A 71827-nucleotide genomic window follows, 5' to 3' on the forward strand; every position below is an offset into this window, starting at 1 on the left:
TTACTAACCGGTACACCAGCACACTGACTCTGTACTGGTGGCCCCTGTATATAGTCTCATTACTAACCTGTACCCCCTGTATATAGTCTCATTACTAACCTGTACCCCCTGTATATAGTCTCATTACTAACCTGTACCCCCTGTTTATAGTCTCATTACTAACCGGTACCCCAGCACACTGACTCTGTACCGGTGGCCCCTGTATATAGTCTCATTACTAACCTGTACCCCCTGTTTATAGCCTCATTACTAACCTGTACCCCCTGTATATAGTCTCATTACTAACCGGTACCCCCTGTATATAGCCTCATTACTAACCGGTACCCCCTGTATATAGCCTCATTACTAACCTGTACCCCCTGTATATAGTCTCATTACTAACCTGTACCCCCTGTATATAGCCTCATTACTAACCTGTACCCCCTGTATATAGCCTCATTACTAACCGGTACCCCAGCACACTGACTCTGTACCGGTGGCCCCTGTATTTAGCCTCGTTATTGTTATTCTTATTGTGTTACTTTTTATTATTACTTTATATTTCAGTCTAGTTGGTAAATATTTTCTTCTTCATGAACTGCACTGTTGGTTAAGGGCTTGTCAGTAAGCATTTCACATTAAAGTCTACACTTGTTGTATTCGGCGCATGTGATGAATAAAGTTTGATTTGATTTATTCCCGTACACCTTCAAACATTCAACCACCAGCTGCGTACCCCCTCTAGCACCAGGGTCAGGGCACTCTCAAATGTTGTTTTTTGCCATCATTGTAATCCTGCCACACACACACTGATACATTTATTAAAACATAAGAATGAGTGTGAGTTTTTGTCACAACCGGGCTTGTGGGAAGTGACAAAGAGCGCTTATAGGACCAGGGCACAAATAATAATATAATAATAATCAATAATTGTGATCTTTATTTAACCATCTTACATATAAAACCTTATATGTTCATCAAAAATGGTGAATAACTCACCACAGGTTAATGAGAAGGGTGTGCTTGAAAGGATGCACATAACTCTGCAATGTTGGGTTGTATTGGAGAGAGTCTCAGTCTTAAATCATTTTCCATACACAGTCTGTGCCTGTATTTAGTTTTCATGCTAGTGAGGGCCGAGAATCCACACTCACATAGGTACGTGGTTGCAAAAGGCATCAGTGTCTTAACAGCGCGATTTGCCAAGGCAAGAATCTCTGATCGCAGCCCAATTGTCACGTCCTGACCAGCACAGGGTGTAGTTGTGTAGTATTTTGGTCAGGACGTGGCAGAAGATGTCTGTGTATGTTTGTTCTGGGTGTTGTGTTTCTATGTTGGTCTGTGTGGCTCCTGATCAGGGACAGCTGGTTATCGTTGTTCCTGATTGGGAGTCATATATTTAGGAGTATGTTTGTCACTTGGGTTTGTGGGTGGTAGTGTTAACACTGCTACATTTTTGTAAGTAGCCTGTTAGTCTGTCTGGAGTCGTTCGTGTTTATTGTTTTCTGTGTATACTTTGCTCTAAAATATTAAAAAGATGAGTATCCACATACCTGCTGCGGTTTGGTCAATTCAACACGGCTACAATTATGACAGAACCACCCACCTAAACAAGACCAAGCAGCGGAAAAAGGAGAGGAACACTGAGTATATGGACTATGGTGAAGAATGGACATGGGAACAGATTATGGCCGGAGAGGGCCCATGGCGAAAGTGGAGTGACGACCGGGAATGCTACCGGGGAACACGACTGGCGAGGAAGCTGGAGAGGCACCCCCAATAATTTTTTGGGGCTAGGCCGAAGAAGGTAGTTTGGCTAGGACTAAGAAGAGCCATAAGCCAGCTACCCGTGAGTATATGGAGGAGCGTATGAGGTGGAGGGCGCCGTGTTTCGCTGAGGTGCGCACTATCTCGCCCATACGCACGCACAGTCCGGTGCGCGCCATTCCAGCCCCTCGCAGATGCCGTGCTAGAGTGGGCATCCAGCCTGGTAGGAGGATGCCTGCGCAGCACGTCTGGTCGCCGGTACGCCTCCTAGGACCAGGCTACCCTACTCCTGCTCTACGCACGGCAACCATCAGGCCCCTGCACAGCCCAGTTCGCCCTGTACCAGCACCCCGCTCGTACAGGGCTGCTAGTTCCATCCAGCCAGGACGGGTTGTGCAGGCCACCTGTGCGCCTCCATGGCCCAGTCTTTCCGGTTCCCGCCCAGTCTTTCCGGTTCCCGCCTCTGCTAACCCGGAAGTGAGGACCTCCAGTCTGGCACGACCAGTACCAGCAACCCGGACCAAGCTTCCCATTAGTCAGCTTAGTCCTATTCAGCCAGTTCCCGCTCCTCGCACTAGTCCTGGGGTGCGTGTATCCAGCCTGGTACCTCCTCTACCAGCCCCACGCATCAGGCGTCCAGTGCGTCAGCCCAGCCTCGAGAGCTCGGCACCAGTGTGCAGTCCAGAGTATCCGGCACCAGTGGGCAGTCCAGAGTATCCGGCACCAGTGGGCAGTCCAGAGTATCCGGCACCAGTGGGCAGTCCAGAGTATCCGGCACCAGTGTGCAGTCCAGAGTATCCGGCACCAGTGTGCAGTCCAGAGTATCCGGCACCAGTGTCTAGTCCGGAACCGAGGGAGTCTGCCTGCGACCCGGAACCGAGGGAGTCTGCCTGCGACCCGGAACTGAATAAGTGGATAATTAACTATGAATTAACTGAGTCTGCCTACAGTATGGAACTGAAGGAATCTGCCCACGATCCACAATGGAGTGAGTCAGTCTATGACCGGTTTGGTCAATTCAGCACGGCTACAATTATGACACCAATCCAGAAATCTGGCAGTGGCTTTTGAATAAATTACATTTTCACAGAACCGCTTGTTGCAATTTCGATGAGGCTCTCTTGTTCAGATATCGGTAAGTGGACCGGAGGCAGGGCATGAAAGGGTTAACGAATCCAGTTGTTTTTGTCATCCGTTTCGGGAAAGTACCTGCGTATTTCTGCACCCAACTCGCTCAGGTGCTTTGCTATATCACATTTGACATTATCCATAAGCTTGAGTTCATTTGCACACAAAAAAATCATACAATGATGGAAAGACCTGTGTGTAAATGATGGTCAGTAAAGAAAACATCACTCAGATAGGCCAGTCGTGTGAAAAGCTAATCATGCAAGCGGTCAGACAAGTGAAATTTATGTTCAGTAAAGAAAACTATAAGATCGTCTCTCAATTTAAAAAAATGTCTACTTTGCCCCTTGATAACCACTTCTGTATGTTGTAGATGCGTTACATGGTCGCTACCCATATCATTGCATAATGCAGAAAATACATGAGAGTTCAGTGGCCGTGCTTTAACAAAGTTAACCATTTTCAATGTAGTGTCCAAAACGTCTTTCAAGCTGTCAGGCATTCCCTTGGCAGCAAGAGCCTCTCGGTGGATGCTGCAGTGTACCCAAGTGGCGTCGGGAGCAACTGCTTGCATGAGCATTACCACTCCATTATGTCTCCCTGTCATGGCTTTTGGCCATCAGTACAGATACCAACACATCTTGACCACCAAAGTCCATTTGATGTCACAAAGCTGTCCAGTACTTTAAAAATATCCTCTCATGTTTGTCCTGATTTCCAGTGGTTTGCAGAAGAGAATGTCTTCCTTAATTGACACCCCATAAACATAGCGGACATATACCAGGAGCTGTGCCAGGCCCGCCACGTCTGTTGACTCATCCAGCAGTAACGCATAGAATCCACTGGCTTGTATGCGAAGCAGTAATTGTTTCAAAACATCTCCTGCCATGTCACTGATGCGTCGTGAAACAGTGTTGTTTTATGAAGTCATTTATAGTTTTTGGGACCTTTTCCCCCAGCATTGTCCCAGCTATATCCGCTGCAGCAGGAAGAATTAAGTCCTCCACAACAGTATGGGGCTTGCCTGTCCTAGCTACTCGGTAGCTCACCATATAAAACGGTTCTAGCCCCTTCTTATTAATGGTATCTGTTGCTTTTATACATGTCTTACTACTCGAAAGTCGTCTTTAATCTCGCTCAAAAAACTCCTGTGGCTTACTTTTCAAATTGTCATATTTTGTTTCTAAATGTCTGCGCAAGAGTGAAGGTTTCATCGAGTTGTGAGATAGTACTTTTGCACATATAACAAACAGAATGAGCAGCAGCTACATTTGGCTACATACATACCGTTAGTGGAATTCCCGCAAGAGAGTAATGGTTAATGTGATTGGATGTTAATTATTTGTCTAGGCTACCTGTATTTGAAATTGTGTTGCTATTTCACTGAACACTAGATGGTTTAATTTTATTTGTGACAGTGAAACGAGGATACTCAGACAAGAAACAAAACTCACCCAAATGTATAGACCCGTTGGAAAATATAAATGTACTGTTTGAAATGTGAATCACATTTTTATTTGGCGTACTACCACCGGCATTGCGAACCCCAGTTTGGAAATAGCTGCTCCAGGGCAACAGTGTCTAGATGGAATTTGTATTTGTGGTCCTGGCAATTGGACCTTCTTTGGAGCACCATTTTTTTTGTCTTACTGAGATTTATTGTCAGGGCCCAGGTCTGACAGAATCTGTGCAGAAGATCTAGGTGTTGCTGTAGGCCCTCCTTGGTTAGGGACAGATGCACCAGATCATCAGCCAACAGACATTTGACTTCAGATTCTAGTAGGGTGAGGCTGTGTGCTGCAGACTGTTCTAGTGCCCTCGCCAATTTGTTGAAGAGGGTGGGGCTAAAGCTGCATCCCTGTCTCACCCCACAGGCCTGTGGAAAGAAATGTGTTTTTTGCCAATTTTAACCACACATATGCATTTCATAATGTCATATGCTTTTCCCCCAACACCATTTTCCATCAATATGTATTACAGACCTTCATGCCAAAATGAGTCAAAATATTTACTTGAAATCAACAAAGCATGAGAAGACTTTGACTTTGTTTTGGTTTGTTTGTTTGATAATTAGTGTGCGCAGGGTGAATACGTGGTCTGTCGTATGGTAATTTGGTAAAAATCCAATTTGCCATTTGCTCAGTACATTGTTTTCAGTGAGGAAATGTACAAGCCTGCTGTTAATGATAATGCATAGGATTTTCACAAGGTTGCTATTGACCAATATCATACAGTAGTTATTGGGGTCAAATTTGTCTCCACTTTTGTGGATTGGGGTGTACAGTCCTTGGTGCCAAATATTGTGTAAGATGCCAGAGCTAAGGATGATATTAAATAGTTTAAGTACAGCCAATTGGAATTTGTGGTCTGTATCTTTTGTAATTTAATTTACGATACCATCAACACCACAGGCCTTTTTGGGTTGGAGGGTTTGTATTTTGTCCTGTAGATCATTTAATGAAGTTGGAGTCCATAATCCAGTGGGTTCTGGTTGTCTGAGAATGCTGTCACAACCAGGTAGGTGTTAGTTTGGATGTCTTTAATAGTTGATTCTAAGATCTGTATTTGATCATGTTTTTACTGTTTGTTCTTTGTTATAGAGCCAAAAAGATTGAAGAATTGGCTTATTTTTATTTAACTAGGCAAGTCAGTTAAGAACATTAAGAACAAATTCTTATTTACAATGACAGCCTAGGAACAGTGCCTTGTACAGTGGCAGAATGACAGTTTTTACCTTGTCAGCTCGGGATATGATTTTGCAACTTCTTGGATACTGGCCCAACGCTCTAACCACTAGGCTACCTGCCGCTCTCTGTTTTGGATAGATAACTCGTTGTGTTGTTGTTTGTTTAGTGTTTTCCAATTTTCCCAGAAGTGGTTCGATTCTATGGATTCTTCAATTACATTATTGTTTTAGTGATTCACCATAGTGAAGGCGTAGACTCAGGTTTTCTGGGTCTCTATGTTTTTGGTTGGATAGATTTCTCAAATAGTTTCTTACGTTTTTGCATTCATCGAACCATTTGTCATTGTTGTTCATTTTCTTCGGTTTTCTGCTTATAATTTTTATATTTGTTAGGGAAGCTGAGGTCAAATATACTGTTAAGATTTTCTACTGCCATGTTTACACCTTCACTATTACAGTGGAATGTTATGTCCAGGAAGTTGTCTAAAAGGGATTGCATTTGTTGTTGCCTAATTGTTTTTTGGTAGATTTCCACACTACATTCCTTCCATCTATAGCACTTCTTAATATTACTCAGTTCCTTTGGCTTTGATGCCTCATGATTGAGTATTGCTCTGTTCAAGTAGACTGTGATTTGCTGTGATCTGATAGGGATGTCAGTGGGCTGACTGTGAACGCTCTGAGAGACTCTGGGTTGAGATCAGTGATAGTCTACAGTACTACTGCCAAGAGATGAGCTATAGGTGTACCTACCATAGGAGTCCCCTCGAAGCCTACCATTGACTATGTACAGACCCAGAGTGCGACAGAGCTGCAGGAGTTGTGACCCGTTTTTATTGGTTATATTGTCATAGTTGTGTCTAGGGGGGCATATGGGGGAGGGAATGCTGTCACCTCCAGGCAGGTGTTTGTCCCCCTGTGTGCTGAGGGTGTCAGGTTCTTGTCCAGTTCTGGCATTTAGGTCGCCACAGACGAGTACATGTCCCTGGGCCTGGAAATGATTGATTTCTCCCTCCAGGATGGTGAAGCTGTCTTCATTAAAGTATGGGGATTCTAGTGGGGGGAAATAGGTAGCACACAGGACATTTTTCTCTGTTCCTTTCGAATTTCTAGCCAAATGTTGAGGCCTTCTTTGCAGCAGTGGGGGACATGGGGTGGGCAGGAGGGGCATAGGTCTGATCTGAGGGGGCCTATACGGGGGTGTGGGAATGGGTGGTGATGTGGCTAGTGGTCTGGATGTAGGTCCTCTCGGCGTCGGTCCTCTATGTGTAGGACTGGTCCCACAGGTCTGGGCGTGTGTCTGTTGATCTGTTGCTTCTGTGTGAGGTGTTCGGGCTGCGGTTGAGGGCGACGTCCTTTAGGGTCCTGGCGAAAGTGTGCACTGTTTCCTTGTATAGGTGGACTTGGTCGTACAGGCTGGGTGGACATTTGGTTTTGAGGCAAAGTCACGGGAAATACATGTGTTTACCAGCTGTATGGTAGTGTCCTCTCTCTCTCTCCCCTTCTCTCTCGCTCTCTCTCTGCCCACTTCTCTCTCTCTCTCTCTCGCTCTGCCCTTTCTCTCTCTCCCCTTCTCTCTCTCTCGCTCTGCCCTCTTCTCTCTCTCTCTCACTCTGCCCTTCTCTCTCTCTCTCTCTGCCCCCTTCTCTCGCTCTGCCCCTTTTCTCTCTCGCTCTGCCCCTTTTCTCTCTCGCTCTGCCCCTTTTCTCTCTCGCTCTGCCCCTTCTCTCTCTCGCTCTGCCCCCTTCTCTCTCTCTCGCTCTGCCCCCTTCTCTCTCTCTCTCTGCCCTTCTCTCTCTCGCTCTGCCCCCTTCTCTCTCTCTCGCTCTGCCCCCTTCTCTCTCTCTCGCTCTGCCCCCTTCTCTCTCTCGCTCTGCTCCCTTCTCTCTCTCTCGCTCTGCCCCCTTCTCTCTCTCTCTCTCGCTCTGCCCCCTTCTCTCTCTCTCGCTCTGCCCCCTTCTCTCTCTCTCGCTCTGCCCCCTTCTCTCTCTCTCGCTCTGCCCCCTTCTCTCTCTCTCGCTCTGCCCCATTCTCTCTCTCTCGCTCTGCTCCCTTCTCTCTCTCGCTCTGCCCCCTTCTCTCTCTCTCTCTCTTGCTCTGCCCCCTTCTCTCTCTCTCTCTTGCTCTGCCCCCTTCTCTCTCTCTCTCTGCCCCCTTCTCTCGCTCTGCCCCTTTTCTCTCTCGCTCTGCCCCTTTTCTCTCTCGCTCTGCCCCTTCTCTCTCTCGCTCTGCCCCCTTCTCTCTCTCTCGCTCTGCCCCCTTCTCTCTCTCTCTCTGCCCTTCTCTCTCTCGCTCTGCCCCCTTCTCTCTCTCTCGCTCTGCCCCCTTCTCTCTCTCGCTCTGCTCCCTTCTCTCTCTCTCGCTCTGCCCCCTTCTCTCTCTCTCTCTCGCTCTGCCCCCTTCTCTCTCTCTCTCTCGCTCTGCCCCCTTCTCTCTCTCTCTCTCGCTCTGCCCCCTTCTCTCTCTCTCGCTCTGCCCCCTTCTCTCTCTCTCGCTCTGCCCCCTTCTCTCTCTCTCGCTCTGCCCCATTCTCTCTCTCTCGCTCTGCTCCCTTCTCTCTCTCTCTCTCTTGCTCTGCCCCCTTCTCTCTCTCTCTCTTGCTCTGCCCCCTTCTCTCTCTCTCTCTCTGCCCCCTTCTCTTGCTCTGCCCCCTTCTCTCTCTCTCGGCCCCCTTCTCTCTCTCGCTCTGCCCTTCTCCATCTCTGCCTCCTCTCTCGCTCTGCCCCCTCCTCTCTCGCTCTGCCCCCTTCTCTCTCGCTCTGCCCCCTTCTCTCTCTCTGCCCCCTCTCTCGCTCTGCCCCCTTCTCTCTTGCTCTGCCCCCTTCTCTCTCTCTCGGCCCCCTTCTCTCTCTCGCTCTGCCCTTCTCCATCTCTGCCTCCTCTCTCGCTCTGTACCCTTCTCCATCTCTGCCTCCTCTCTCGCTCTGCCCCCTTCTCTCTCGCTCTGCCCCCTTCTCTCTCTCTGCCCCCTCTCTCGCTCTGCCCCCTTCTCTCTCGCTCTGCCCCCTTCTCTCTCGCTCTGCCCCCTCTCTCGCTCTGCCCCCTTCTCTCTCGCTCTGCCCCCTTCTCTCTCGCTCTGCCCCCTTCTCTCTCTCTCGGCCCCCTTCTCTCTCGCTCTGCCCCCTCTCTCGCTCTGCCCCCTTCTCTCTCTCTCTTGCTCTGCCCCCCTCTCTCTCTCTTGCTCTGCCCCTCTCTCTCTCTTGCTCTGCCCCTCTCTCTCTTGCTCTGCCCCCCCCCTCTCTCTCGCTCTGCCCCCCTCTCTCTCTCGCTCTGCCCCCCTCTCTCTCTTGCTCTGCCCCCCCCCCCTCTCTCTCGCTCTGCCCCCCTCTCTCTCTGCCCCCCCCCCCCCTTCTCTCTGACCCCTTCTCTCGCTCTCTCACGCTGCCCCCTTCTCTCTCTCCCCATAACTGATCCTACAGGAAGTTCTCTATCTAGCCATAGCTCTCACTGTCTCTTACACACAAACAACTAGTTTGTTTTGGGTTAACTCATTCAAAAAGGTGCCATATTGAAAGTCACTGAGCTCTTCAGTACAGGCCATTTTACTGCCAATGTTTGTCTATGGAGATAGAATGGGAAGCAGACCATCAGGTGAGATCATTTTATTATGCATGTGTTCAATTCTCCGTATTTCACATGAAAAAACACAACACATGACAGTCATGATATTTACAAGGATTTGTAGGGTGAATACTGAAGCAAAATAAAATAGTATCTCAGATAAGATGTCTATATTATGTGTGCAAGTCATCAAGTCTGATTAATCCCATGATAAAGAACACAGCTTTGTTTCCCCAACAAGATTATTCTGTTACAGGAGGAGTGTCAGCTGGAGAACCAATAGGGAGACCATTAGCTCTGCAGCTCTAAGCTACTACTTTCAACTGCATTCAATTGACTGCAGCTCTGTTCAACCTCAATAACAGCTACATGCTCAGACTACAAATACTTCAAGCCTGACATGCTGTAGAGAGTTTACTTAACCCCTTGTCCTTCCCCTTTTCCCCTCGTGTTGGTCCTTCCATGTCACAGGGCAGGCAGATTGAGACAGAGGCAGACAGACAGAGAGAGAGAGAGAACGGTGGGAAGAGAAGTGAACAGGCTCAGTACACCTCACATGATCACTGAGCCTAACAGGCCTTTAGTGGATGAGAACAACTCAAGAAGACAACAATGTTCCTCCCTAGTAATCTAGACTGGTCCTCAACACTCTCGACTGGTCCACAAACAAACAATATATATCCATACTCACTCAATTCTGAAAGATGACACCAAACTACTATTTGTCCTCGTCTTTCTCCCTGTGACCTTAGGGGTGCTACCAAAAAAAATAATAATCTGCTAATAAAACACTCGGGCTATTATAGTGTCTACGATTCAGCTGCAGAACCAGATGGACATGTCCAAAATGAAATGTACACCACTTGGCTTCATCAAATGTCTTGTATCTGGCATCAGTTGGTCTGCCTCATGTTCCGCCTTATTGGTTTCCTTGGTGATTAGAAAATCCAGGCTAACCAGTTTTTGACTGGCATCTGGTATTGTTGTGGGGATGTAGTATCAGAGTGCAAAAAAATCCTTAGTAGGTGCCCTTTTTAATTACAAACAGACAGTGCTTTAGTTTTAAAAATAAAACAAAAGATGAGTAAAAACCAACAGAGACAAAAATGAAAGTACAGTAGCACATAACAGGGTGCTGGGTTGCTATGGGAAACAGGAATGAACATTGAAAGACCATAACTTTTCTTCTGTTGTCTACAAGTTATGCTGCAGCCATCTGATGAAGTTTTCCGTCATCGTGCGTCCAATCAGGAAGTCGGTTGGCCACACGGTGAACATGAGGGCGCCGTGGAAACCTCCGGCGTAGTGTTCGTGAGTCACCTCGACGCCGGCGCGACGCAGGCGCGTGGCATACATCACCCCGTCGTCCCGCAGCACGTCGTACTCACACGTCAGAATGTAGGCCTTAGGTAGCGAGCGTAAAACGGCATCCGGGACCAGCAGGGGCGAGGCCCGGGGGTCAGCGATGGAGCGCGATGGCCCGTCCGACCCCGCCCCTCCAGCCGCCAACGCCACGACCGGAGCGCTGTAGTTGTACTTCCCCCGGTAGGACTCTGGCAGGAAGGCACTCCAGTTGACGAATTTGAGCAGAGCAGCGGACTCTGGGCTGTTGTGAGTGTTGGTCATCATGGCTCTGAAGAAGGTCTTGTCGCTGGTGAAGTACTCGCTCCAGAAGCGCACCATTAGGGTGCGGGGCAGGATAGGCATGTTCTGGTTCTGCTGGTAGGACGGGGTATTGAGGTCCAGAGCCTGCAGCACAGGGTAGAGCAGGGCCTGGACCTTCAGCTGCTGCTGCTGTTCTGGATCATGCTGCAACTGGAGACACACACACACAGGAGCATTAGAACTAGTGGTCTGTACTGTACTGCACTGCAGCCTTGGATGGCTCCACCTAACCGCAGCTAAATATAGATCAAAACAGTGGATAGATAATACTGCTTTTAACACACACACACACACACACACACACAGCTAACCTGCTGGGACACGGCTGCAGCCAGGTTTCCCCCGGCGCTGTCCCCAGATACTGCGATGCGTAATGGGTCTACAGAGTACTGTGCCAGGACCACCCTCTGGAGGAAGTGCTTCACCACCCGGTACACATCTTCATAGGGGACAGGGAAATGGTGCTCGGGGGCCAGGCGGTACCTGGGCAGAAACAGGGGAGGGGTTAGATAGAATTCAGGTCATCTCACCTGAGAAACATATTCGTGTACCAGGTCAAAAGTTTTACAACACCTATAACACCTTTCTCCTATAGAGCTCCATTTTTATGGAATGGTCTGCCTACCAATGTGAGAGACGCAGACTCAGTCTCAACCTTTAAGTCTTTACTGAAGACTTATCTCTTCAGTAGGTCCTATGATTAAGTATAGTCTGGCCCAGGAGTGTGAAGGTGAACGGAAAGGCTGGAGCAACGAACCGCCCTTGCTGTCTCTGCCTTGCCGGTTCCCCTCTTTCCACTGGGATTCTCTGCCTCTAACCCTTTTACAGAGGCTGAGTCACTGGCCTACTGGTGTTCTTCCATGCCGTCCATGGGAGGGGTGCGTCACTTGAGTGGGTTGAGTCACTGACGTGGTCTTCCTGTCTGGGTTGGCGCCCCCCCCCCCTTGGGTTGTGCCATGGCGGAGATCGTTGTGGGCTATACTCGGCCTTGTCTTAGGACGGTAAGTTGGTGGTTGGAGACATCCCTCTAGTGGTGTGGGGGCTGTGCTTTGGCAAAGTGGGTGGGGTTATATCCTGCCTGTTTGGCCCTGTCCGGGGGTATCATCGGATGGGGCCACAGTGTCTTCTGATCCCTCCTGTCTCAGCCTCCAGTATTTATGCTGCAGTAGTTTATGTGTCGGGGGGCTAGGGTCAGTCTGTTACATCTGGAGTATTTCTCTTGTCTTATCCGGTGTCCTGTGTGTATTTAAATATGCTCTCTCTAATTCTCTTTCTCTCTTTCTGTCTTTCTCTCGGAGGACCTGAGCCCTAGGACCATGCCTCAGGACTACCTGGTATGATGACTCCTTGCTGTCCCCAGTCCACCTGGCCGTGCTGCTGCTCCAGTTTCAACTGTTCTGCCTGCGGCTATGGAACCCTGACCTGTTCACCGGACGTGCTTGTTGCACCCTCGACAACTACTATGATTATTATTATTTGACCATGCTGGTCATTTATGAACATTTTAACATTTTAACATTTTGACCATGTTCTGTTTTAATATCCACCCTGCACAGCCAGAAGAGGACTGGCCACCCCTCATAGCCTGGTTCCTCTCTAGGTTTCTTCCTAGGTTTTTGGCCTTTCTAGGGAGTTTTTCCTAGGGAGTTTTTCCTAGCCACCGTGCTTCTTTCACATGCTTTGCTTGCTGTTTGGGGTTTTAGGCTGGGTTTCTGTACAGCACTTTGAGAATATCAGCTGATGTACGAAGGGCTATATAAAAATAAATTTGATTTGATTACTCATTCAGGGGTTTATTTCTACTATTTTCTACATTGTAGAATAATAGTGAAGACATCAAAACTATGAAATAACACATATGGAATCATGCAGTAACCAAAAAAGTGTTAAACAAATATATTTTATATTTGAGATTCTTCAAAGTAGCCACCCTTTGCCTTGAAGACAGCTTTGCACACTCTTGGAATTCTCTCAACCAGATTCATGAGGTAGTCACCTGGAATGCATTTCAATTAACAAGCGTGCCTTGTTAAAAGTTCATTTGTGGAATTTATTTCCTTCTTAATGTGTTTGAGCCAATCAGCTGTGTTGTGACAACGTAGGGGTGGTATACAGAAGATAGCCCTATTTGGTAAAAGACCAAGTCTTTATTATGGCAAGAACAGCTCAAATAAGCAGAGAAATGACCATCCATTACTTTAAAGACAGGAAGACAATTTGGAAAATTTGAACGTTTCTTCAAGTGCAGTCACAAAAACCATCAAGCGCTATGATGAAACTGGCTCTCATGAGGACCGCCACAGGAATGGAAGACCCAGAGTTACCTCTGCTGCAGAGGATAAGTTCATTAAGAGAGTTACCAGCCTCAGAAATTGCAGCCCAAATACAGTGAGGGAAAAAAGTATTTGATCCCCTGCTGATTTTGTACGTTTGCCCAGTGACAAAGAAATGATCAGTCTATAATTTTAATGGTAGGTTTATTTGAACAGTGAGAGACAGAATAACAACACAAATATCCAGAAAAACGCATGTCAGAAATGTTATAAATTGATTTGCATTTTAATGAGGGAAATAAGTATTTGACCCCCTCTCAAATGAGAAAGATTTCTGGCTCCCAGGTGTCTTTTATACAGGTAACGAGCTGAGATTAGGAGCACACTCTTAAAGGGAGTGCTCCTAATCTCATCTTGTTACCTGTATAAAAGACACCTGTCCACAGAAGCAATCAATCAGATTCCAAACTCTCCACCATGGCCAAGACCAAAGAGCTCTCCAAGGATGTCAGGGACAAGATTGTAGACCTACACAAGGCTGGAATGGGCTACAAGACCATCGCCAAGCAGCTTGGTGAAAAGGTGACAGTTGGTGCGATTATTCGCAAATGGAAGAAACACAAAAGAACTGTCAATCTCCCTCGGCCTGGGGCTCCATGCAAGATCTCACCTCATGGAGATGCAATGATCATGAGAATGGTGAGGAATCAGCCCAGAACTACACGGGAGGATCTTGTCAATGATCTCAAGGCAGCTGGGACCATAGTCACCAAGAAAACAATTGGTAACACACTACGCCATGAAGGACTGAAATCCTGCAGCGCCCGCAAGGTCCCCCTGCTCAAGAAAGCACATATACATGCCCGTCTGAAGTTTGCCAATGAACATCTGAATGATTCAGAGGACAACTGGGTGAAAGTGTTGTGGTCAGATAAGACCAAAATGGAGCTCTTTAACAACTCAACTCGCCGTGTTTGGAGGAGGAGGAATGCTGCCTATGACCCCAAGAACAGCATCCCCACCATCAAACATGGAGGTGGAAACATTATGCTTTGGGGGTGTTTTTCTGCTAAGGGGACAGGACAACTTCACCGCATCAAAGGGACAATGGACGGGGCCATGTACCATCAAATCTTGGGTGAGAACCTCCTTCCCTCAGCCAGGGCATTGAAAATGGGTCGTGGATGGGTATTCCAGCATGACAATGACCCAAAACACACGGCCAAGGCAACAAAGGAGTGGCTCAAGAAGAAGCACATTAACCTGTTGGGTCTAGGGGGCAGCATTTGCACGTCTGGATAAAAAAAATGTACCCGATTTAATCTGGTTACTAATCCTACCCAGTAACTAGAATATGCATATACTTATTATATATGGATAGAAAACACTCTAAAGTTTCCAAAACTGTTTGAATGGTGTCTGTGAGTATAACAGAACTCATTTGGCAGGCAAAACCCTGAGACATTTTCTGACAGGAAGTGGATACCTGATGTGTTGTATTGACTTTAAACCTATCCCATTGAAAAACACAGGGGTTTAGGAATATTTTGGCACTTCCTATTGCTTCCACTAGATGTCACCAGCCTTTACAAAGTGTTTTGAGTCTTCTGGAGGGAGATCTGACCGAACAAGAGCCATGGAACGGTGATGTCCCATTAGACACCTGGCGCGCTACTTCATGTTGGGTACCCTCGTTCCAATACGTTATAAAAGGCTATGCATTCGTCCACCTTGAATATTATTCATGTTCTGGTTAAAAAAGGCCCTAATGATTTATGCTATACAACGTTTGACATGTTTGAACGAACGGAAATATATTTTTTCCCCTCGTTCATGACGAGAAGTCCGGCTGGCTTACATCATGTGCTAACGAGACGGAGATTTTTGGACATAAATGATGAGCTTTTTTGAACAAAACTACATTCGTTATGGACCTGTGATACCTGGAAGTGACATCTGATGAAGAGAATCAAAGGTAATGGATTATTTACATAGTATTTTCGATTTTAGATCTCCCCAACATGACGTCTAGTCTGTATCGCAACGCGTATTTTTCTGGGCACAGTGCTCAGATTATTGCAAAGTGTGATTTCCCAGTAAGGTTATTTTTAAATCTGGCAAGTTGATTGCGTTCAAAAGATGTAAATCTATAATTCTTTAAATGACAATATAATATTTTACCAATGTTTTCTAATTTTAATTATTTAATTTGTGACGCTGACTTGACTGCCGGTTATTGGAGGGAAACGATTTCCTCAACATCAATGCCATAGTAAAACGCTGTTTTTGTATATAAATATGAACTTGATAGAACTAAAAATGCATGCATTGTCTAACATAATGTCCTAGGAGTGTCATCTGATGGAGATTGTAAAAGGTTAGTGTATCATTTTAGCTGGTTTTATGGTTTTGGTGACCCTGTCTTTGACTTGACAAAACATTACACACAACTCTTGTAAATGTACTGTCCTAACATACTCTAAATTTATGCTTTCGCCGTAAAACCTTTTTGAAATCGTAAAACGTGGTTAGATTAACCTGTTGGGTCTAGGGGGCAGCATTTGCACGTCTGGATAAAAAAAATGTACCCGATTTAATCTGGTTACTAATCCTACCCAGTAACTAGAATATGCATATACTTATTATATATGGATAGAAAACACTCTAAAGTTTCCAAAACTGTTTGAATGGTGTCTGTGAGTATAACAGAACTCATTTGGCAGGCAAAACCCTGAGACATTTTCTGACAGGAAGTGGATACCTGATGTGTTGTATTGATTTTAAACCTATCCCATTGAAAAACACAGGGGTTTAGGAATATTTTGGCACTTCCTATTGCTTCCACTAGATGTCACCAGCCTTTACAAAGTGTTTTGAGTCTTCTGGAGGGAGATCTGACCGAACAAGAGCCATGGAACGGTGATGTCCCATTAGACACCTGGCGCGCTACTTCATGTTGGGTACCCTCGTTCCAATACGTTATAAAAGGCTATGCATTCGTCCACCTTGAATATTATTCATGTTCTGGTTAAAAAAGGCCCTAATGATTTATGCTATACAACGTTTGACATGTTTGAACGAACGGAAATATATTTTTTCCCCTCGTTCATGACGAGAAGTCCGGCTGGCTTACATCATGTGCTAACGAGACGGAGATTTTTGGACATAAATGATGAGCTTTTTTGAACAAAACTACATTCGTTATGGACCTGTGATACCTGGAAGTGACATCTGATGAAGAGAATCAAAGGTAATGGATTATTTACATAGTATTTTCGATTTTAGATCTCCCCAACATGACGTCTAGTCTGTATCGCAACGCGTATTTTTCTGGGCACAGTGCTCAGATTATTGCAAAGTGTGATTTCCCAGTAAGGTTATTTTTAAATCTGGCAAGTTGATTGCGTTCAAAAGATGTAAATCTATAATTCTTTAAATGACAATATAATATTTTACCAATGTTTTCTAATTTTAATTATTTAATTTGTGACGCTGACTTGACTGCCGGTTATTGGAGGGAAACGATTTCCTCAACATCAATGCCATAGTAAAACGCTGTTTTTGTATATAAATATGAACTTGATAGAACTAAAAATGCATGCATTGTCTAACATAATGTCCTAGGAGTGTCATCTGATGGAGATTGTAAAAGGTTAGTGTATCATTTTAGCTGGTTTTATGGTTTTGGTGACCCTGTCTTTGACTTGACAAAACATTACACACAACTCTTGTAAATGTACTGTCCTAACATACTCTAAATTTATGCTTTCGCCGTAAAACCTTTTTGAAATCGTAAAACGTGGTTAGATTAAGGAGATGTTTATCTTTCAAATGGTGTAACATAGTTGTATTTTTGAAAAATTTGAATTTTGACATTTATTTGGATTCAAATTTGCCGCTCTTGAAATGCACCTGCTGTTGATGGAGTGCACCACAGGTGGCACGCTAGCGTCCCACCTAGCCCCAAGAGGTTAAGGAGATGTTTATCTTTCAAATGGTGTAACATAGTTGTATTTTTGAAAAATTTGAATTTTGACATTTATTTGGATTCAAATTTGCCGCTCTTGAAATGCACCTGCTGTTGATGGAGTGCACCACAGGTGGCACGCTAGCGTCCCACCTAGCCCCAAGAGGTTAAGATGCTGGAGTGGCCTAGCCAGTCTCCAGACCTTAATCCCATAGAAAATCTGTGGAGGGAGCTGAAGGTTCGAGTTGCCAAACGTCAGCCTCGAAACCTTAATGACTTGGAGAAGATCTGCAAAGAGGAGTGGGACAAAATCCCTCCTGAGATGTGCGTAAACCTGGTGGCCAACTACAAGAAACAGCTGACCTCTGATTGCCAACAAGGGTTTTGCCGCCATGTACTAAGTCATGTTTTGCAGAGGGGTCAAATACTTATTTCCCTCATTAAAATGCAAATCATTTTATAACATTTCTGACATGCGTTTTTCTGGATTTTTGTTGTTATTCTGTCTCTCACTGTTCAAATAAACCTACCATTAAAATTATAGACTGATCATTTCTTTGTCAGTGGGCAAACAGACAAAATCAGCAGGGGATCAAATACTTTTTTCCCTCACTATAAATGCTTCAGAGTTAAAGTAACAGACACATCAACATCAACTGTTCAGAAGAGACTGTGTGAATCAGGCCATCCTGGTTGAATTGCTGCAAAGAAACCACTACAGAAGTACCAATAAGAAGAAGAGACTTGCTTGGGCAAAGAAACACGAGCAATGGACATTAGACCAACCTCCTCATCCTGTATAATCTATATACTGTATAGGACCAAAGGCTAGCTGATTCAAGAGCATTGCTTTTTATTAGATGGTTTGGAGATAAGACAAGTCATATAATGACACTGTATAATAAAGTCATATAATTCAGCCCATGAACACATGAAGCAGTTTGGAGAATAAAACATTTTAGCATTGGAATGTTGTTGACAGGAATTTGGCTGGCAGTCTGCACACCCACACTCTCTCGCTCTCACTCACCCTTAGTACTACTGTACACACCCACAGGAATTTAGCGGGAAGGAATCTAATGCTGTGATTAAGGAAGAGCCAATTCACTCTCTCACCCAGCTGCTTATTACCAGTACTGGCAACACGTGAGAGAGCGAGAAGGGCGAGCGAGCGAGAGGGGCGAGCGCAGGGCGAGCGAGAGGTGGGGGCGAGCGCAGAGCGAGAGAGGGGGGGGGGGCGAGCGCAGACGGGCGAGCGGAGAGGGGCGAGAGCAGAGAGCGAGAGGAGCGCGAGAGAGAAGAGGGCGCGCGAGCGAGAAGAGGGCGCGCGAGCGAGAAGAGGGCGCGCGAGCGAGAAGAGGGCGCGCGAGCGAGAAGAGGGTCAGCCCTCTTCTCGCTCTCACTGGCGGAGGGGGGGCCCGGCGAGAGAGAGGAGGGGGGGCCCGCGAGAGCGAGGAGGGGGGGCCCGCGAGAGCGAGGAGGGGGGGCCCGCGAGAGCGAGGAGGGGGGGCCCGCGAGAGCGGCGAGGAGGGCCCGCGAGAGCGGCGAGGAGGGCCCGCGAGAGCGGCGAGGAGGGCCCGCGAGAGCGAGGAGGGCCCGCGAGAGCGAGGAGGGCCCGCGAGAGCGAGGAGGGAGCGAGCAGAGCGTGAGAGAGCAGAGCGTGAGAGAGCAGAGCGCGAGAGAGCAGAGCGCGAGAGAGCAGAGCGCGAGAGAGCAGAGCGCGAGAGAGCAGAGCGCGAGAGAGCAGAGCGCGAGAGAGGGCATGAAAGAGAGAGAAAGGGAGAGAGAGATGGTGAAAGGTAGAGAGAGTGTGTGTGTGTGTGTATTTATGTCTTCCAAAATCAAACGAGCTGCCTTTTCAATATTTCACCAAACATAAACAAGCAGATGTTTATCTTCGGCCTATCTGAGCTTTCACAGCAGCCTGTTAGATAAGCTATTTAACATAACACCAGCTGTATGTCAGATACAAGATATACTCACTCTACAGACACGACCACAGAGTTAAGATCCATGACCATCTGCCTAGCCAGGAGGTCGTATGGTCCCATTCCTGCACACAGAGAGGAGAGCAGAGAGCCATCAGAGACTAGATCTAATATTATATTAGAGCATCAACAGCTGCAAAGTACTCAATAGTATGTTGAGCATCTCATTCTCAATACTCCTGTAGTCCTGGAAAGTAACACACACACAGCAGATTCCAGGCACAACATGACACTTGTCAAAATGATTGCCTTTGGTTACCGGGGGGTTACCACGGTCTCTGTGCTGGACAGCTTAAACAGAGCTAATGTTTCTCAGGAGACATGGAGGGTGAACAGAATGTGAATTAATTCTATAGTAAACTGTAGAATACTATACTACATACTACAGTTTGACCGGCATGGCCGATTAATTAGGGCCGATTTCAAGTTTTCATAACAAAATTGGTAATCAGCATTTTTGGACGCCGATTACATTGCATTCCATGAGTAGACTGCGTGGCAGGCTGACCACCTGTTACGCGAGTGCAGCAAGGAGCCAAGATAAGTTTCTAGCTAGCGTAACAGTATAGCTTCTATCTCTCTCCTCGCCCCTACCTGGGCTCGAACCAGGGACCCTCTGCACACATCGACAACATCCACCCTCGAAGCATCGTTACCCATCGCTCCACAAAAGCCGCGGGGAACAACTACTTCAAGGTCTCAGAGCGAGTGACGTCACCGATTGAAACGCTATTAGCGCGCACCACAGCTAACTAGCTAGCCATTTCACATTGGTTACACTGGCATTAAACTTATCTTATAAAAACAATCCATCTTTACATAATCACTAGTTAACTACACATGCTTGATGATATTACTCAGTTAACTAGCTTGTCCTGCCTTGCATATAATCAATGCGGTGCCTGTTAATTTCTCATTGAATCACAGCCTACTTCCCTAAACTGGGGGATGATTTAACAAAAGCACATTCGTGAAAAAAAGCACAATCGTTGCACGACTGTACCTAACCATAAACGTCAATGCCTTTCTTAAAATCAACACACAAGTATATTTTTTTAAACCTGCATATTTTGTTATAATAAATGTATGTTAGCAGGTAATATTAACTAGGGAAATTGTGTCACTTATCTTGAGTTCATTGCTGGCAGAGTCAGGGTATTTGCAACAGTTTGGGCCGCCTGGCTCGTTGCAAACTAATTTTCCAGAATTTTATATAATTTTGAAAGTTGTGCAATGTAACAGCAATATTTAGACTTATGGATGCCATCCGTTCCATAAAATACGAAACGTTTCCGTATTTCACTGAAAGAATAAACGTTTTGTTTTTGAAATGATCGTTTCCAGATTTGACCATTTTAATGACCAAAAGCTGGTATTTCTGTGTTTATTATTTTATAATGAACTCTATGATTTGATAGAGCAGTCTGACTGAGTGGTGGTAGGCAGCAGCAGGCTCGTAAGCATTCATTCAAACTTTACTGCGTTTGCCAGCAGCTCTTAGCAATGCTTGATTCACAGAGCTGTTCATGACTTCAAGCCTATCAACTCCTGAGATTAGGCTGGCAATACTAAAGTGCCTATTAGAACATCCAACAGTCAAAGGTACAGTTGAAGTCGGAAGTTTACATACACTTAGGTTGGAGTTATTAAAACTTGGTTTTTCAACCACTCCACAAATTTCTTGTTAACAAACTATAGTTTTGGCAAGACGGTTAGGACATCTACTTTGTGCATGACAAGTAATTTTTCCAACAATTGTTTATAGACAGATTATTTCACAGATAACTCACTGTATCACAATTCCAGTGGGTCAGAAGTTTAAATACACTAAGTTGACTGTGCCTTTAAACAGCTTGGAAAATTCCAGAAAATGATGTCATGGCTTTAGAAGCTTCTGATAGGCTGATTGACGTCAATTGAAGGTGTACTTGTGGATGTATTTCAAGGCCTACCTTCAAACTCAGTCCCTCTTTGCTTGACATCATGGGAAAATCAAAAGAAATCAGCCAAGACCTCAGAAAAAAAAGTGTAGACCTCCACAAGTTTGGTTCATCCTTGGGAGCAATTTCCAAATGCCTGAAGGTACCACGTTCATCTGTACAAACAATAGTACGCAAGTATAAACACCATGGGACCACATAGCCGTCATACAGCTCAGGAAGGAGAAGCGTTCTGTCTCCTAGAGATGAACGTACTTTGGTGTGAAAAGTGCAAATCAATCCCAGAACAGCAGCAATGGACCTTGTGAAGATGCTGGAGGAAACAGGTACAAAAGTATCTATATCCACAGTAAAACTAGTCCTATATCGACATAACCTGAAAGGCCGTTCAGCAAGGAAGATGCCACTGCTCAAAAACCGCCATTAAAAAGCCAGACTACGGTTTGCAACTGCACATGGGGACAAAGATGGTACTTTTTGGAGAATTGTCCTCTGGTCTGATGAAACAAAAATAGAACTGTTTGGCCATAATGACCATTGTTATGTTTGGAGGAAAAAAGGGGGAGGCTTGCAAGCCGAAGAACACCATCCCAACCGTGAAGCACGGGGGTGGCAGCATCATGTTGTAGGGGTGCTTTGCTGCAGGAGGGACTGGTGCACATCACAAAATAGATGGCATCATGAGGAATGAAAATGATGTGGATATATTGAAGCAACATCAACACATCAGTCAGGAAGTTAAAGCTCGGTCGCAAATGGGTCTTCCAAATGGACAATGACCGCAAGCATACTTCCAAAGTTGTGGCAAAATGGCTTAAGGACAACAAAGTCAAGGTATTGGAGTGGCCATCACAAAGCCCCGACCTCAATCCTATAGAAATTTTGTGGGCAGAACTGAAAAAGCATGGGCGAGCAAGGAGGCCTACAAACCTGACTCAGTTATACCAGCTCTGTCAGGAGGAATGGGCCAAAATTCACCCAACTTATTGTTGGAAGCTTGCGGAAGGCTACCCAAAACGTTTGACCCAAGTTAAACAATTTAAAAGGCAATGCTACCAAATACTAATTGAGAGTATGTAAACTTCTGACCCACTGGGAATGTGATGAAATAAATAAAAGCTGAAATAAATCATTCTCTCTACTATTATTCTGACATGTCACATTCTTAAAATAAAGTGGTGATCCTAACTGACCTAAAACAGGGAATTTTTACCAGGATTAAATGTCAGAAATGGTGAAAAACTGAGTTTAAATGTATTTGGCTAAGGTGCATGTAAACTTCTGACATCAACTGTATATGAAATACAAATGGTAGAGAGAGAAATAGTCGATGCGTCATAATTCCTATAATAACTACAACCTAAAACTTCTTAACTGGGAATATTGAACCACCAGCTTTCATATGTTCTCATGTTCTGAGCAAGGAACTTAAACGTTAGCTTTCTTACATGGCACATATTTCACTTTTACTTTCTTCTCCAACACTTTGTTTTTGCATTATTTAAACCAAATTGAACATGTTTTATTATTTATTCGAGACTAAATAGATTTTATTTATGTATTATATTAAGTTAAAATATAAGTGTTCATTGTTCATTCAGTATTGTTGTAATTGTCATTATTACAAATATTTAAAAAATTAGATAATAATTCAGCTGATTAATCGGTATCAGCTTTTTTGGTCCTCCAATAATCGGTATCGGCGTTGAAAAATCATAATCGGTCGACCTCTACTACACATTGTTGTATCGCTCAATCATGTCTAGTACTTACTATAGAATATTGTAGTATACAGTAGAATACTATAGTAAATACTACAGTAATATCCGCAAAAACATCACAGTCCGTAAAAACACTACCTTTTTGGACTATCGTAAATACTAGAGTATTACATTGGCATATACCCTGCCCATTCCCCTCCCCCATATCGCTGGGGCCTCTGGTTCTTTCTTGGCTCGATTCCCAGTGCCGACATTCAGCCCACTGAACCTCTCTGACATTACATTATGCTGGTTGGATTCCAACATCCTTTTGCCATTCAATGCACCTTTAATTTCCTCCCTTGATCGACACAACCTGTGATCACAAATAAACATGTAAATGCGCTACTCACTAGCGCTGCCCAGGCACCATCCTCCTCCGTGCAGGTATATGACTGCTCTCCTCAGCTCAGTGTCACCGCCCTGCAGTTTGGGCTGGTACACCACCACCTCCACCCCATCAAACAGCTCCTCTGTAACGTGCACACCTTGGTCTGACACGGGCACCACCCGCTCAGCGAACGTGATGAACATCATCACCCCCATGTAGTCCTTCAACCCCAGCAGCTCACTGAAGTCTGCCTAAAGAGAGAGAGATGAAGAGGAATGTTGGAGCAGAGAAATAGAGAGAGAGAGAGAGAGAGAGAGGCAGGGATAGAAGGGAAGAGAGAGATGAAAAGCAGAGAAGCAGAGAGAAAGAGGTGGGTGGGGAGAGAAGGGAAGAGACAGAAGAGAGAAGGGAAGAGACAGAAGAGAGAAGGGAAGAGAAGGGAAGAGACAGAGAAGGGAAGAGACAGAGAAGGGAAGAGACAGAGAAGGGAAGAGAGACGGGGAAGGGAAGAGAGACGGGGAAGGGAAGAGAGACGGGGAAGGGAAGAGAGACGGGAAGGGAAGAGAGACGGGAAGGGAAGAGAGACGGGAAGGGAAGAGAGACGGGAAGGGAAGAGAGACGGGAAGGGAAGAGAGACGGGAAGGGAAGAGAGACGGGAAGGGAAGAGAGACGGGAAGGGAAGAGAGACGGGAAGGGAAGAGAGACGGGAAGGGAAGAGAGACGGGAAGGGAAGAGAGACGGGAAGGGAAGAGAGACGGGAAGGGAAGAGAGACGGGGAAGGGAAGAGAGACGGGGAAGGGAAGAGAGACGGGGAAGGGAAGAGAGACGGGGAAGGGAAGAGACGGGGAAGGGAAGAGACGGGGAAGGGAAGAGACGGGGAAGGGAAGAGACGGGGAAGGGAAGAGACGGGGAAGGGAAGAGACGGGAAGAGACGGGAAGAGAGACGGGAAGGGAAGAGAGACGGGAAGGGAAGAGAGACGGGAAGGGAAGAGAGACGGGAAGGGAAGAGAGACGGGAAGGGAAGAGAGACGGGAAGGGAAGAGAGACGGGAAGAGAGAAGGGAAGAGAGAAGAGAAGAGACAGAAGAGAGAAGGGAAGAGACAGAAGAGAAGAGACAGAAGAGAAGGAAAGAGACAGAAGGAAAGAGACAGAAGAGAGAAGGAAAGAGACAGAAGAGAGAAGGAAAGAGACAGAAGAGAGAAGGAAAGAGACAGAAGAGAGAAGGAAAGAGACAGAAGAGAGAAGGAAAGAGACAGAAGAGAAGGAAAGAGACAGAAGAGAAGGAAAGAGACAGAAGAGAGAAGGAAAGAGACAGAAGAGAGAAGGAAAGAGACAGAAGAGAGAAGGAAAGAGACAGAAGAGAGAAGGAAAGAGACAGAAGAGAAGGAAAGAGACAGAAGAGAAGGAAAGAGACAGAAGAGAAGGAAAGAGACAGAAGAGAAGGAAAGAGACAGAAGAGAAGGAAAGAGAGAAAGATATATGGATAAATATAAATAAATAAAATAAATCTTAGTTTCAAATCTGAGGGAATCAGATGTTCATTAACTGCAATAAAACAAGAGAGGAACAAGTAGGGGAGTAAAGGGCTTTCCCCTGAGTCATGTGAGCTTCAGAGGGGATCTACAGTAGAGGCCGTCTACCAGAGGGGATCTACAGTAGAGGCCGTCTACCAGAGGGGATCTACAGTAGAGGCCGTCTACCAGAGGGGATCTACAGTAGAGGCCGTCTACCAGAGGGGATCTACAGTAGAGGCCGTCTACCAGAGGGGATCTACAGTAGAGGCCGTCTACCAGAGGGGATCTACAGTCCTGTTGTTATTTAAAGACTATGCGTGCCATGCAACATGTCAGTAAAGGCTCCTTCCTTGCTCTTGGACAGAGACAAGCATGAGCATGGATAATGCAATTGTAAAAATGTTATATAAAATCGCTGACTGAATACCAGGAGAAGTTCACCCCTTGACCCTCATAATCAAAATGCATTTGTTTCACTCAACCCGGGACAGAGTGAAAGACTGTCTGCTTAATAACCGATTTATACTGTATGTTAATTTGGAGAGAATATTTCAGTTGATTCTTCTGGACAACATTTTTATCTGGACCCAGTTCAATGAGGATATTGATTCTTTTTTTCTCCAAATAATAATAATAATAATAATAATAATAAGAATACTAAGAAGAATAAGAAATAATCTAGTCAGGGGGGAATTCAGTCTAATTTAACCACTTTTCTCTGTATAATATATGTTATAATTTGAAATAAATACTTTGAAAAATGTGTAAATATATATGATCTATAATCGATAAACATCTCTAGTGTCATGCTGGGATATAAACAGTCGTCTAATCTGGTGTTCCTCCGTTCATAAAGCATCGATTTTCTTTATTAGGGTCTATAATTAGAACAGGTGAGCAGGACTACAATACCTGGATTACCGTCTAATATAATCTGGTGTGACTGTCATTCAGCATGTCTGCATGTACCCAACAACCTCAGCGGAATCCATTTACTACGCTACTAACTAGGCTGTGTACCGTGCCAAAGGACTGGCCAATAATTTCCTTCCAGTCAAACATCATAAAAACATTGTTGATTTATATAAATGTGTTTTACGCATGACTCCCACGCACATCGGAGAAGCGTAACTTTGAGTATGATTCCTCTTTGATAGTAAAATCACAATATTAAAAACACATCAACAGAATAAATCAGCCTCATATATTTTCTGAATCAAAAACGAATATAATAGGTCATTGTTAATCAATTCAAAGTACATTTTACCAGGTGGCTGAGACTTCTGAAGAAGCAGTCGGTCAACATGAGTTTCCATCTCTCCTCTATCTCGTCTGGAATGGGCTGGTAAACATAATAAGCTGTGAACGCTCCTAAAGACAGGAGTAAAAATATGCCTTTCAACCGCATTTTACGAGTCCCCAGCTATTGATGGAAGGGTGCAGAAAGAAACTGTGTCAGTTTTGCTTATTAACAAGTCACTTCAATCCGAACACAGTGTAATATCGTACTCATTATGGAACTGAGCCAGCCAGATATGAAAGCACGTGTTAAGAGTTATCTGATCTTTATAAGCGAGCATGACGTATGGAAGGCCAAGAGGTTCAAATCGTCTCACCCGGAACACGTCTTGTAATTATAATTTTTCACTTGTTTTTTTTTCAAGTATCAAATGTAATTTACTGTACGTGATTTTTTTCACCTGTTCAGTGTGTGTTTACAGGTGATTTCAACACTTGTTATGGTCATTTTTACACACGTTCATTCCACCTGTTCAGTGTGTGTTGACAGGTGATTAGAACGCTTGTTATGGTCATTTTTACCCTCGTTCATTACACCTGTACAGCCTATTGGGTAAGGAATGGCGTTGTTGTAGTTGTTTTTGCATTTATTTAGTAGCTAACGTGACATGTTGTGTTTTTTTTTTAAGCATTTATGTATTGAACAAAAAGCACAAAGGTTTCATAATTCATAAAGGTATTTTTTCATTTTAATTAACTATTCATAATATTTCCTTGTCTGAAGTATCAAGCTAAATATCAAGTATAAAAAAATAAGTTATGACACTTTCCATCCACCAGAGGGGATTGTTTTGCAAAAAGTACCTACTTTTCCAAACCCCCATTTGTTTGATAAATAAATTGAAGCAATAACGGTCACTATACTTTCCAAACAACAAAGGATGAATTCAAATGTTATCTAAAAGGGAATGTATAAACTGTTACTGAGGCAGCAGGGTTCACAACATGAGATAAGCTTCTTCTTCACTGCACCTGTAAACAGCCCATCTATCTACCTACCTCATCCCCATACTGTATTTATTTATCTTGCTCCTTTGCACCCCAGTATCTCTACTTGCACATTCATCTTCTGCACATCTACCATTCCAGTGTTTAATTGCTATATTGTAATTACTTCGCCACCATGGCCTATTCATTGCCTTATCTTACCTCATTTGCACTCACTGTATAGACTTTTTGTTTTCTTTTTTTCTATTGACTGTATGTTTTGTTTATTCCACGTTGTATGTGTCGAATTGCTTTGCTTTATCTTGACCAGGTCGCAGTTGCAAATGAGAACTTGTTCTCAACTAGCCTACCTGGTTAATTAAATAAAGGTGAAATTCTTGTGCGTATGGAAAATGTCTGGGATCTTTTATTTCAGCTCTTGAAACATGAGACCAACACTTTACATGTTGCGTTTATATTTCTGTTCAGTGTGTATATATATACACACACACACGTCCATGTGACAATGTGATGCAAACTGAGACAGCACCTCTCAAGTTGGTAATCCAATGTTTTGAAAATAGCTCATTAATTCTCATTACAAACACTACAAAACATTTTAGCAAACATAAAATAAGTGAATTTTGACTGAATAGATAGTTACATGTTCCAAAACAATACATCATTACTATAGACCTGCTAAATTACTCACATCCAGCATTAAAAAACAAACATTAGAAACAGAATATACTAAAATAATAATGTATCTATTTCAGATGTAACAATTATTCATGAAGTAAACATTGTATGACTTGGTGAAGGTGTGGTAGAAAGAAGAGGGGATTGTTTTGCGAAAAGTACCTAATTTTCCAAACCCACATTTGTTTGATAAATAAATTGAAGCAATAATAGTCACTATACTTTCCAAACTACAAAGGCTGAATTCAAATGTAACAATTATTCATGAAGCAAACATTGTATGACTTGGTGAAGGTGTGGTAGAAAGAAGCTGTCCGTTTTCCTCCCCCTCCTTTCATCCATGGTGCTCATTCTACATGGCATTCGGAGATTCCTGTGATCAACAGTCATAAACATGTCATTCTGAACAGAAACATCTTCCTAACAAGAATTTAGATCAGTTGACAATTCTACAGAATTCAGTCTTGTTCATGTTGATGATCAGTACAACATGAGACAGATACTGTAGCAAGCCATGGTATATCAGACCGTATACCACAGGTATGAGTCAATACTACTTGTTTACTGTTGTAATTACGTTTGTAAGCAGTTTTTAATAGCAATAAGGCACCTCAGGGGTTTGTGGTATATGGCCAATATAGCAGGCACTTTGCGTTACGTCGTGCATAAGAACAGCCCTTAGCCCTGGTATATCGTCCATATACCACAAACCCCTGAGGTGCCTTATTGCTTAAATAGAACACAGATACAGATTATGAGCATGTGAGGTTTCAAATAATAATGTTACTACTACTAGCTCCCTGCTTTTCCTGAACATGTTTATCTGATATAGCTAGGTGTTATTGTTCTAGCTTGCTCATCCACAGCAGGCTTTTCTCCTCCTCGCTGGTCTTCAGGGGCTTGACTACCTGTTCATCAAGTTGTGTCTAACAACAGTTCCCTGTGGCTCAGTTCCCTGTGGCTCAGTTCCCTGTGGCTCAGTTGGTAGAGCATGGTGTTTGCTCTGGATAAGAGCGTCTGCTAAATGACTTAAATGTAAATGTTAAATGTAATGTAATGTAACATGGACATTGCAATAGAACAACAACTAGATACACTTAGAAATAAAGGGTTCTTCAGCCGTCCCCATAGTATAACACTTTTTGGTTCCAGGTATAACCATTTTGGGATCCATGTAGAACCCTCCGTGGAAAGGGTTCTACCTGGAACCAACAAGGGTTCTACCTGGAACCAACAAGAGTTCTTCAAAAAGTTATCCTATGGGGACAGCTGAATAACTAAGTTCTGGATAGCACCTTTTTTTCTAACAGTGTAGTTTTATCAGAGACATTTTCAGGAAAAGCAGCTCATTTAGCAAGCCAATAAAATGTCTCTGATATAACGAGCTAGTAATTCATGTTCTATAAGCCTTCCTCCTCCTCGTTGGTCTGCAGATGCTTGAGTACTTGATTATGATGTTGTGGCTGTAATGTTGCAAAAGAAGAACAATAACTTGAACTAACAACTTTATCAGATAGACATTTTCAGGAAAAGCAGCTCATTTAGCAAAGCCAATAAAATACCTATTGCATTGGTTCAACCTTGAAATATAACTATTCAAGATAGAGATCTTACCTTTTATCTCTGTAGCAGTTTGCTCTCACCTCGTCTGGGCACTGCAACAGACAAATCTTATTCCACATTCTCTACTCTAGGTTGTGCAGGGAGCTAGCCTGTTCTCTTATTAAAACACTAGTTAATCGCAAAATTAGCCAATTTGAGCAAATCAATCTCAGCTTGCTAACTAGCAACGCCAACCAATTACACAACAAATATACACAAAGTAAACAATTATTTTCTAACTAATGTTAGTCTCAAACTAATGACAAGTAGAAATAACTATTGCTCTGTTCCACAACGTAACAACCATTAGTTACAGGCTAGAGTCTAGACAGAAGACTATTGCTAACTAGCTAACTAGCCATGCTACTTCAATGAAAATAAACTAATTTAGCAATCCAGCGTCAGCTATGTAGTTGTAATGCAATGTGGAAAAAGTTGTTTTAATTTCTTCATTCATTTTTCTCACAAACGCCTTGCTGTAACGTTTTCATTTTGTAAATGTAATTGAGTAATTTCAACACTTTGATCCATATTTAAGAAACCTCATCTCCCTGTCTGAATAAGCGATTCATCGCCACATGCCGGAAGTCAAACAGAGTCAAAGTCCCGGATATTGAGGTGGGAGGGGCTACAACGTGGTACGTTTTGACGCAGGAAACGTGTCCCTTACTACGCATGCGTCCAGATCATGTTTTCAGGTTCAGAACACAATTTCATGCGTCTGAAAGTACAATATTCAAAAGTTCTCATCGCTTGATGTACATTTTTACACGTGATTCTTCAGCATGTCCTTTCTGCCATGAACAGGTGAATAAAGTGCCTATCTTCTTAATTTCACACGTTTTGAAATGAAGCATTTCTTTACACCTGATTTTTTTTTTCTCACCTTTTTGTTTTTGCTTTTACAACTGTAGAAAACGCGTGACAAATGTGAAGGTTTTTTTTTCAAAGTAGGAAAATGCTATAGATGATTTTCTCTGCCCCAAAAGCCTTTATATTTAGAAAAACTAATGTTTATATAGAAGTCCATTCATTGATTCCTTCAAGTAAGCTTATGATCGGAAAAACATCGACAGAGGAGCTCCTTCTCTAACGTTAACAATCTGTAAGTGTGCAATTTTATTTCCAGATTCTAGATATATATTTATACATTCCATCATGGTTTTACAACTAGTACAGTATAGCGTTTATGGATGTGTATTTATCTTCCGAAAGTCCGCTAGCATGTTGTGCTATAAGCTTCCCATACTATTGTATTTTAGTTAGCTAAGTTAGCTGTCTTTTATACTGACTAACGTTAGGCAAGAGGGTGTTGTACCTAGTTTGTTTACTCATGTCATAGTGAAAACGTCGCCCTTTTCTGACAAGTCATTTCATGCCAACTGTCAGCCCAGGAACTTGTGATATAAATCCATGTCGTCATCGTTATGTTACTGAAACTAACGTTGCTATCTATTTCATGCCTGCTAGTTAACAGTACAATGTTAGCTATTTTGTGTGCTAACCCAGCTTCCTATTTATTTTTCAAAGGCAGGATGGAGACACTGGGATGTATGTCAGAGACCCATACAGTAGTAACCCCGCCGTAGGCTTGCTTGACATCTACCAAGAGGTCTGGACCTTTATGGCTCAGAAAGAACAGGATAGGTCTAAACAAAGATACTGGTCATATAGCTTTTGTCAAGTGTGTTTAAACTACACTGATCCAGGGCAAGCAGCCCTGGTCCCACTCCTCTCCCTCAATCACTACAGTGGCATTACTTGAACTTCTATCGCTCCTGTAGCACCAGCAGGTTGGAGATGTGGACACCACCATTCCCATTATGTACCGCTTCTGTTTTTCATTTCTTTCTACTTGGAACTGTGGTTCACACATGTTATGTTGTCTAATTCCAGGTGCATACAGGAAGAATTTTATTTTTGTATACTCCCATTTTATTATAGTGGTCTTTCCACATGTCATAAATAGAGTAGATGGTTAAAGGGCATTCCTTTCGTTTGACATGTAGCTCAAAGTGTTTAATCTCTGTCATTGTGTTTTACAGCAATCTTCTTCAACGTGGTGACGTGGAACAACCTGAATTTTTATTTCTGTTGGTAAGGTATGGCTTGTGTGAGGTGGTGGGATTTGTGTGAGTTTATTTTTTGGTTGTTGATGATGATGATGATGACCAGGAGGTGGATGGCAAACGGGAGATCAGAAAAGGTCCTAACCACTAGGTGGTTCTGGAATCCTGGGAAGGGGGTGCCCTTTAACCATCTACTCTGTGTTGATCAAGGTGTTTATATGTTGTTTGTTGGGGTGGTTGTGTAGTCTAGAAGGGGGTGCCCGGCCGTGTTGATCAAGGTGTTTATATGTTGTTTGTTGGGGTGGTTGTGTAGTCTAGAAGGGGGTGCCTGGCCGTGTTGATCAAGGTGTTTATATGTTGTTTGTTGGGGTGGTTGTGTAGTCTAGAAGGGGGTGCCCGGACGTGTTGATCAAGGTGTTTATATGTTGTTTGTTGGGGTGGTTGTGTAGTCTAGAAGGGGGTGCCTGGCCGTGTTGATCAAGGTGTTTATATGTTGTTTGTTGGGGTGGTTGTGTAGTCTAGAAGGGGGTGCCTGGCCGTGTTGATCAAGGTGTTTATATGTTGTTTGTTGGGGTGGTTGTGTAGTCTAGAAGGGGGTGCCCGGCCGTGTTGATCAAGGTGTTTATATGTTGTTTGTTGGGGTGGTTGTGTAGTCTAGAAGGGGGTGCCCGGCCGTGTTGATCAAGGTGTTTATATGTTGTTTGTTGGGGTGGTTGTGTAGTCTAGAAGGGGGTGCCCGGCCGTGTTGATCAAGGTGTTTATATGTTGTTTGTTGGGGTGGTTGTGTAGTCTAGAAGGGGGTGCCCGGCCGTGTTGATCAAGGTGTTTATATGTTGTTTGTTGGGGTGGTTGTGTAGTCTAGAAGGGGGTGCCCGGCTGTGTTGATCAAGGTGTTTATATGTTGTTTGTTGGGGTGGTTGTGTAGTCTAGAAGGGGGTGCCCGGCCGTGTTGATCAAGGTGTTTATATGTTGTTTGTTGGGGTGGTTGTGTAGTCTAGAAGGGGGTGCCCGGCTGTGTTGATCAAGGTGTTTATATGTTGTTTGTTGGGGTGGTTGTGTAGTCTAGAAGGGGGTGCCCGGCCGTGTTGATCAAGGTGTTTATATGTTGTTTGTTGGGGTGGTTGTGTAGTCTAGAAGGGGGTGCCCGGCCGTGTTGATCAAGGTGTTTATATGTTGTTTGTTGGGGTGGTTGTGTAGTCTAGAAGGGGGTGCCCGGCCGTGTTGATCAAGGTGTTTATATGTTGTTTGTTGGGGTGGTTGTGTAGTCTAGAAGGGGGTGCCCGGCCGTGTTGATCAAGGTGTTTATATGTTGTTTGTTGGGGTGGTTGTGTAGTCTAGAAGGGGGTGCCTGGCCGTGTTGATCAAGGTGTTTATATGTTGTTTGTTGGGGTGGTTGTGTAGTCTAGAAGGGGGTGCCTGGCCGTGTTGATCAAGGTGTTTATATGTTGTTTGTTGGGGTGGTTGTGTAGTCTAGAAGGGGGTGCCTGGCCGTGTTGATCAAGGTGTTTATATGTTGTTTGTTGGGGTGGTTGTGTAGTCTAGAAGGGGGTGCCCGGCCGTGTTGATCAAGGTGTTTATATGTTGTTTGTTGGGGTGGTTGTGTAGTCTAGAAGGGGGTGCCCGGCTGTGTTGATCAAGGTGTTTATATGTTGTTTGTTGGGGTGGTTGTGTAGTCTAGAAGGGGGTGCCCGGCCGTGTTGATGAAGGTGTTTATATGTTGTTTGTTGGGGTGGTTGTGTAGTCTAGAAGGGGGTGCCCGGCCGTGTTGATCAAGGTGTTTATATGTTGTTTGTTGGGGTGGTTGTGTAGTCTAGAAGGGGGTGCCCGGCTGTGTTGATCAAGGTGTTTATATGTTGTTTGTTGGGGTGGTTGTGTAGTCTAGAAGGGGGTGCCCGGCCGTGTTGATCAAGGTGTTTATATGTTGTTGTTGTTGGGGTGGTTGTGTAGTCTAGAAGGGGGTGCCTGGCCGTGTTGATCAAGGTGTTTATATGTTGTTTGTTGGGGTGGTTGTGTAGTCTAGAAGGGGGTGCCCGGCCGTGTTGATCAAGGTGTTTATATGTTGTTTGTTGGGGTGGTTGTGTAGTCTAGAAGGGGGTGCCCGGCTGTGTTGATGAAGGTGTTTATATGTTGTTTTTTGGGGTGGTTGTGTAGTCTAGAAGGGGGTGCCCGGACGTGTTGATCAAGGTGTTTATATGTTGTTGTTTGTTGGGGTGGTTGTGTAGTCTAGAAGGGGGTGCCCGGCCGTGTTGATCAAGGTGTTTATATGTTGTTTGTTGGGGTGGTTGTGTAGTCTAGAAGGGGGTGCCCGGCTGTGTTGATGAAGGTGTTTATATGTTGTTGTTTGTTGGGGTGGTTGTGTAGTCTAGAAGGGGGTGCCTGGCCGTGTTGATCAAGGTGTTTATATGTTGTTGTTTGTTGGGGTGGTTGTGTAGTCTAGAAGGGGGTGCCCGGCCGTGTTGATCAAGGTGTTTATATGTTGTTGTTTGTTGGGGTGGTTGTGTAGTCTAGAAGGGGGTGCCCGGCCGTGTTGATCAAGGTGTTTATATGTTGTTTGTTGGGGTGGTTGTGTAGTCTAGAAGGGGGTGCCTGGCCGTGTTGATCAAGGTGTTTATATGTTGTTTGTTGGGGTGGTTGTGTAGTCTAGAAGGGGGTGCCCGGACGTGTTGATCAAGGTGTTTATATGTTGTTGTTTGTTGGGGTGGTTGTGTAGTCTAGAAGGGGGTGCCCGGACGTGTTGATCAAGGTGTTTATATGTTGTTTGTTGGGGTGGTTGTGTAGTCTAGAAGGGGGTGCCCGGCCGTGTTGATCAAGGTGTTTATATGTTGTTTGTTGGGGTGGTTGTGTAGTCTAGAAGGGGGTGCCCGGCTGTGTTGATGAAGGTGTTTATATGTTGTTTGTTGGGGTGGTTGTGTAGTCTAGAAGGGGGTGCCTGGCCGTGTTGATCAAGGTGTTTATATGTTGTTGTTTGTTGGGGTGGTTGTGTAGTCTAGAAGGGGGTGCCCGGCTGTGTTTATCAAGGTGTTTATATGTTGTTTGTTGGGGTGGTTGTGTAGTCTAGAAGGGGGTGCCCGGCCGTGTTGATCAAGGTGTTTATATGTTGTTGTTGGGGTGGTTGTGTAGTCTAGAAGGGGGTGCCCGGCTGTGTTGATGAAGGTGTTTATATGTTGTTTTTTGGGGTGGTTGTGTAGTCTAGAAGGGGGTGCCCGGACGTGTTGATCAAGGTGTTTATATGTTGTTTGTTGGGGTGGTTGTGTAGTCTAGAAGGGGGTGCCTGGCCGTGTTGATCAAGGTGTTTATATGTTGTTGTTTGTTGGGGTGGTTGTGTAGTCTAGAAGGGGGTGCCCGGCTGTGTTTATCAAGGTGTTTATATGTTGTTTGTTGGGGTGGTTGTGTAGTCTAGAAGGGGGTGCCCGGCCGTGTTGATCAAGGTGTTTATATGTTGTTGTTGGGGTGGTTGTGTAGTCTAGAAGGGGGTGCCCGGCTGTGTTGATCAAGGTGTTTATATGTTGTTTTTTGGGGTGGTTGTGTAGTCTAGAAGGGGGTGCCCGGACGTGTTGATCAAGGTGTTTATATGTTGTTTGTTGGGGTGGTTGTGTAGTCTAGAAGGGGGTGCCCGGCCGTGTTGATCAAGGTGTTTATATGTTGTTTGTTGGGGTGGTTGTGTAGTCTAGAAGGGGGTGCCCGGCCGTGTTGATCAAGGTGTTTATATGTTGTTTGTTGGGGTGGTTGTGTAGTCTAGAAGGGGGTGCCCGGCTGTGTTGATCAAGGTGTTTATATGTTGTTGTTTGTTGGGGTGGTTGTGTAGTCTAGAAGGGGGTGCCCGGACGTGTTGATCAAGGTGTTTATATGTTGTTTGTTGGGGTGGTTGTGTAGTCTAGAAGGGGGTGCCCGGCCGTGTTGATCAAGGTGTTTATATGTTGTTGTTTGTTGGGGTGGTTGTGTAGTCTAGAAGGGGGTGCCCGGCCGTGTTGATCAAGGTGTTTATATGTTGTTTGTTGGGGTGGTTGTGTAGTCTAGAAGGGGGTGCCCGGCCGTGTTGATCAAGGTGTTTATATGTTGTTTGTTGGGGTGGTTGTGTAGTCTAGAAGGGGGTGCCCGGACGTGTTGATCAAGGTGTTTATATGTTGTTTGTTGGGGTGGTTGTGTAGTCTAGAAGGGGGTGCCTGGCCGTGTTGATGAAGGTGTTTATATGTTGTTTGTTGGGGTGGTTGTGTAGTCTAGAAGGGGGTGCCCGGACGTGTTGATCAAGGTGTTTATATGTTGTTTGTTGGGGTGGTTGTGTAGTCTAGAAGGGGGTGCCCGGACGTGTTGATCAAGGTGTTTATATGTTGTTTGTTGGGGTGGTTGTGTAGTCTAGAAGGGGGTGCCCGGACGTGTTGATCAAGGTGTTTATATGTTGTTTGTTGGGGTGGTTGTGTAGTCTAGAAGGGGGTGCCCGGACGTGTTGATCAAGGTGTTTATATGTTGTTTGTTGGGGTGGTTGTGTAGTCTAGAAGGGGGTGCCCGGACGTGTTGATCAAGGTGTTTATATGTTGTTTGTTGGGGTGGTTGTGTAGTCTAGAAGGGGGTGCCCGGCCGTGTTGATCAAGGTGTTTATATGTTGTTGTTGTTGGGGTGGTTGTGTAGTCTAGAAGGGGGTGCCCGGCTGTGTTGATCAAGGTGTTTATATGTTGTTTGTTGGGGTGGTTGTGTAGTCTAGAAGGGGGTGCCCGGCCGTGTTGATCAAGGTGTTTATATGTTGTTTGTTGGGGTGGTTGTGTAGTCTAGAAGGGGGTGCCCGGCTGTGTTGATCAAGGTGTTTATATGTTGTTGTTTGTTGGGGTGGTTGTGTAGTCTAGAAGGGGGTGCCCGGCCGTGTTGATGAAGGTGTTTATATGTTGTTTGTTGGGGTGGTTGTGTAGTCTAGAAGGGGGTGCCTGGCTGTGTTGATCAAGGTGTTTATATGTTGTTGTTGGGGTGGTTGTGTAGTCTAGAAGGGGGTGCCTGGCCGTGTTGATCAAGGTGTTTATATGTTGTTTGTTGGGGTGGTTGTGTAGTCTAGAAGGGGGTGCCTGGCCGTGTTGATCAAGGTGTTTATATGTTGTTTGTTGGGGTGGTTGTGTAGTCTAGAAGGGGGTGCCCGGCTGTGTTGATCAAGGTGTTTATATGTTGTTTGTTGGGGTGGTTGTGTAGTCTAGAAGGGGGTGCCCGGCCGTGTTGATCAAGGTGTTTATATGTTGTTTGTTGGGGTGGTTGTGTAGTCTAGAAGGGGGTGCCCGGCCGTGTTGATCAAGGTGTTTATATGTTGTTTGTTGGGGTGGTTGTGTAGTCTAGAAGGGGGTGCCCGGCCGTGTTGATGAAGGTGTTTATATGTTGTTTGTTGGGGTGGTTGTGTAGTCTAGAAGGGGGTGCCCGGCCGTGTTGATCAAGGTGTTTATATGTTGTTTGTTGGGGTGGTTGTGTAGTCTAGAAGGGGGTGCCTGGCCGTGTTGATCAAGGTGTTTATATGTTGTTTGTTGGGGTGGTTGTGTAGTCTAGAAGGGGGTGCCCGGCCGTGTTGATGAAGGTGTTTATATGTTGTTTGTTGGGGTGGTTGTGTAGTCTAGAAGGGGGTGCCTGGCCGTGTTGATCAAGGTGTTTATATGTTGTTTGTTGGGGTGGTTGTGTAGTCTAGAAGGGGGTGCCCGGCCGTGTTGATCAAGGTGTTTATATGTTGTTTGTTGGGGTGGTTGTGTAGTCTAGAAGGGGGTGCCCGGACGTGTTGATCAAGGTGTTTATATGTTGTTTGTTGGGGTGGTTGTGTAGTCTAGAAGGGGGTGCCCGGACGTGTTGATCAAGGTGTTTATATGTTGTTTGTTGGGGTGGTTGTGTAGTCTAGAAGGGGGTGCCCGGCCGTGATGTTCAAGGTTTGCCTGTTCACTCATCCAGAAGGCGAGGTCAGTACAGATGCATCTAAGCTGGGACCGAGAGACTGAAAAACAGCTTCTATCTCAAGGCCGTCAGACTGTTAAACAGCCATCACTAACATTCAGTGGCTGCTGCCAACATACTGACTCAACTCAAGCCACTTTAATAATGAAAAATGTATGTAATAAATGTATCGCTAGCCACTTTAAACAATGCCACTTTATATAATGTTTACATATCCTACATTACTCATGTCATATGTATATACTGTACTCTATATCATCTACTGCATCTTGCCATCTTGATGTAATAAATGTATCACTAGCCACTTTAATCAATGCCACTTTATATAATGTTTACATACCCTACATTACTCATCTCATATGTATATACTGTACTCTATACCATCTACTGCATCTTGCCTATGCCGTTCGGCCATCGCTCATTCATATATTTTTATGTACATATTCTTATTCATTCCTATACACTTGTGTGTATAAGGTAGTTATTGTGAAATTGTTAGATATTACTGCATGGTCAGAACTAGAAGCACAAGCATTTCCCTACACTCGCATTAACATCTGCTAACCATGTGTATGTGACAAATAAAATAAGATTTGAGGTGTTAAAATGTTTTTTGGTTGTTTTTTTTTGCGGTTGGTGCGGTTGGTGAATATTTTACCCATTGCCACTCATTTTACCTGTAGGTAGGTATTACTGTTCAATTCAAAGTAATTCAGAGTAAGTGAGTTCCAGTAATCGTAGTAGATGATGGTCTGGTCTGCCTGGTTGTGGGGTATTGTAGTAGTTGATGGTCTGTCTGGTTGTGGGGTATTGTAGTAGTTGATGGTCTGTCTGGTTGTGGGGTATTGTAGTAGTTGATGGTCTGTCTGGTTGTGGGGTATTGTAGTAGTTGATGGTCTGTCTGGTTGTGGGGTATTGTAGTAGTTGATGGTCTGGTCTGGTTGTGGGGTATTGTAGTAGTTGATGGTCTGTCTGGTTGTGGGGTATTGTAGTAGTTGATGGTCTGTCTGGTTGTGGGGTATTGTAGTAGTTGATGGTCTGGTCTGGTTGTGGGGTATTGTAGTAGTTGATGGTCTGTCTGGTTGTGGGGTATTGTAGTAGTTGATGGTCTGTCTGGTTGTGGGGTATTGTAGTAGTTGATGGTCTGTCTGGTTGTGGGGTATTGTAGTAGTTGATGGTCTGTCTGGTTGTGGGGTATTGTAGTAGTTGATGGTCTGTCTGGTTGTGGGGTATTGTAGTAGTTGATGGTCTGTCTGGTTGTGGGGTATTGTAGTAGTTGATGGTCTGCCTGGTTGTGGGGTATTGTAGTAGTTGATGGTCTGCCTGGTTGTGGGGTATTGTAGTAGTTGATGGTCTGCCTGGTTGTGGGGTATTGTAGTAGTTGATGGTCTGTCTGGTTGTGGGGTATTGTAGTAGTTGATGGTCTGTCTGGTTGTGGGGTATTGTAGTAGTTGATGGTCTGTCTGGTTGTGGGGTGTCGTAGTAGGTAGGTTTTAACTGTAGCTAGGCCTGGTTCTACCTCGCTATTGATGCAGAGGCTATTAATATCCATAGTGAAGAGGAAGTCATTAGTTGTTACGGGTGTCTTTACTACGGATTTTCAAATCAATCCACAATTGTGCACCTCAATACATGTCAGACATACTTTTAAGTTATGTACCCAGTAGGTCCCTCATGTCCTCTGGCACTGGCCGTTTAACTATCACAAAGCCTAGGACCAAGAGGCATGGAGAGGCAGCCTTTAGTTACTATGCCCCCAGCCTCTTTAATAACCTGCCAGAGAACCTGAGGGGACCAAGAGGCATAGAGAGGCAGTCTTTAGTTACTATGCCCCCAGCCTCTTTAATAACCTGCCAGAGAACCTGAGGGGACCAAGAGGCATAGAGAGGCAGTCTTTAGTTACTATGCCCCCAGCCTCTTTAATAACCTGCCAGAGAACCTGAGGAGGCCCGATACTGTGGCCATATTTAAAAGAGATCTTAAAACACACCTTTTTAGCTTTGATTTTCCTTAAGGTGCTTTTTAGTCTTTTAGTTTAAAATTATTATTTTCCTTTGAAGGCCCAGAATGAGTTCCAAACCTCTCCGCCAATAACAAATAGTTTTCAGTTTTCCCCTCCCCACTCAGACCACTCCTAGACAGTCCTAACAACATTTTTACTTGAGAAAATGTTCTTTGCTTAGAAGCTATTTATGTTTATTCTTTTACCATTTTAATTGAAAACAATTACATTAAGATACTTAAATGTTTGATATCGCATTAAGGTAATATTGAGAAAAAAATGGCTGCATTGGACCTTATATAAGTAAATTATATTTACTTTATTTACTATATATTTATATATATATTTTAGCAGAACAACAAATTGTTAAATACCTGTCATTTTTTACTTAATTTAATTGAAGTACTGTAGAAATCCATAAGTTCTATGCCGTACTGCTTCTTCTGGGCTGTGCCAATATGGCCGACCGACGGCGTTAAAGTCTCTCATTGGTCCCTACATAGCGTCAACAATCCAGGGTTTATATATACACCATTAGGAGCAGCACATCCTCAGCATGTCTTTGCACTTGTGCTGCAGCACTCAGGGGTCGAGTGGTCTGCAGGCGACATCTTTCATTTCTATACACAACCTCTGGATAACACCTAACACTGGTGTGGAGACGAAGCTCGGCTTGGGAAAGTGTTGTCACTTAACTGGGACTAGGAGTAGGCCTACCAAGTGGAGTTGCTCAATAGTCACATATAAGTTGTAAATTCTTTTGCTCAAGCTATGTTGCTTATTGATTCTTTCTTGATAAATAAATAAAAATACAGCTTTTTGTTGTTGTTGTTGCTGTTTCTTTGTAATACTAGCCATCTAGCAATTTTATATAGTTAGCATCAGCTATCCAGCTAGATACCAACTGACCACAGACGTCAGTTTAACGTCTAGTTTTGATTTACATTTGGTGAGTTGTCAACTAACGTGAATTCAATATAAAAAAATAAATCAACATATCATTCAATTTAGGTAAAAAGTTTGGAGAAATGTTTTATGAAATTCTCGTATCTTAGCTGGCGTGCCTGCTGGAAAGTTTGCCAGACTTTAGAAAAGGAAACAATTACTAAATGTACTGAATAAGACACATTCCGTTCAATATTTACCCAGATTTTAGCAGAGACGCAGAGAAGCATATTTAATTAATGTAAATAAAGAACCACCAATCAGGAGGATTCAGAGGTAAGCTTACTGTCGCTATTTAGACAAATACTTCAATTAAATTGTCATCTGGCAATGTATGATAATATCATATTTGTACATGAATTATGATGCCGTGATATGTGCCTGTATTGCAGATGTGTGTTCTGATCCCATGTACTGTTGTAATGTGAATGTAATACAGTGGAGGCTGGTGGAAGGAGCTATAGGAGGATGGGCTCTGTGTAATGTCTGACATGGAATTATTGGAACGGAGTCAATCATTTGGTTTCCATGTGTTTGATGAGTAAATAGGAACTGTATCAAACACATCATTAGATAAAATGAGATTTCAGTCTTGGGTGTTTGTTTCCTGATCAGTCCCGTAGAGGTTAATGATATGGGGGGGGGGTCCACTAAGCTAACATATGGAATTTTTTTACGATGGTCATACCGTGGATCATTTCGCTATTTGATTTAGAATTTTAGGACCCCTTTAGGTCTGTAGCAGTGTCTATGCTATTGGATGGAGAGCAATCAACACAGCAGTTCAGCTCATGTTAGTGGGCATCGTCCAATCAAAACCCAACCTTCATTATAACCCATTGTGATGCGTGGGTGTTCCAAACTCCATTTGAAACGAGACTGACTTTATGATCAAAATATTCCTGTTTACACTTTGTAGTCAATTTTGACACTAGAATGTTTCTGACTCATCGATTCCACACAGGCCCGTTTTCAAGCGAACTTGTTGCTTTTTAATTAAAGGCAGTCGCTCTTTAACTTTGCTGAAGTATGTAAACACATCATCCAGAGATGTTTTGAAACATGACATGGTGTGTTGTAACACCACTTCATCAAGTGTTGTGTAACACCTTGCCTGGGACTGGGAGCACTGCCAGAAAAGGTAGGAAAAAAACGATTGTGTTTTGAGTTCTGTTTAGTGTAGAATTAGAAACCTCTTTTGGTGTAATTTCCTCTCTAAAGATTCTTAACTCTATTGTGGTATTTTAAATCCTGTCTGGTGCAGAATTTATCTGATGATTTGTCAGTTTAACCCATTTTGACAGGTATCGCTGAGCAAGTGCTCAATCCATAGCAGTAACTACAGACTTTACAGCAAGCATTGTCTGAGTTCATATGACTTCCATTATACAGTATCATTATCTGACTTGTCTATCATCTTGGTACTCTGGTGTGTGTTTCTCAGCACCACTATATCTTACAACACCTCCTCCTTTATGTATCTTCTCCGTGTCTCTCCTCCTCATCGACTTGTCAGCAGGGGACCTGTCAATGTGTGAGGCTTCCAGGCTGGTAACTTTATTTAGGCTGCGACACGAGGCTTTATTTGTTTATTTTGGGTGTGTGTACGTAACACGGATGGATGACTCAGGGAGAGAAAAAGGAGATACCGGCATAGAAATGTCTGAATGTTTGGCAAGATGAGAAAATGTATTCTCTAGACTTTCTGACTCCCACAGAGAGAGAGAGTCTCCCGCTGTGAGAACAACGCCCACAGAGAGAGAGAGAGAGAGAGTCTCCCGCTGTGAGAACGACGCCCACAGAGAGAGAGAGAGAGAGAGTCTCCCGCTGTGAGAACAACGCCCACAGAGAGAGAGAGAGAGAGAGTCTCCCGCTGTGAGAACGACGCCCACAGAGAGAGAGAGAGAGAGTCTCCCGCTGTGAGAACGACGCCCACAGAGAGAGAGAGAGAGTCTCCTGCTGATTGGGTATCTAGAGTACATCCAGACACAAGCAGCAGCAGTATAATTAGCAGGTTACCTCCCGGTCTCAATCAACACTCATCCACTGAGCTTCAAATGCAGCTTTTGGAAACGCCTAGTTACAGCTACAGTGGGAGGTACAGCTACAGTGGGAGGTACAGCTACAGCTACAGTGGGAGGTACAGCTACAGTGGGAGGTACAGCTACAGTGGGAGGTGCAGCTACAGTGGGAGGTACAGCTACAGTGGGAGGTACAGCTACAGTGGGAGGTCCAGCTACAGTGGGAGGTCCAGCTACAGTGGGAGGTCCAGCTACAGTGGGAGGTCCAGCTACAGTGGGAGGTCCAGCTACAGTGGGAGATACAGCTACAGTGGGAGGTACAGCTATAGTGGGAGGTCCAGCTATAGTGGGAGGTACAGCTACAGCTATAGTGGGAGGTCCAGCTACAGCTACAGTGGGAGGTCCAGCTACAGCTACAGTGGGAGGTACAGCTACAGTGGGAGGTACAGCTACAGTGGGAGGTGCAGCTACAGTGGGAGGTGCAGCTACAGTGGGAGGTGCAGCTACAGTGGGAGGTCCAGCTACAGTGGGAGGTCCAGCTACAGTGGGAGGTCCAGCTACAGTGGGAGGTACAGCTACAGTGGGAGGTACAGCTACAGTGGGAGGTACAGCTATAGTGGGAGGTCCAGCTATAGTGGGAGGTACAGCTACAGCTATAGTGGGAGGTCCAGCTACAGCTATAGTGGGAGGTCCAGCTACAGTGGGAGGTACAGCTATAGTGGGAGGTACAGCTACAGTGGGAGGTACAGCTACAGTGGGAGGTGCAGCTACAGCTATAGTGGGAGGTACAGCTACAGTGGGAGGTACAGCTATAGTGGGAGGTGAAGCTACACCTATAGTGGGGGGTACAGCTATAGTGGGAGGTACAGCTACAGCTATAGTGGGAGGTACAGCTATAGTGGGAGGTACAGCTATAGTGGGAGGTGCAGCTACAGCTATAGTGGGAGGTACAGCTATAGTGGGAGGTACAGCTATAGTGGGAGGTACAGCTATAGTGGGAGGTACAGCTATAGTGGGAGGTGCAGCTACAGCTATAGTGGGAGGTACAGCTATAGTGGGAGGTACAGCTATAGTGGGAGGTGCAGCTACAGCTATAGTGGGAGGTACAGCTATAGTGTGAGGTACAGGTACAGTGGGAGGTACAGCTATAGTGGGAGGTGCAGCTACAGTGGGAGGTACAGCTACAGTGGGAGGTACAGCTATAGTGGGAGGTACAGCTACAGTGGGAGGTACAGCTACAGTGGGGGGTACAGCTATAGTGGGAGGTACAGCTACAGCTATAGTGGGAGGTACAGCTACAGCTACAGTGGGAGGTACAGCTACTGTGGGAGGTACAGCTACTGTGGGAGGTACAGCTACAGTGGGAGGTACATCTACAGTGGGAGGTACAGCTATAGTGGGAGGTACAGCTATAGTGGGAGGTACAGCTACAGTGGGAGGTACAGCTACAGTGGGAGGTACAGCTACAGTGGGGGGTACAGCTATAGTGGGAGGTACAGCTACAGTGGGAGGTACAGCTACAGTGGGAGGTACAGCTACAGTGGGAGGTACAGCTACAGTGGGGGGTACAGCTATAGTGGGAGGTACAGCTACAGTGGGAGGTACAGCTACAGTGGGAGGTACAGCTACAGTGGGGGGTACAGCTACAGTGGGGGGTACAGCTATAGTGGGAGGTACAGCTACAGCTATAGTGGGAGGTACAGCTATAGTGGGAGGTACAGCTATAGTGGGAGGTACAGCTACAGCTATAGTGGGAGGTACAGCTACAGTGGGAGGTACAGCTACAGTGGGAGGTACAGCTACAGTGGGAGGTCCAGCTATAGTGGGAGGTACAGCTACAGTGGGGGGGACAGCTATAGTGGGAGGTACAGCTACAGCTACAGTGGGAGGTACAGCTACAGTGGGAGGTACAGCTACAGTGGGAGGTACAGCTACAGTGGGAGGTACAGCTATAGTGGGAGGTACAGCTACAGCTACAGTGGGAGGTACAGCTATAGTGGGAGGTACAGCTACAGCTATAGTGGGAGGTACAGCTACAGCTATAGTGGGAGGCACAGCTACAGTGGGAGGTACAGCTACAGTGGGAGGTGCAGCTACAGCTACATTGGGAGGTACAGCTACAGTGGGAGGTGCAGCTACAGCTACAGTGGGAGGTACAGCAACAGTGGGAGATGCAGCTACAGCTATAGTGGGAGGTACAGCTACAGTGGGAGGTACAGCTATAGTGGGAGGTGCAGCTACAGCTATAGTGGGGGGTACAGCTATAGTGGGAGGTACAGCTACAGCTATAGTGGGAGGTACAGCTATAGTGGGAGGTACAGCTATAGTGGGAGGTACAGCTACAGCTATAGTGGGAGGTACAGCTATAGTGGGAGGTGCAGCTACAGCTATAGTGGGAGGTACAGCTATAGTGGGAGGTGCAGCTACAGCTATAGTGGGAGGTACAGCTATAGTGGGAGGTACAGCTATAGTGGGAGGTGCAGCTACAGCTATAGTGGGAGGTACAGCTATAGTGTGAGGTACAGGTACAGTGGGAGGTACAGCTATAGTGGGAGGTGCAGCTACAGTGGGAGGTACAGCTACAGTGGGAGGTACAGCTATAGTGGGAGGTAAAGCTACAGCTACAGTGGGAGGTACAGCTACAGCTATAGTGGGAGGTACAGCTACAGTGGGAGGCACAGCTACAGTGGGAGGCACAGCTACAGTGGCAGCTACAGCTACAGTGGGAGGTGCAGCTACAGCTACATTGGGAGGTACAGCTACAGTGGGAGGTGCAGCTACAGCTACAGTGGGAGGTACAGCTACAGTGGGAGGTACAGCTACAGTGGGAGGTGCAGCTACAGCTATAGTGGGAGGTACAGCTACAGTGGGAGGTACAGCTATAGTGGGAGGTGCAGCTACAGCTATAGTGGGGGGTACAGCTATAGTGGGAGGTACAGCTACAGCTATAGTGGGAGGTACAGCTATAGTGGGAGGTGCAGCTACAGCTATAGTGGGAGGTACAGCTATAGTGGGAGGTGCAGCTACAGCTATAGTGGGAGGTACAGCTATAGTGGGAGGTACAGCTATAGTGGGAGGTGCAGCTACAGCTATAGTGGGAGGTACAGCTATAGTGTGAGGTACAGGTACAGTGGGAGGTACAGCTATAGTGGGAGGTGCAGCTACAGTGGGAGGTACAGCTATAGTGGGAGGTAAAGCTACAGCTACAGTGGGAGATACAGCTACAGCTATAGTGGGAGGCACAGCTACAGTGGGAGGCACAGCTACAGTGAGAGGCACAGCTACAGTGAGAGGCACAGCTACAGTGAGAGGCACAGCTACAGTGAGAGGCACAGCTACAGTGGGAGGCACAGCTACAGTGGGAGGCACAGCTACAGTGGGAGGCACAGCTACAGTGGGAGGTGCAGCTACAGCTATAGTGGGAGGTACAGCTATAGTGGGAGGTACAGCTACAGCTATAGTGGGGGGTACAGCTATAGTGGGAGGTACAGCTACAGTGGGAGGTACAGCTATAGTGGGAGGTGCAGCTACAGCTATAGTGGGAGGTACAGCTACAGTGGGAGGTACAGCTACAGCTATAGTGAGAGGTGCAGCTACAGTGGGAGGTACAGCTATAGTGGGGGGTACAGCTATAGTGGGGGGTACAGCTATAGTGGGAGGTACAGCTATAGTGGGAGGTGCAGCTATAGTGGGAGAGGCAGCTACAGCTATAGTGGGAGGTGCAGCTACAGTGGGAGGTACAGCTACAGCTATAGTGGGAGGTCCAGCTACAGCTATAGTGGGAGGTCCAGCTACAGTGGGAGGTACAGCTACAGTGGGAGGTACAGCTACAGTGGGAGGTACAGCTACAGTGGGAGGTGCAGCTACAGCTATAGTGGGAGGTACAGCTACAGTGGGAGGTACAGCTATAGTGGGAGGTGAAGCTACACCTATAGTGGGGGGTACAGCTATAGTGGGAGGTACAGCTACAGCTATAGTGGGAGGTACAGCTATAGTGGGAGGTACAGCTATAGTGGGAGGTGCAGCTACAGCTATAGTGGGAGGTACAGCTATAGTGGGAGGTGCAGCTACAGCTATAGTGGGAGGTACAGCTATAGTGGGAGGTACAGCTATAGTGGGAGGTGCAGCTACAGCTATAGTGGGAGGTACAGCTATAGTGTGAGGTACAGGTACAGTGGGAGGTACAGCTATAGTGGGAGGTGCAGCTACAGTGGGAGGTACAGCTACAGTGGGAGGTACAGCTATAGTGGGAGGTAAAGCTACAGCTACAGTGGGAGGTACAGCTACAGCTATAGTGGGAGGTACAGCTACAGTGGGAGGCACAGCTACAGTGGGAGGCACAGCTACAGTGGCAGCTACAGCTACAGTGGGAGGTGCAGCTACAGCTACATTGGGAGGTACAGCTACAGTGGGAGGTGCAGCTACAGCTACAGTGGGAGGTACAGCTACAGTGGGAGGTACAGCTACAGTGGGAGGTGCAGCTACAGCTATAGTGGGAGGTACAGCTACAGTGGGAGGTACAGCTATAGTGGGAGGTGCAGCTACAGCTATAGTGGGGGGTACAGCTATAGTGGGAGGTACAGCTACAGCTATAGTGGGAGGTACAGCTATAGTGGGAGGTGCAGCTACAGCTATAGTGGGAGGTACAGCTATAGTGGGAGGTGCAGCTACAGCTATAGTGGGAGGTACAGCTATAGTGGGAGGTACAGCTATAGTGGGAGGTGCAGCTACAGCTATAGTGGGAGGTACAGCTATAGTGTGAGGTACAGGTACAGTGGGAGGTACAGCTATAGTGGGAGGTGCAGCTACAGTGGGAGGTACAGCTATAGTGGGAGGTAAAGCTACAGCTACAGTGGGAGATACAGCTACAGCTATAGTGGGAGGCACAGCTACAGTGGGAGGCACAGCTACAGTGAGAGGCACAGCTACAGTGAGAGGCACAGCTACAGTGAGAGGCACAGCTACAGTGAGAGGCACAGCTACAGTGGGAGGCACAGCTACAGTGGGAGGTGCAGCTACAGCTATAGTGGGAGGTACAGCTATAGTGGGAGGTACAGCTACAGCTATAGTGGGGGGTACAGCTATAGTGGGAGGTACAGCTACAGTGGGAGGTACAGCTATAGTGGGAGGTGCAGCTACAGCTATAGTGGGAGGTACAGCTACAGTGGGAGGTACAGCTACAGCTATAGTGAGAGGTGCAGCTACAGTGGGAGGTACAGCTATAGTGGGGGGTACAGCTATAGTGGGGGGTACAGCTATAGTGGGAGGTACAGCTATAGTGGGAGGTGCAGCTATAGTGGGAGAGGCAGCTACAGCTATAGTGGGAGGTGCAGCTACAGTGGGAGGTACAGCTACAGCTATAGTGGGAGGTCCAGCTACAGCTATAGTGGGAGGTCCAGCTACAGTGGGAGGTACAGCTACAGTGGGAGGTACAGCTACAGTGGGAGGTACAGCTACAGTGGGAGGTGCAGCTACAGCTATAGTGGGAGGTACAGCTACAGTGGGAGGTACAGCTATAGTGGGAGGTGAAGCTACACCTATAGTGGGGGGTACAGCTATAGTGGGAGGTACAGCTACAGCTATAGTGGGAGGTACAGCTATAGTGGGAGGTACAGCTATAGTGGGAGGTGCAGCTACAGCTATAGTGGGAGGTACAGCTATAGTGGGAGGTGCAGCTACAGCTATAGTGGGAGGTACAGCTATAGTGGGAGGTGCAGCTACAGCTATAGTGGGAGGTACAGCTATAGTGGGAGGTACAGCTATAGTGGGAGGTGCAGCTACAGCTATAGTGGGAGGTACAGCTATAGTGTGAGGTACAGGTACAGTGGGAGGTACAGCTATAGTGGGAGGTGCAGCTACAGTGGGAGGTACAGCTACAGTGGGAGGTACAGCTATAGTGGGAGGTACAGCTACAGTGGGAGGTACAGCTACAGTGGGGGGTACAGCTATAGTGGGAGGTACAGCTACAGCTACAGTGGGAGGTACAGCTACTGTGGGAGGTACAGCTACTGTGGGAGGTCCAGCTACAGTGGGAGGTACATCTACAGTGGGAGGTACAGCTATAGTGGGAGGTACAGCTATAGTGGGAGGTACAGCTACAGTGGGAGGTACAGCTACAGTGGGAGGTACAGCTACAGTGGGGGGTACAGCTATAGTGGGAGGTACAGCTACAGTGGGAGGTACAGCTACAGTGGGAGGTACAGCTACAGTGGGAGGTACAGCTACAGTGGGGGGTACAGCTATAGTGGGAGGTACAGCTACAGTGGGAGGTACAGCTACAGTGGGAGGTACAGCTACAGTGGGAGGTACAGCTACAGTGGGGGGTACAGCTACAGTGGGGGGTACAGCTATAGTGGGAGGTACAGCTACAGCTATAGTGGGAGGTACAGCTATAGTGGGAGGTACAGCTATAGTGGGAGGTACAGCTACAGCTATAGTGGGAGGTACAGCTACAGTGGGAGGTACAGCTACAGTGGGAGGTACAGCTACAGTGGGAGGTCCAGCTATAGTGGGAGGTCCAGCTACAGTGGGGGGGACAGCTATAGTGGGAGGTACAGCTACAGCTACAGTGGGAGGTACAGCTACAGTGGGAGGTACAGCTACAGTGGGAGGTACAGCTACAGTGGGAGGTACAGCTATAGTGGGAGGTACAGCTACAGCTACAGTGGGAGGTACAGCTATAGTGGGAGGTACAGCTACAGCTATAGTGGGAGGTACAGCTATAGTGGGAGGTACAGCTATAGTGGGAGGCACAGCTACAGTGGGAGGCACAGCTACAGTGGGAGGCACAGCTACAGTGGGAGGCACAGCTACAGTGGGAGGTACAGCTACAGTGGGAGGTGCAGCTACAGCTACATTGGGAGGTACAGCTACAGTGGGAGGTGCAGCTACAGCTACAGTGGGAGGTACAGCAACAGTGGGAGATGCAGCTACAGCTATAGTGGGAGGTACAGCTACAGTGGGAGGTACAGCTATAGTGGGAGGTGCAGCTACAGCTATAGTGGGGGGTACAGCTATAGTGGGAGGTACAGCTACAGCTATAGTGGGAGGTACAGCTATAGTGGGAGGTACAGCTATAGTGGGAGGTGCAGCTACAGCTATAGTGGGAGGTACAGCTATAGTGTGAGGTACAGGTACAGTGGGAGGTACAGCTATAGTGGGAGGTGCAGCTACAGTGGGAGGTACAGCTACAGTGGGAGGTACAGCTATAGTGGGAGGTAAAGCTACAGCTACAGTGGGAGGTACAGCTACAGCTATAGTGGGAGGTACAGCTACAGTGGGAGGCACAGCTACAGTGGGAGGCACAGCTACAGTGGCAGCTACAGCTACAGTGGGAGGTGCAGCTACAGCTACATTGGGAGGTACAGCTACAGTGGGAGGTGCAGCTACAGCTACAGTGGGAGGTACAGCTACAGTGGGAGGTACAGCTACAGTGGGAGGTGCAGCTACAGCTATAGTGGGAGGTACAGCTACAGTGGGAGGTACAGCTATAGTGGGAGGTGCAGCTACAGCTATAGTGGGGGGTACAGCTATAGTGGGAGGTACAGCTACAGCTATAGTGGGAGGTACAGCTATAGTGGGAGGTACAGCTATAGTGGGAGGTGCAGCTACAGCTATAGTGGGAGGTACAGCTATAGTGGGAGGTGCAGCTACAGCTATAGTGGGAGGTACAGCTATAGTGGGAGGTGCAGCTACAGCTATAGTGGGAGGTACAGCTATAGTGGGAGGTACAGCTATAGTGGGAGGTGCAGCTACAGCTATAGTGGGAGGTACAGCTATAGTGTGAGGTACAGCTATAGTGTGAGGTACAGGTACAGTGGGAGGTACAGCTATAGTGGGAGGTGCAGCTACAGTGGGAGGTACAGCTATAGTGGGAGGTAAAGCTACAGCTACAGTGGGAGATACAGCTACAGCTATAGTGGGAGGTACAGCTATAGTGGGAGGCACAGCTACAGTGAGAGGCACAGCTACAGTGAGAGGCACAGCTACAGTGAGAGGCACAGCTACAGTGAGAGGCACAGCTACAGTGGGAGGCACAGCTACAGTGGGAGGCACAGCTACAGTGGGAGGCACAGCTACAGTGGGAGGTGCAGCTACAGCTATAGTGGGAGGTACAGCTATAGTGGGAGGTACAGCTACAGCTATAGTGGGGGGTACAGCTATAGTGGGAGGTACAGCTACAGTGGGAGGTACAGCTATAGTGGGAGGTGCAGCTACAGCTATAGTGGGAGGTACAGCTACAGTGGGAGGTACAGCTACAGCTATAGTGAGAGGTGCAGCTACAGTGGGAGGTACAGCTATAGTGGGGGGTACAGCTATAGTGGGGGGTACAGCTATAGTGGGAGGTACAGCTATAGTGGGAGGTGCAGCTATAGTGGGAGAGGCAGCTACAGCTATAGTGGGAGGTGCAGCTACAGTGGGAGGTACAGCTATAGTGGGAGGTACAGCTATAGTGGGGGGTACAGCTATAGTGGGGGGTACAGCTATAGTGGGAGGTGCAGCTACAGCTATAGTGGGAGGTACAGCTATAGTGGGGGGTACAGCTATAGTGGGAGGTGCAGCTACAGTGGGAGGTACAGCTACAGCTATAGTGGGAGGTACAGCTACAGCTATAGTGGGAGGCACAGCTACAGTGGGAGGTACAGCTACAGTGGGAGGCACAGCTACAGTGGGAGGTACAGCTACAGTGGGAGGTGCAGCTACAGCTACATTGGGAGGTACAGCTACAGTGGGAGGTGCAGCTACAGCTACAGTGGCAGCTACAGCTATAGTGGGAGGTACAGCTACAGTGGGAGGTACAGCTATAGTGGGAGGTGCAGCTACAGCTATAGTGGGGGGTACAGCTATAGTGGGAGGTACAGCTACAGCTATAGTGGGAGGTACAGCTATAGTGGGAGGTACAGCTATAGTGGGAGGTGCAGCTACAGCTATAGTGGGAGGTACAGCTATAGTGGGAGGTGCAGCTACAGCTATAGTGGGAGGTACAGCTATAGTGGGAGGTACAGCTATAGTGGGAGGTGCAGCTACAGCTATAGTGGGAGATACAGCTACAGCTATAGTGGGAGATGCAGCTATAGTGTGAGGTACAGGTACAGTGGGAGGTACAGCTATAGTGGGAGGTGCAGCTACAGTGGGAGGTACAGCTACAGCTATAGTGGGAGGTACAGCTATAGTGGGAGGCACAGCTACAGTGAGAGGCACAGCTACAGTGAGAGGCACAGCTACAGTGAGAGGCACAGCTACAGTGGGAGGCACAGCTACAGTGAGAGGCACAGCTACAGTGAGAGGCACAGCTACAGTGGGAGGCACAGCTACAGTGTGAGGCACAGCTACAGTGGGAGGTGCAGCTACAGCTATAGTGGGAGGTACAGCTATAGTGGGAGGTACAGCTACAGTGGGAGGTACAGCTACAGCTATAGTGGGGGGTACAGCTATAGTGGGAGGTACAGCTACAGTGGGAGGTACAGCTATAGTGGGAGGTGCAGCTACAGCTATAGTGGGAGGTACAGCTACAGTGGGAGGTACAGCTACAGCTATAGTGAGAGGTGCAGCTACATTGGGAGGTACAGCTATAGTGGGGGGTACAGCTATAGTGGGGGGTACAGCTACAGTGGGAGGTACAGCTATAGTGGGAGGTGCAGCTATAGTGGGAGAGGCAGCTACAGCTATAGTGGGAGGTGCAGCTACAGTGGGAGGTACAGCTATAGTAGGAGGTACAGCTATAGTGGGGGTACAGCTATAGTGGGGGGTACAGCTATAGTGGGAGGTGCAGCTACAGCTATAGTGGGAGGTACAGCTATAGTGGGAGGTACAGCTATAGTGGGGGGTACAGCTACAGTGGGAGGTACAGCTACAGTGGGAGGTACAGCTATAGTGGGAGGTACAGCTATAGTGGGAGGTGCAGCTATAGTGGGAGGTACAGCTATAGTGGGAGGTACAGCTACAGTGGGAGGTACAGCTACAGCTATAGTGGGAGGTACAGCTATAGTGGGAGGTACAGCTATAGTGGGGGGTACAGCTACAGTGGGAGGTACAGCTACAGTGGGAGGTACAGCTATAGTGGGAGGTACAGCTATAGTGGGAGGTGCAGCTATAGTGGGAGGTACAGCTACAGTGGGAGGTGCAGCTATAGTGGGAGGTACAGCTACATTGGGGGTACAGCTACATTGGGGGGTACAGCTACAGTGGGAGGTACAGCTACAGTGGGAGGTGCAGCTATAGTGGGAGGTACAGCTATAGTGGGGGGTACAGCTATAGTGGGGGGTACAGCTATAGTGGGAGGTACAGCTATAGTGGGGGGTACAGCTATAGTGGGAGGTACAGCTATAGTGGGAGGTACAGCTATAGTGGGAGGTACAGCTATAGTGGGAGGTACAGCTACAGTGGGAGGTACAGCTACAGTGGGAGGTGCAGCTACAGTGGGAGGTGCAGCTACAGTGGGAGGTGCAGCTATAGTGGGAGGTGCAGCTATAGTGGGAGGTACAGCTACAGTGGGAGGTACAGCTACAGTGGGAGGTACAGCTATAGTGGGAGGTACAGCTACAGTGGGGGGTACAGCTAAGTTATAGTTGGAGGTAAAGCTATAGTGGGAGGTATTATATCTGCAGTCCCCTGGGAGATGTAGTCATAATAAAATAACACTTGTAGTACAGCACTAACACCATACAGTTTTAGTGATGAGACTTAGTGCAGCTCACCACCATACAGTTTTAGTGAAGAGACTTAGTGCAGCTCACCACCATACAGTTGTAGTGAAGAGACTTAGTGCAGCTCACCACCATACAGTGTTAGTGAAGAGACTTAGTGCAGCTCACCACCATACAGTTTTAGTGAAGAGACTTAGTGCAGCTCACCACCATACAGTTTTAGTGAAGAGACTTAGTGCAGCTCACCACCATACAGTGTTAGTGAAGAGACTTAGTGCAGCTCACCACCATACAGTTTTAGTGAAGAGACTTAGTGCAGCTCACCACCATACAGTTTTAGTGAAGAGACTTAGTGCAGCTCACCACCATACAGTGTTAGTGAAGAGACTTAGTGCAGCTCACCACCATACAGTGTTAGTGAAGAGACTTAGTGCAGCTCACCACCATACAGTATTAGTGAAGAGACTTAGTGCAGCTCACCACCATACAGTATTAGTGAAGAGACTTAGTGCAGCTCACCACCATACAGTATTAGTGAAGAGACTTAGTGCAGCTCACCACCATACAGTATTAGTGAAGAGACTTAGTGCAGCTCACCACCATACAGTATTAGTGAAGAGACTTAGTGCAGCTCACCACTCTGTGATGTTTTTTCTTAACATTCAGAATGTTTGCTACTACTGGACCAAGATTCAAAATCAAGAAAGGTCATGAAAAAATGAATTGGATGCTGAAAAATTCCCTTCCCCCTCTCTGTCTGTCTAATATCCACTCTGGACCCCACTGTTCCTTGGCTTTTCTCCTCACACATAGGCCTACACACACACACACACACACACACACATTGACTTTAACATTCCGGGATCCCGCTGATTTCTTCGTATTCCCCTGGCAGGCTAGCGTTCCTGGCATCTCCAGTGGGAGCGGATCCTTAATGAATCATGAGGTTAAACACGTGTGCGCGTGTGTGTGTGTGTGTATGTATGTGTGTGTGTGTGCGTGCGTGCGTGCGTGAGTGTAAGGGGAGCCAGAGAACATGCCTGAAGAGATATCCCTACCATAATGAAGGCCCCCCCCAACAGGGGTCCCTCAGAAGTACGTGGTCACATGTAGCCAGGGCCTGGGGTCTGGAGCAGGAAGTGGTTACATGTAGCCAGGGCCTGGGGTCTGGAGCAGGAAGTGGTCACATGTAGCCAGGGCCTGGGGTCTGGAACAGGAAGTGGTCACATGTACCCAGGGCCAGGGGTCTGAAGCAGGAAGTGGTTACATGTAGCCAGGGCCTGGGGTCTGGAGCAGGAAGTGGTTACATGTAGCCAGGGCCTGGGGTCTGGAGCAGGAAGTGGTCACATGTAGCCAGGGCCAGGGGTCTGGAGCAGGAAGTGGTTACATGTAGCCAGGGCCAGGGGTCTGGAGCCAGGGGTCTGAAGCAGGAATGTTAATCTGTGTTAATCACATCCACCCAGTACAACACGCTGCCTGCCAAGTCAAAGCTCATCACAATGTACTGAACGTTCATTAGACTCTTCTGGAACAGTCGTCTCAATGTTCTGTTCTGGAATTGTACTCGTCAGTCATCACATAGAATCAGGTGGAATGTTCATCAAAGGATCTATATCTGTGGTTTTCAAATTCGGGGTCGCAACCGGACTGCAGTGGGGTCACTAATTACAGTATATTTTTCCAGTATCAGTCAAAAGTTAAGACACATCCACTCATTCCTGGGTTTTTCTTTATTTTTATTATGTTCTACATTGTAGAATAATAATGAAGACATGAAAACTATGAAATAACACATATGGAATCATGTAGTAACCAAAAATGTGTTAAACAAATCAAAATATTCTTTAGATGATGTTATATTATTCAAAGCAACCACCCTTTGCCTTAATGACAGCATTGCACACTCCATGTTACAGAACAACGTTATTGTCCATGTTGTCACCCTTTGAGCATTGTGAAGTTATAAATTACACTTTGGATGGTGTATCAATACACCCAGTCACAACAAAGAAACAGGTGTCCTTCCTAACTCAGTTGCTAGAGAGGAAGGAAACCACTCAGGGATTTCACCATGAGGCAAAATGGTGACTTTAAAACAGTTACGGAGTTTAATGGCTGTGATAGGAGAACACTGAGGATGGATCAACAACATTGTAGTGACTCCACAATACTAAGCTTAATGACAGAGTGAAATGAAGGACGCCTGTACAGAATAAAAATATTCCAAAACATGCATCCCAAATGCAAGAACGCACTGAAGTAATACAAAAATGTGGCGAAGCAATTTACTTTTGGTCCTGCATACAAAGTGTTATGTTGAGGGCAAATCCGATAATAATAATTAAAAAAAAAAAACATCAATGAGTATCAATCTAATTATGGGTATGCTTGTAATCTCTTTAAGGACTGGGGATTTTTTTTTTTTCAGGATAAAAAATGTATGGAATGCAGCTATGCACAGGCAAAATCTAGTCAGTGTGCTTTCAAGCATACACTTGGAAATGAATTCACCTTTCAGCAGGGCAATAACCTAAAACACAAGGCCAAATCTATACTGGCGTTGCTTACCAAGAAGACAGTGAATGTTCCTGAGTGGCCAAGTTACAGTTGTGACTTAAATCTACTTGAAAATCTATGGAAAGACCTGAACATTTTTGTTTTTTACGTTTTGAAAAGAGTAATGGGCAAATGTTGCACAAGCCAGGTGTGGAATGTTTTTTTGAGATTTACCCAGAAAGACTCACAGCTCTAATCACTGCCAAAGGTGCTTCTACAAAGTATTGAGTCAAGGGTATGAATACTTATGTAACTGAGATATTTATAAAAACTTGATTTCACTTTGTCAATATGGGGTATTGTGTGTAGATGGGTGAGAGAAAACATGATTTAATCCATTTTGAACTCAGGCTACAGCACAAGAACGTGGATTAAGTAAATGGGTATGAATACTTTCTGAAAGCACTATATATATATAGTGCTTTCACAGACTGTCCAGAAGTTGGCGGATGCTTTAGTCCAGGTCTGGGAGGAGATCCTTCAGGAGACCATCCGCCACCTCATCAGGAGCATGCCCAGGCGTTGTAGGGAGGTCATACAGGCACGTGGAGGCCACACACACTACTGAGCCTCATTTTGACTTGTTTTAAGGACATTACATAAAAGTTGTATCAGCCTGTAGTGTGGTTTTCCACTTTAATTTTGAGTGTGACTCCAAATCCAGACCTCCATGGGTTGATAAATTGGATTTCCATTGATTATTTTTGTGTGATTTTGTTGTCAGCACATTCAACTATGTAAAGAAAAAAGTATTTAATAAGATGATTTCTTTCATTCAGATCTAGGATGTGTTGTTTAAGTGTTCCCTTTATTTTTTTGAGCAGTGTATAATGAATTGAAGATTATTTGTTGATGTAAAAATCTAAATGTATTGTCGATGTTACAGCGAACATCGTTTTCCATACAACGTTATTGTCCATGTTACAGAACAACAGAAATATGTCTTCAGCTGTCATTACTAAACTCCCCCACATGACACACATCTCTCCCCCACACATCTCTCCCCCACACATCTCTCCCCCAGACAGCACACATCTCTCCCCCACACATCTCTCCCCCAGACAGCACACATCCCTCCCCCACACATCTCTCCCCCACACATCTCTCCCCCACACATCTCTCCCCCAGACAGCACACATCTCTCCCCCACACATCTCTCCCCCAGACAGCACACATCCCTCCCCCACACATCTCTCCCCCACAAATCTCTCCCCCAGACAGCACACATCTCTCCCCCACACATCTCTCCCCCAGACAGCACACATCCCTCCCCCACACATCTCTCCCCCACACATCTCTCCCCCAGACAGCACACATCCCTCCCCCACACATCTCTCCCCCACACATCTCTCCCCCAGACAGCACACATCTCTCCCCCACACATCTCTCCCCCAGACAGCACACATCTCTCCCCCACACATCTCTCCCCCAGACAGCACACATCCCTCCCCCACACATCTCTCCCCCACAAATCTCTCCCCCAGACAGCACACATCTCTCCCCCACACATCTCTCCCCCACACATCTCTCCCCCAGACAGCACACATCTCTCCCCCAGAGAGAAGAATCACCACAGGGCAGCATTTCTCTGAAGTCTCAATTCCAGGGGCAGAGAGATGGGGGGGGGGGGGGGGGGGTGGGGACTATCCACTCTCACAAAACAGTTAATTTAGTTGAAAAGTCTGGGATTTTCATAGCTGCAGCATATCATTAGGGAAACAGCAGGAGAAAGCCTTGGGGTTGACTGCCAGGCCAGTATGTAACAACTTCAAGCTGTAGCTTACAGCAGCCAACCCACCACGCTGCAGTTCTTTTATTAAAGTCATGAACAACTAGAGGCCACTGCAGTAGTGTGGATGAGTTTAATATTAAAGTGGATTAAGTCATCAACCCAATCTAGACACTACCTTTACACTGTAGCTCCTCCTGAGCAACCCAATCTAGACACTACCTTTACACTGTAGCTCCTCCTGAACAACCCAATCTAGACACTACCTTTACACTGTAGCTCCTCCTGAGCAACCCAATCTAGACACTACCTTTACACTGTAACTCCTCCTGAACAACCCAATCTAGACACTACCTTTACACTGTAACTCCTCCTGAACAACCCAATCTAGACACTACCTTTACACTGTAACTCCTCCTGAACAACCCAATCTAGACACTACCTTTACACTGTAGCTCCTCCTGAGCAACCCAATCTAGACACTACCTTTACACTGTAACTCCTCCTGAACAACCCAATCTAGACACTACCTTTACACTGTAACTCCTCCTGAGCAACTCTGAACACGTTGTATTTGTTGACATTGATTAAAGGTCAGAGGTCAGGGCATTTATTACCCATGACCCTTCACACACAGTTACACATTTTACCAGTGAAGACAAAGCTCATTTACTGCATCTCAATTGATCAGTGAGTGATTAATCTGACAGACAGAACACGAACGACATTGAACTGATACTTGAACACGTGTATTTCTCAGTCGATAGTGTTGGATCTGTTGGCGTATGGGGGTTTAGCTCTACACACCTCCTCAAACAAGTATCCTATATTGCCAGCAGATGGGGCTATAATCTAAGACAACTCATTCAATCGTTTCTACTCATACAAAGTCTATGAAAATAGTGAAGAATGCAGTGGAAAGCATTATTGCAATTTAGCTTCGTCCCTCTAGTGGTCGATGTGTAGGAATACCCCCCTTTTCACTAGAAACGAGCCGTGATTGAGATTCAATACTGCATTTCTGTAGGGAGAAACCTGTTTATTAAGTGTTTTATTTTGCTGGAACAGTCTGACGACAGCAGTCTGACGATGACAGTCTGACGACAGCAGTCTGACAGCAGTCTGACAACAGTCTGACGATGACAGTCTGACGACGACAACAGTCTGACGACAACAGTCTGACAGCAGTCTGACAGCAGTCTGACAGCAGCAGTCTGACAGCAGTCTGACGACGACAACAGTCTGACAACAGTCTGACAGCAGTCTGACAGCAGTCTGACAGCAGTCTGACAGCAGTCTGACAGCAGTCTGACAGCAGTCTGACAGCAGTCTGAGTCTATGTAAATCTCAGTTGGTAGAGCATGGCACTGCAACCCCAGGGTTGTGGATTCCATTCCCAGAGCCACCCATACGTAAAATGTATGTACACATGACTGTTATGGTTTGGATGAAAGTGTCTTCTAAAGGACATATATTATTATTATTATTATTTATTATATATTATATTGTTATTATAATATGATTATATATGATTATTATTACAGTTGCCATTTATTAAACACAGTTTAATTCATCAGTCAGTAGTCATAAGATGAGAGTTGAGGTCACAGAGACTTATCTTTGTATGAACACAACCTGGCTGTCACATCTGACCCCTAATCCCTGCAGCCTCCTTCTGACCCTCAAACTGTGAGAGGTGAGAGGTCAACTCTGGGATTGACTGCCTACCCATGCCCCTTTACATGGAATACATCAGGAGCAAAACCAGGGAATCTCTCTTTCTTTATAATCCTCTTTCTCTCTGTCTTCTTTTAATCTCTCTCTTTCTGAATACATTGCGAGAATCTGTTTTCCCGTGGAGCACAGACAACCTGGTTTGGAGACTGATAGGGGGTAGAGAACATATTGTATATTACAGGGGCCAAGAAGTGTAGTTGGTCTCGCAAAAGATAATGGACGTCTTAGAACTCATTTACAGAGGAAAAAGTAACAGTAGCCATGATGGAAAATGGCACCGTGTACAAATACCGACTCCCTGTGTGGAGCACGTTTCTGTTTAATGGTGTAGGGCGATGCTTTGGGAGACGTACTGTCTAGTTTCCTTCTTACCATACTGAAACGCTTAACAAGACTGACACATTGAGTTAACATCTCTGAGGTATTCCCCAAACCACAAGAGAGTATGACAAGAGAATTTTGTAGTATGAGATTTTTTTAATTTTTTATGTCACCTGATACTAATAACACTCCTTGCCCCTCATGGGAGAACCTCTCAATAAAGCACATTTTGTGTGAAAGAACTCTCCCTAAAGGACTCTAAAGAACTCTCCCCAAAGGACTCTAAAGAACTCTCCCTAAAGGACTCTAAAGAACTCTCCCTAAAGGACTCTAAAGAACTCTCCCTAAAGGACTCTAAAGAACTCTCCCTAAAGGACTCTAAAGAACTCTCCCTAAAGGACTCTAAAGAACTCTCCCTAAAGGACTCTAAAGAACTCTCCCTAAAGGACTCTATAAAGAACTCTCCCTAAAGGACTCTAAAGAACTCTCCCTAAAGGACTCTAAAGAACTCTCCCTAAAGGACTCTAAAGAACTCTCCCTAAAGGACTCTAAAGAACTCTCCCTAAAGGACTCTAAAGAACTCTCCCTAAAGGACTCTAAAGAACTCTCCCTAAAGGACTCTAAAGAACTCTCCCTAAAGGACTCTAAAGAACTCTCCCTAAAGGACTCTAAAGAACTCTCCCTAAAGGACTCTAAAGAACTCTCCCTAAAGGATTCTAAAAGACTCCCAAAAGGATTCTAAAAGTCTCCCAAAAGGATTCTAAAAGACTCCCAAAAGGATTCTAAAAGTCTCCCAAAAGGATTCTAAAAGTCTCCCAAAAGGATTCTAAAAGACTCTCCCAAAAGGATTCTAAAAGACTCTCCCTAAAGGATTCTAAAAGACTCTCCCAAAAGGATTCTAAAAGTCTCCCAAAAGGATTCTAAAAGTCTCCCAAAAGGATTCTAAAAGACTCTCCCAAAAGGATTCTAAAAGACTCTCCCTAAAGGATTCTAAAAGACTCTCCCAAAAGGATTCTAAAAGACTCTCCCAAAAGGACTCTAAAGAACTCTCCTAAAAGGACTCTAAAAGACTCCACTGAGAGAAGTAAAACATATTTTCCAGCAGATTGACATTGATGAATGACATAACATAAAGCACACAGAGTAATCTAAAACATGTTCCACTTGACTAAAGCTGAGCCATATCTAAAATATGTTCCACTTGACTAAAGCTGAGCCATATCTAAAATATGTTCCACTTGACTAAAGCTGAGCCATATCTAAAATATGTTCCACTTGACTAAAGCTGAGCCATATCTAAAACATGTTCCACTTGACTAAAGCTGAGTCATATCAAAAATAGTCCCAGACAGGTGTGCACTTTTAACCATCTGGACTAATTCACAGTAGAACAAGCCCTTTATGGCCGTATTCAATTAATTTCCACAGACATAAAGCAGATTTACCGCCCAAATAGAGGAGCTTGAGCAGGCTAGGCTTCTTTACTGTAGTCCATATTACCTCAGGACTTTTAGGAGCACTCCTACTGAGAGAAGAGGGAAGTCTGCACGGACACGAGAGGACACATCTGAGACAAAATAAACCCATATGAAGCTCATCATGGATCGGTCCCCGATTTAACCTTTAATTAACCTCCCTGTGAAAACCAGATGTGGTGCTGTCTGTGTAAAGGAGAAGGCTCACACAGCCTTTGAACCAACACTGAGAAACAGCGCTTTAAGAAACCAGGACAGCCTTTTTCCGCAGAGTAACACTAATAAACAGGTGTTGCCCTCTCTTCTTACATCCATGCTTCCCCACTCACGGCTTAATATTCTCTTTTCGCTTGACCACAGTCAGCTACTCATGCTGAGGTTTTGGAATGACTAATGTCAATGGAAAAAGCAGAGGGAATCATGGTACTTTAATAAGAGCTCTAACAAATCAGAACACATTCAACAGAGTCACCACACATGTCATATCAACTCTGTTAAACACACTCCTACTACTACAGCATATTTCAACCATAAGGTTGTCATTGTTGTATTGGAGTTCATTCACTTAACAGTTTGGTTCAGTACGCACATATATAGTAAGGAATGTTTTCTTTATGGGTACATCAATAATAGCATTACTGTACAGTGCTCTTTAACTTTATGACTACTGCGAATTGATACTCTTACATGTCCAGTCTGAGTAATCACATTGATATCATCACATGTCCAGTCTGATTAACCACATTGATATCATCACATCACATGTCCAGTCTGATTAATCACATTGATACCATCACATGTCCAGTCTGAGTAACCACATTGATATCATCACATGTCCAGTCTGATTAATCACATTGATATCATCACATGTCCAGTCTGATTAATCACATTGATATCATCACATGTCCAGTCTGATTAATCACATTGATATCATCACATGTCCAGTCTGAGTAATCACATTGATATCATCACATGTCCAGTCTGATTAATCACATTGATATCATCACATGCCCAGTCTGATTAATCACATTGATATCATCACATGTCCAGTCTGATTAATCACATTGATATCATCGCATGTCCAGTCTGAGTAATCACATTGATATCATCACATGTCCAGTCTGATTAATCACATTGATATCATCGCATGTCCAGTCTGATTAATCACATTGATATCATCGCATGTCCAGTCTGAGTAATCACATTGATATCATCACATGTCCAGTCTGAGTAATCACATTGATATCATCACATGTCCAGTCTGAGTAATCACATTGATATCATCACATGTCCAGTCTGATTAATCACATTGATATCATCACATGTCCAGTCTGAGTAATCACATTGATATCATCACATGTCCAGTCTGAGTATTCACATTGATATCATCACATGTCCAGTCTGATTAATCACATTGATATCATCACATGTCCAGTCTGAGTAATCACATTGATATCATCACATGTCCAGTCTGAGTAATCACATTGATATCATCACATGTCCAGTCTGAGTATTCACATTGATATCATCACATGTCCAGTCTGATTAATCACATTGATATCATCACATGTCCAGTCTGATTAATCACATTGATATCATCACATGTCCAGTCTGAGTAATCACATTGATATCATCACATGTCCAGTCTGAGTATTCACATTGATATCATCACATGTCCAGTCTGATTAATCACATTGATATCATCACATGTCCAGTCTGAGTAATCACATTGATATCATCACATGTCCAGTCTGAGTAATCACATTGATATCATCACATGTCCAGTCTGAGTAATCACATTGGAAATTCACCATGGCAGGGTGCAGGATGAATACTCCTTTAGGCCAGATATACTAGTAAGTTCTACGCCCACCCATCCACCCCCACAAACCACCCTACTTAATTTTTTTCCTTAAGTAACCATCTGTCTTATGTAACCATACCAAGGGTAACATATCGTACACATTTTGAGTTTCATACTTTTACTATGTTACGTCTAGTCTATGAGACCAGGTTCCAGGTTGGATGATGGGATCATCTGTTTTGTATGATCTTTAGCCGATGTGATATGAGAAATCTATCAAGAGACAGACATGAAACCATCGCTCATCATTCCTGTTTCCATTTGCCTCCCTTCGATGGTTACCATGTGTGAATGACTGACTTTTCCATCAGAACACGCAGAAAGTGATTGCAAACATGTTTGTTGTGGATTACGTTGAAAATTACCCTCCCTTTGGCTAGTATTAAAAAAACAATCTTAACCAATGGGATAATATCCATGTTCGGCTTTCAAAAAGAACAAATGAGGGAAGATCATTTGTTTAGTCCATTGAGTCTGAATTCCACCAGTGTCTTGTATTCCTACAGATGGAGTCTCAACTCTGAACTCCACAGCAGCATGTCTCCAGCACAACAGAGCCAGCAGGGAAATCTATCTCCATTACAACTTTCTTCTTTCTATTCAACACGATGCAACATAAAACTCCCACTAGGCCCTGGGGTTCTGGAGAGGCCATCGAAGCAGGTCTGATGACCCCTGGTGACCACTTACAGATCACCCCTTTACACCTCATTTACAGTCCCCTTTACAGTCTCCTTTACAGTCTCCTTTACAGATAACCCCTTTACAGATCACCCCTTTACAGATCACCCCTTTACAGATCACCCCTTTACAGATAACCCATTTACAGTCTCCTTTACAGATAACCCATTTACAGTCTCCTTTACAGATAACCCATTTACAGTCTCCTTTACAGATAACCCATTTACAGTCTCCTTTACAGTCTCATGTACAGTCCCCTTTACAATTTCCTTTACATTCCCCTCTACAGCCTCATTTACAGTCTCCTTGTCTCCTTTACAGTCCCCTTTACAGTCTCCTTTAGTCTCCTTTACAGTCCCCTTTACAGTCTCCTTTATAGACACATCTGGGGATATAGTTTAGTTTCCCACTATAATATAGATGTTGATGGTCAAGCATATCACCATCAGTTTCCATCATCCATAAATCGCTCTCAAATCTATTTCACAATAGTTAGTATAACAGAGGCTCTGTTCTCTGGAGCTGGCTGTAGTGGAAATATAGACACTCTCCCCAGCTGCTCCTGGCTTTGTTATCATGTCATGCTTGGAGCAACGCTGTGTTTGTGACAGCTTTCCAACAGCGAAACCAAAGAGCCAGACACTCTAAAAACCAACCTCTTATTCTAATGATGAATTCAGACCATGTTACAAATCTCAACTCATGTGGATGCACATCTTTGAGCTTTTATGAACCAAGACACCTCTGAAGAGAATGCAACTCCCAATGGACCTTTTCTACATCTCCAAGGTGACACTGGGTATTTGTTTTCATCCCTGCAACCCCCCTTGTGAGCAGACAGACACACCCTCTCTCTGGGTGGATGAACTGAGAGCCGGCCTCCAAACACAAATTAATGTCAGGTTTTATAGCCTCCTAGAGCAAAGGCTGGACCAAAGACAGTGAAAGAGACCATCTCTTCTGATCTGTTTTTAGCGCCGTGTGTCTGTTAAAAGGCTGAGAGTTCTGGCGTTATGGCAGGCTGAGCCTTGTAATACACTCAAGGCTGGTCCTGTGATGATACCAAGGGCCAACAATGGGCCATGGTGAAATACATAACACTATCTGAGGAGGATGAGGTCATTGAGGTAGCAAACCAAGTCTGGGGTATTTTGGTCTGTGGTCATCAGCAGGGGACACAGTTGAGACATGGCTGTCAGTGTTGCAATGTGGTATAGATTTACTTTATTTTGTAGTAACCCGACTTGTAAGGTAATAATTTTATGCTTGTGAAAGAAAACAGCTTTCTTCCCCAAATTCCTGGTTGTGAAATGGAGAAAAAAAATATATATTTCTGGGGAAGTTTTGTGAATATTATTTTCAGGTTGTTTTGATGTTACAAAATGAGCTCACACTTAGTAGAAATCAGAAAAATATAAATTGTAAACATCTAATAGTAAAGAAATAGTACATTCAAGAATTCACTTGTTTTTCCTCTTAAGTACAAGACACAGAGCATGAATAAACCTCATGGGGTGTCACACTGATTGCTTACAGAGTGGTCTGTTTATCCAGGCAAGCTATATTTTTCACCATGATTCCCCTTGACAATAAAATCACATTTTATTTGTCACATACACATGGTTAGCAGATGTTATTGCTTCTACACCTGCATTGCTTGCTGTTTGGGGTTTTAGGCTGGGTTTCGGTACAGCACTTTGAGATATCAGCTGATGTAAGAAGGGCTATATAAATACATTTGATTTGATTTGATATTGCGAGTGTAGCGAAATGCTTGTGTTTCTAGTTCCGACAGTGCAGTAATATCTAACAAGTAATCTAACAATTTCACTTTCACTTCAACTACCTTATACACACAAGTGTAAAGGAATGAATAAGAATATGTACATAAAAATATATGAATGAGCGATGGCCGAACGGCATAGGCAAGATGCAGTAGATGGTATAGAGTACAGTATATACATATGAGATGAGTAATGTAGGGTATGTAAACATTATGTAAAGTGACATTGTTTAAAGTGGCTAGTGATACATTTATTACATACAAATCTCTAGCCACTTTAATAATGAAAAATGTATATTGGCAGCAGCCACTTAATGAGTGTATACTTCTGCCACCCCGAGGAACAGCCCAGCTGTTATCACCAACACAATAATAAGTAGGTAGGTCACGGCTAAGGCATTGCAAACACATGAACTAAACACATCTGTAATGTTTACATATCTTGCATTACTCATCTCATATGTATATACTGTATTTTATAGCATCTATTGCATCTTGCCTATGCCGCTCTGTCATCGCTCATCCATATATTTATATGTATATATTCTTGTTCCATTCTTTTACTTATATTTGTGTGTATTAGGTAGTTGTTGTTGAATTGTTAGATTACTTGTTAGATATTACTGCACTGTCGGGAACTAGAAGCACAAGCATTTCGCTACACTCGCATCAACATCTGATTAACCATGTGTATGTGACCAACACGATTTGATTTGAATATGTTTTATTCATTTTATTGAAAGTAAACAAGCTAATCTCACCTGCTGGTTGGAGGGCTGGAGGGGATGTTGTGGGAGAGAGACCAAATTCCTCTCTCATCCCTTCCTGGATATGGAAATGTATCTAGTCCCGTGTGGCTCAGTTGGTAGAGCATGGTGTTTGCAACGCCAGGGTTGTGGGTTCGATTCCCACGGGGGACCAGTACGGGGGGAAAAAAAAAAAAATGTATGAAATGTCTTCACTACTGTAAATCGCTCTGGATAAGAGCGTCTGCTAAATGACTAAAATGTAAATGTATCTACGTCTGCATCATAAATGGCCATAAAGTCAACACCTGAGTTTTCCATCATTGGAAATGTATTCAAAATGGCCTCTTTCCTGAGGAAAGCACCAACCTTACCTGTTGTATCACTTTAGAGACATGGTAATGGCTTTAGAAGTTAATCTCAGGTTGTATCTCTAACGTAGACGTCAGAAACACTGTCTTTAAAGACTAGGTGGAATGTAGATGTCAGAAACACTGTCTTTAAAGACTAGGTGGAATGTAGATGTCAGAAACACTGTCTTTAAAGACTAGGTGGAATGTAGACGTCAGAAACACTGTCATTAAAGGCTAAGTGGAATGTAGATGTCAGAAACGCTGTCATTAAAGGCTAAGTGGAATGTAGACGTCAGAAACGTTGTCATTAAAGAGTAGGTGGAATGTAGATGTCAGAAACACTGTCTTTAAAGGCTAAGTGGAATGTAGACGTCAGAAACACTGTCTTTAAAGACTAGGTGGAATGTAGATGTCAGAAACAGACTTTAATGGCTAGATGGGGTGAACAGATGTTTCTAAGACATCTTACTGAGGGGTTATGTGGACAATAATTAAATAACAGACATTTGAAAGCCATAATGAGCTAATGAGGTATAGATTAACGAGTTAGAGAAAGGTAGAGAAATGTAACTACATGGAGGTAGAGAGGCGGGGGGGGGGAGAGAGAGAGAGAGACTGGGAAAGGGAATTATTAAGAGAGTTCCCGCTGGCCACACACTGGTTGAATCAACGTTTTTTTCCACGTCCTTCCAATAAAATGACATTGAACCAATGTGGAATAGACGTTGAATTTGACATCTGTGCCCAGTGGATGGCGAGAGAGGGAGAGGAGAGGAATCAGTACCTCTAACAGCAGGTCCTTGTGGTTCTAATAGTCTGAAATGTTTTTATTGGCCATTAGGCCCCAGTGGACCACTGGGGAGTCGAGGAGGAGGAGGAGGAGGAGAAGGAGGACAGGTGGACGGGAAGCTTTAATTGTCTCCTTCGTTCCAGGTCGTTGAGCCCACGTTCATTTAAAATCAGTAACACGTTGCGCTGGGCTCCCTCTCACAGACAGACTCGCAGACAGACTCGCAGACAGACTCGCAGACAGACTCGCAGACAGACTCACAGACAGTATGTTGAGGCCCCCCTACCCCTCCGTTCCCCTACGGACCAGGAGTCAGAGTGGAGCCATTTTTATTTATTTAACCTTTAACACCATGAAGGAGGACTCAGCAACAGAGGCTCAACACACGAGTAGTCCCAGTGACGGGTTAGGATTTCTCCATACAATCCGATTCTACTGTGACACACTTCTGACTGATCTGTAATTTATAGCTGTGTTCTTGGCACCGCCAAGTATCTCCCCTACAATCTAATACAAACAGTACCACTGACTGAGATGCACATTTACACCAATGATTAACAGACACACTTTTCCGTTCATCATTTATACATCCCACAGGTTGAGAAGAGGATCGTAGATCTTATATCTCCTTCACTAACTTCAAGCGTCGGCTGTCAGAGCAGCTTACCGATCGCTGCAGCTGTACACAGCCCATCTGTATGTAAATAGCCCATCCAACCAACTACCTACCTCATCCCCATATTTGTTTTGGTTTTTCTGCTCTTTTGCACGGCAGTATTTCTACTTGCACATCCTCATCAGCACATCTATCACTCCAGTGTTAATTTGCTAAATTGTAATTACTTCGCCACTATGGCCTATTTATTGCCTTACCTCCTTACTTCATTTGCACATACTGTATACAGATTTTTCTAGTGTGTTATTGACTGTATGTTTATTCCATGTGTAACTCTGTGTTATTTGTGTCGCACTGTTTTGCTTTATCTTGGCCAGGTCGCAGTTGTAAATGAGAACTTGTTCTCAACTAGCCTACCTGGTTAAATAAAGGTGAAATAAAATAAAAAGAGTTAACAGTCTCAGATCATTTTGAATCAGATTCTCACTTTACATATTTATTTTTGTTTAAAGTTGTCACATTACCTTGTGAAAAATCACTGACTGGATCCTGGCTGTTATGCTGTGTGGTCTTACATTTTTTATATTTGACATTTTAGTCATTTAGCAGACGCTCTTATCCAGAGCGACTTGCAGTTGGTGCATTCATCTTCAGGACAGCTAGGTTGGACAACCACACATCAGTCATAGTAAATTCATTTCTCCTCAAAGTAGCTATCAGCATAGTCAGAGCTAGTTGGGGGAGGGGGGTTGCTGTGGGATTAGGATGTGGTGTGGGGGGTGCTGTGGGATTAGGAGGGGGTGTGTGGGGTGCTGTGGGGTTAGGAGGGGGTGTAGGGTGTGCTGTGGGATTAGGAGGGGGGGTGTGGGGTGCTGTGGGATTAGGAGGGGGTGTGTGGGGTGCTGTGGGATTAGGAGGGGGTGTGTGGGGGGTGCTGTGGGATTAGGAGGAGGGTGTGGGGGGTGCTGCGGGATTAGGAGGGGTTGTGGGGGGTGCTGTGGGATTAGAAGGGGGTGTGGGGGGTGCTGTGGGATTAGGAGGGGGTGTGGGGGGTGCTGTGGGATTAGGAGGGGGTGGGGGGCTGTGGGATTAGGAGTGGGGTGTGAGGGGTGCTGTGGGATTAGGAGTGGGGTGTGTGGGGGGTGCTGTAGGATTAGGAGTGGGGTGTGTGGGGGGTGCTGTAGGATTAGGAGGGTGTGTGGGGGGTGCTGTGGGATTTGGAGGGGGTGTGGGGGTGCTGTGGGATTAGGAGGGGGTGTGGGGGGTGCTGTGGGATTAGGAGGGGGTGGGGGGGCTGTGGGATTAGGAGTGGGTGTGGGGGGTGCTGTGGGATTAGGAGGGGGTGGGGGGGCTGTGGGATTAGGAGGGGGGTGTGGGGGTGCTGTGGGATTAGGAGGGGGTGTGGGGGGTGCTGTGGGATTAGGAGGGGGTGGGGGGGCTGTGGGATTAGGAGTGGGGTGTGGGGGTGCTGTGGGATTAGGAGGGGGTGCTGTAAAATTATGATGGGGTGTGGGGGGGTGCTGTGGGATTAGGAGTGGGGTGTGTGGGGGGTGCTGTAGGATTAGGAGTGGGGTGTGGGGGTGCTGTGGGATTAGGAGGGGGTGTGGGGGTGATGTGGGATTAGGAGGGGGTGTGGGGGTGCTGTGGGATTAGGAGGGGGTGCTGTAAAATTAGGATGGGGTGTGGGGGGGTGGGGGTGATGTGGGATTATTTAAAATACTCTTCAAAGAGTTATGGCTCCAGGTGCTTTGGAAGATGGGCAGGGACTCTGCTCTCCTATCTTCATGGGGAAGATGGACAGGGACTCTGCTGTCCTAGCTTCAGGGGGATGATGGGATGGGACTCTGCTGTCCTAGTTTCAGGGGGATGATGGGATGGGACTCTGCTGCCCTAGCTTCAGGGGGATGATGGGATGGGACTCTGCTGTCCTAGTTTCAGGGGGATGATGGGATGGGACTCTGCTGTCCTAGCTTCAGGGGGATGATGGGATGGGACTCTGCTGTCCTAGCTTCAGGGGGATGATGGGATGGGACTCTGCTGTCCTAGTTTCAGGGGGATGATGGGATGGGACTCTGCTGTCCTAGTTTCAGGGGGAAGATGGGCAGGGACTCTGCTGTCCTAGCTTCAGGGGGAAGATGGACAGGGACTCTGCTGTCCTAGCTTCAGGGGGAAGATGGGAAGGGACTCTGCTGTCCTAGTTTCAGGGGGAAGATGGGATGGGACTCTGCTGTCCTAGTTTCAGGGGGATGATGGGATGGGACTCTGCTGTCCTAGTTTCAGGGGGAAGATGGGAAGGGACTCTGCTGTCCACCATTTGGGTGCCAGGACAGAGAAGAGCTTGGACTGGGCTGAGCAGGAGCTGCCCTCCCGTAATGGTGTGAGGGCCAAGAGACCAGAGGTGGCAGAAAGTAGTGCTCGGGTTGGGGTGTAGGGTTTGATCATAGCCTGAAGGTAGGGAGTGGCAGTTCCTCTTGCTGTTCCATAGGTAAGCACCATGGTCTTGTAGTGGATACGAGCTTCGACTGGAGCCAGTGGAGTGTGAGGAGGAGTGAGGTGACATGGGAGAACTTGAGACGGTTAAACACCAGGCAGAGAAGAGCAGTCTCGGTGTTGAAGCCTGACTGGTTATGGTCAAGAAGATCGTTCTGAAAGAGATAACGAGACAGTTGATCAGAGACGGCACGCTCAAGTGTTTTGAAAAGAAAATAAAGAAGGGATACAGGTCTGGGGTTTTTGACGTCAGAGGAGTCGAGTGTTGGTTTCCTGAGGAGGGGAGCGACTCGTGCCATTTTGAAGTCAGAGGGGAAACAGCCAGTGGTCAGGGATGAGTTGATGAGGGAAGTGAGGAATGGGAGAAGGTCTCCAGAGATGGTCTGGAGAAGGGGATGGGGTCGTCGTGCATGTTGTCGGGCGCCCGGACCCCACTAGTCTTCGTCTCTCCCATGCTAAACAATCTCATGTTCACACCAGACAGACCCTCAAACATGTCCATATGCTGACCTCTCCTCTGTAATCCTACTACGTCAACCATCAACCATATGTATTGAGACCTCTCCACCCATCACATGTTACCGTAGTGACCTGTGTTACTGTGACAACCTTTCAATCAAAGGGGAAAACAAACAGAAGTATACACATACGATTACCTCTCTGTTCTCTCTCTGTGCTCTCTGTTCTCTGTTCTCTCTCTGTTCTCTCTCTGTTCTCTCTATCTGCTCTATCTGTCCTCTCTCTGTTCTCTCTATCTGCTCTCTCTGTCCTCTCTGTTCTCTGTTCTCTCTCTCTGTTCTCTCTATCTGCTCTCTCTGTCCTCTCTGTTCTCTGTTCTCTCTCTCTGTTCTCTCTGTTCTCTCTATCTGCTCTCTCTGTCCTCTCTGTTCTCTGTTCTCTCTCTCTGTTCTCTCTGTTCTCTCTATCTGCTCTCTCTGTCCTCTCTGTTCTCTCTCTCTGTTCTCTCTCTGTGCTCTCTCTGTGCTCTCTCTGTGCTCTCTCTGTGCTCTCTCTGTGCTCTCTGTTCTCTCTCTCTGTTCTCTCTGTTCTCTCTATCTGCTCTCTCTGTCCTCTCTGTTCTCTCTGTTCTCTCTCTGTTCTCTCTGTTCTCTATCTGCTCTCTCTGTCCTCTCTGTCCTCTCTCTGTTCTCTCTCTTTTATCTGTTCTCTCTATTTGTTTTCTCTCTCCTCTCTCTGCTCTCTCTCTCTCTGTTTTCTCTCTCTCTTCTCTCTCTCTCTCTGTTCTCTCTCTCTTCTATCTGCTCTAAATTTTCTCAATTTCAAGTTAAGGGGCTTTATTGGCATGGGAAAAATATGTTTACATTGCCAAAGCAAGTGAAATAGATAATAAACAAAAGTGGAAAAAAAACAATACAAAATTAACAGTAAACATTACATTCACAAAAGTTCCAAAAGAATAAAGACATTACAAATGTCATATTATCTCTATATACAGTGCTTTAATGATGTGAAAATAGTTAAAGTACAAAAGGGAAAATAAATAAACATAAATATGGGTTGTATTTACAATGGTGTTTGTTCTTCACTGGTTGACCTTTTCTTGTGGCAACAGGTCACAAATCTTGCTGCTGTGATTGCACACTGTGGTATTTCACCCAATAGATATGAGAGTTTATGAAAATTGCATTTGTTTTAGAATTCTTTATGAGTCTGTGTAATCTGAGGGAAATATGTGTCTCTAATATGGTCATACATTTGGCAGGAGGTTAGGAAGTACAGCTCAGTTTCCACCTCATTTTGTGGGCAGTGTGCACATAGCCTGTCTTCTCTTGAGAGCCAGGTCTGCCTACGGCGACCTTTCTCAATAGTAAGGCTATGCTCACTGAGTCTGTACATAGTCAAAGCTTTCCTTAAGTTTGGGTCAGTCACAGTGGTCAGGTATTCTGCCACTGTGTACTCTCTGTTTAGGGCTGTCATTACGTTGCCCTCTCTTTGAGTACAGGGAGCACAGTTGACCCCCTCCCCCTTGTACCATCCCCCTACCTA

General features: G+C 45.6%; 1 protein-coding gene and 2 long non-coding RNA genes across 10 annotated transcripts; 1 reads left to right on the top strand and 2 right to left on the bottom strand.

Moving 5' to 3' along the window:
• Positions 1-9147: 9147 nt before the first annotated feature.
• On the bottom strand, positions 9148-26088 carry aadac (arylacetamide deacetylase). Its single transcript, XM_045724846.2, has 5 exons — positions 25827-26088; positions 23068-23296; positions 19010-19079; positions 11098-11269; positions 9148-10936 (listed from the first exon to the last, which is right to left on the bottom strand). The coding sequence occupies exons 1-5, from the start codon at positions 25965-25967 to the stop codon at positions 10316-10318; spliced, it is 1233 nt and encodes a 410-aa protein (XP_045580802.1). The 5' UTR covers positions 25968-26088; the 3' UTR covers positions 9148-10315.
• Positions 26089-27190: 1102 nt separating this feature from the next.
• Positions 27191-29637, bottom strand: LOC123744761 (uncharacterized). The gene is made up of 2 exons (XR_006771241.2): positions 29099-29637; positions 27191-27857 (listed from the first exon to the last, which is right to left on the bottom strand). It is a non-coding gene; the product is annotated as an uncharacterized LOC123744761 (long non-coding RNA).
• Positions 29638-29770: 133 nt separating this feature from the next.
• On the top strand, positions 29771-37672 carry LOC145858092 (uncharacterized). Of its 8 annotated transcripts, none has more exons than XR_014378924.1 (3): positions 29771-30191; positions 31132-35882; positions 35951-37672. It is a non-coding gene; the product is annotated as an uncharacterized LOC145858092 (long non-coding RNA). The 8 variants fall into 8 exon arrangements; XR_014378922.1 differs by having other exon boundaries at positions 31132-34854; positions 34923-37672; XR_014378919.1 differs by having other exon boundaries at positions 31132-34444; positions 34516-37672.
• The last annotated feature ends 34155 nt before the right edge of the window (positions 37673-71827 follow it).

The sequence above is a fragment of the Salmo salar genome, chromosome 09 (assembly GCF_965601325.2).
Source record: "Salmo salar chromosome 09, fSalSal1, whole genome shotgun sequence".
Classification (NCBI taxonomy): Eukaryota; Metazoa; Chordata; class Actinopteri; order Salmoniformes; family Salmonidae; genus Salmo; species Salmo salar.

Coding starts and splice junctions, on each gene's coding strand:
- aadac (XM_045724846.2), bottom strand. CDS start 25,967: ATGCGGTTGAAAGGCATATTTTTACTCCTGTCTTTAGGAGCGTTCACA. Junction 11,270..19,009: donor TCTGTGGTCGTGTCTGTAGA/GTGAGTATATCT, acceptor GTTTCTGCCCAG/GTACCGCCTGGCCCCCGAGC. Junction 10,937..11,097: donor CTGCAGCCGTGTCCCAGCAG/GTTAGCTGTGTG, acceptor GTGTGTCTCCAG/TTGCAGCATGATCCAGAACA.